The sequence below is a fragment of the Chrysochloris asiatica genome, unplaced genomic scaffold, assembly GCF_000296735.1.
Source record: "Chrysochloris asiatica unplaced genomic scaffold, ChrAsi1.0 scaffold00138, whole genome shotgun sequence".
In the NCBI taxonomy this organism is placed as follows: Eukaryota; Metazoa; Chordata; class Mammalia; order Afrosoricida; family Chrysochloridae; genus Chrysochloris; species Chrysochloris asiatica.
In genome coordinates, this window is record NW_006408656.1 from 4,773,580 (window position 1) to 4,829,538 (window position 55,959).

At 46.7% G+C, this 55,959-nt stretch overlaps 2 protein-coding genes across 2 annotated transcripts; both read right to left on the reverse strand.

Annotated features, from left to right (window-relative positions):
• Positions 1 to 13,623: 13,623 nt before the first annotated feature.
• On the reverse strand, positions 13,624 to 24,872 carry ACVRL1 (activin A receptor type II-like 1). Its single transcript, XM_006870024.1, has 9 exons — positions 24,809 to 24,872; positions 24,113 to 24,346; positions 23,757 to 23,962; positions 23,434 to 23,533; positions 22,973 to 23,119; positions 22,410 to 22,685; positions 21,572 to 21,769; positions 14,945 to 15,075; positions 13,624 to 13,758 (listed from the first exon to the last, which is right to left on the reverse strand). The coding sequence occupies exons 1-9, from the start codon at positions 24,870 to 24,872 to the stop codon at positions 13,624 to 13,626; spliced, it is 1,491 nt and encodes a 496-aa protein (XP_006870086.1).
• A 10,333-nt stretch (positions 24,873 to 35,205) lies between these two features.
• Positions 35,206 to 51,283, reverse strand: ANKRD33 (ankyrin repeat domain 33). The gene is given in 6 exon segments (XM_006878303.1): positions 35,206 to 35,489; positions 48,787 to 48,858; positions 49,200 to 49,361; positions 49,364 to 49,588; positions 50,906 to 51,037; positions 51,163 to 51,283. Coding segments are annotated over 6 exon segments (996 nt in total).
• Positions 51,284 to 55,959: the final 4,676 nt, after the last annotated feature.

Here is a 55,959-nt window from a genome sequence, read left to right on the forward strand (position 1 = left end):
CATGGCAATGAAATGATATACGATAGAATGAATGTAAAACTAATGTTCTCCCATGTAAACTATCACATAATTCACAATAAAACATTTAAGAAAAAAAAATGGTTGCATCAATATATTAACAAAGAACTGCTAGAAATTCAAGTCAGATTCAGAAATGGACATAGAATGAGAATTATCATTGCTGATGTCAGGTAGACCTTACCTAAAAGCAGAGAAGAATATCAGAAAGATATTTACCTGTGTTTTATTGAATATGCAAAGGCATTCAACTGTGTGGATCGTAACAAATTATGGATAACACTAGGAAGAATAGGAATCCCAGAACACTTAGTTGTGCCCATGCAAAATTTGCACATAGACCAAGAGGCAATCATTCAAACAGAGTAAGGAAATATTTCATGATTATAAAACAGGAAGCCTTTTTAGTGTGGTATCCTTTCACCATACTTAGTCAATCTGTATGTGTAGCAAATAATCTGAGAGGCTAGACTAGACTAAATGAAGGAGAATGTAGCATCAGGATTGGAGGAAGACTCATTCATAACCTGTGATATGCAGATAACCGTTTGCTGAAAGCGAAGAGGAAGTTGAAGCATTTACTGATGAAGATTAAAAACTACAGCCTTCAGATTACATCTCAACATAAAGAAAAGACAAATCTTCTCAACTGGACCAATAAGCAACATCATGATAAACAGAGAAAATATTAAAGTTATCAATATTTTGTGGATTCATATATTATGAATTCATTTTACTTAGATCCACAATCAATGCCTATGAAAGCAGCAATCAAGAAATCAAGTAATGTATTAAATTGGGTAAATCCGCTGCAAAAGAGTTCTTTAAAGTGTTAAAAAGCAAAAATGTCACTTTGAGGACTAAGGTGGGGCTGCCCCAAGCTATAATATTTCCAATCACCTCATAGGCGTTTGAAAGCTGGACAATGAATAAGAAAGACCCAAGGAGAACTGATGCATTTGCATTATGATGTTGAAGAATGGTAAATATACCATGGACTGCTAGAATAAACAAATGTCTTGGAAGAAGCACAGACACAATGCTCCATAGAAGTGAGGATGGTGAGACTTTGTCTCATGTACTTTGGACATATTATCAGAAGGGATTAGTCCCTGGAGAGGAACATCATGCTTGGTAAAGTAGAAGATCAGTGAAAAAGAAGAAGACCTTCAATGAGATGCATTGAAACAGTGTCTGCAACAATGGGTTCAAATATGGCAACAATTGTGAAGATGGGCAGTCCCGGGTAGTGTTTCATTCTGTTGTATGTATTATATATGTATATATGGCTATCACCTTACCCTTCACATCTCTCCTTTTTATTAGCCTCTGCAAGATTGAAGTTGTCAAAGACTTCATTTTGCTCAGCTCAACCATCAATACTCATGGAAACAGTAGTCATGAAATCAAACGACGTATTGAATTAGGCAAATCTGCTGCACAAGACCTCTTTAAAGGTTCAAGAGCAAAGATGTCAGTTTGAGGACTAAGGTGCACCTGACTCAAGCCATGGTATTTTCAATAATGTATGTGAAAGTCAGACAATGAATAAGGAAGACCATAGATGCTTTTGAGTTACAGTGTTGAAGGAGACTATTAAAAGTACCATGGACTGCCAAAAGATCATCGTTATCGTTGTGAAGTGCCTTCGAGTCGGTTCCAACCCATAGCGACCCTGTATAGGGTTTCCAAGGAACGGCTGGTGAGCTTGAACCACCGACCTTGCAGTTCAAATGGCTTTGCAGCCTGGCTCATTAACCCACAGTGCCACGCCAAAAGATCAGGAGGGTCCAATCCCTGGAGAAGGACGTCATGCTTGGTAAAGTGGAGGGTCAGCAAAAAAGAGGAAGATCACCAATGAGATGGATTGGCACAGTGGCAACAGCAATAGGTTCAAGTGTAGCAATGATATGAGATTGTCACAGTACCGGGCAGTGTTTCGTTCTGTTGTGCATAATAAGGTCGCTGTGAGTCAGTACCAACTCAACAGCACCTAACAACAACAACCAGAAGATGAGAAGTCTTTTTCTAATTGAAATGAAAATAAATAAATATATAGGAGGGGAGTTCAAAAAGATTGTGGAAAATGAAATGAAAAGATAGTGAATTTTTTTTCCAGGAATTTTTTGATGCCCATATATGTGTATCCAATTGTCCTTGAGTTGGTTCTGACTTCTTACTTATGGCAACCCCATATGTTTCAGAGTAGAACCATGCTCCATACTTTTTTTCAGATATACTTTACCAGACCTTTCTTCTGAGGTGCCTCTGGGTAGGCTTGAACCATCAACCTTTTGGCTAGTATTCAAGCACTTAATGATTAGTCTTGCATTTTGCTCTGTAATTCTCACCTTTTTAGCTGCTGCCCAGATGAGGAGGCCAGAGAGATGAGAGCCAGGGCCTGGGGAGAGGTTCCTCCTTTTTCTCCTCTCCCACTTGAGAGAGAAACAAAGCAAGAGGTCTTAACACCAAGCTGGCCTGTAGCTCTGCAGGGCACAAGCCCTCCCATTGGCAAGGGTAGCACAGTATCATTGGTATTCTTATTATTTATTGCACATCAATCTGTTCAGGCCCTCACTATTCCTCACAACATCATTATAAAGTAGCATTATTCCCATTTGAAGGTGAGGAGACATGGAGTTCTGATTCAGGCCCAAGATTATAAATTCGTCATGATTGGCTAAGCCAGGACTCAAACTCTACCGTCATTGGTTCCTTCCTTCCTTTCAAACAAACCTTAGGTGTATTATTGTTGTTAAGTGCTATTGAGTTGATTCTGACTCATAGCGAAACTGTATAGAGTTTCCAAGAAGCAGCTGGTGGGTTGGAACTGCCTACTTTGTGGTTAGCAGTCTAGTGCTAATCCTACAGCGCCACACCACACCAGGATAATTAGGTGGCAGAATATTATCATTAACCTGTGCAAGTTATAGAACTGAAGACTAAACCGATGATCATATTCATGTAACTTTTTTTGGACCTTTTGTACTTTAAGCATCTTGCTTAAGTTTTTCTCCCACCCTTAGTTCACAAGAATGCTGTCTTATATTTTCTTTTACTAGCCTTGTAGTTTTGCCTTTCACATTTAGGTTCTCAATTCCATTTGGAGCGCATCTTTGAATTTGTAGTCAGGTAAGGATACAACTGCATTTTTCCTTCTAACAGTCTTCCCAAGATTACCAAACAATCTAGGCTTTCTTCACCAACTATCTTAGCAGCTTTATTAAGGTACAATTCACAGCATATACAAAAATTAACTCAAGATGGGTCAATGATGGAAGAATAATAGCTAAAATCATAGCATAAACTTTTAGAAGAAAATATAGGGGTAAATCTTAAGGGCCTTGCATTTGACAATAGATACAACACCAAAAACACAATCAACAAAAGAACAAAAATAGAGATATAATTCATATGCCATATTCATCTACCCATTTAATGTGTATACTTCAATGGCTTTTAGTAGATTCACATTGTACAACGATCACCACAATCGATTTTCAAACATTTTCATCATCTCTCTGCTCCCAAAACTTTCATACCCTTTAACTATGACTTCACTATTTTCTCCTGCCATCTTGATCACAAATCAGTTCCCAGGTGCACATGTATCTGTTTCTGAACTCTCTATTCCACTCCACTTGTCTATATTTTGTCTGGTATCATTCTGCTTCTATTACAGTGACTTGTCTTCTGTCTGATTATCTGCTAGGGTTAGTCTCCCCTCCTCACACTTCTTCAAAATTGATTTGCCTAAATTCATATATCTTTTCACCCAGGAATGTCACATCTTAGAATGCATCTTACAGATGTACTTGAATAAGGGAAAATTACATGTATACAAGTTTATTCATTATAGTACTGGTTGTAATCACCAAAAATTGGAAACAACCCAAACTTCCCAAACTAGGAAACTGGTTAAATTAATTATGATACATCTATGCAATGATATGAAGTCCTGGTGTAGCATTGCAGGATAAGTACTGGACTGCTAACCACAAGGTCGGTGGTTCAAACCCAGCAGCTACTCCTTGGAAACCCTATACAGGGTCACTATGAGTCAGAACGGACTCTATGACACTTAACAACAACAACAAAACAGTGATAGACCAGGATGTGGTGAATAAGAATGTGAACGTTCTTGTTGTACTGGTATGGAAAGATCTCCAAGATGGAATGAAGTGTATACAATTTGTTGTTGTGGCTAAGTGCTGCCGTGTTGGTTCCAACTCATAGCAACCCTGTGTAGGGTTTCTGAGGAGCAGCTGGCATGTTTGAGCCACTGACCTTGCAATTCAAACTGACCTTGCGGTCCAATGCATTATCCAGCAGTGCCACGCCAGGACTCCATAGTTCATATACTAATTTTGTATAAAACAGAGGACAAGGATCTATATCCAAATTTACTTATATACATATAAAGAAACTCTGGAGAGGCAGAAGGATCAGAATCTAAGACCAGTGGTTTGAAGAGCAAGGGATTTAGGTATAAAGGGGGAAAGAAAGGAGAGAGAGTCAAGAGCATTAGCATCTGTCGACTAAGGCTGATGTGAAGGTCAGGCATGCCTTCAATCTTTTTACCAACCACCAACTGTCTTTCCCACAGCACTTTCTACCTCTCTGTTGGCTTGGATCATATTTCAGTGGCCACACTGAACTCACAGACAATACTCACAGTGATGGGGTTTACTAGGGAATGAACAGGTCACAATTAAGGATCAGAAACTCGGGATACACTACTTGAAGAGGACAACTCTTCTCAATCATGCCTACAGGCACACCTCCCTGCAACCCTTGGCCTAGCCCCTACCCTGCTCAGGTAAGGGTAATAAAATTCTTTTAGTTCTGATTAATTGCCCAGGGGCACCCAACTCTATCAGCAAGCCTCCTACCTGAAGGTGATCAGCTTTCTTGCTCCACAGGCCAGGAAGCCCACCACTCTGTCTCCTGCTGCTTCTTACTATGTCGCTCCATCTCCTAAGTCACAGCTCTGTGTCCTGGATCAAGGAGGTTCAGCACAGGAATCTCAGTTCCAAAGGACATACTCCATTCCTGGCGCTTCTTTCTTCGCGGTAGTGAGATCCCCTTTCCACCTCTGGTGTGCTCATTTTAAGCCTAATGGGATGGCAAATTTGACCAATCTCCATGCTAGGGTTCCATGCACCTTATTTGCATGGTCCTATCTCCACAAGGAGTCCTGGTGTGGTTCTGTGGGTTCATGCACTGCACTGCAAATCTGTTTGAACTGCAAAGTTGGCTGTTCAGGCTCACCAGCTGCTCCTTGGAAAACCTATACAGGATCACTGTGGGTTGGAAATGACGCAGCGGCACTTAACAGCAACAACAACCTCCACAAGGGTGCCACACCCCTCCTTTATATTATTAGCAAGATATCCAATCCCCTTTGGTGGTCCATAAGCCCCTCATACTTGCACAGTTCTGCCCAGTTATTTGGTTGTTGTGAGGTGTCGTCCAGTTGGTACCAACCCATAGTGACCCTGTATAAGGTTTCTGAGGAGCAGTTGGTGAGCTTGAACCGCTGACCTTGCAGTTCAAACCAACTTTGTAGTCCAGCGCATTAACCCACAGTGCCACACCAGGTAGGAGTACAAAGACTATTGGTCGAAGAGCCGCATCAAGTAATTCACTATGCCGCAGAGTCACATCACTGTCTGCCTTTTGACACTTTTGTTTTTTGAACCACATGAATGTATAGCTGATTCAAAGGTACATAAAATAAGGAAAAATTGGCTTAGTTGTTCATGAATTTAGATTCTTTCATATCAAATTTAAAATAAATTTGTTAAATTATTTAAAAAATATATCTAGCTAGAATTTTGCTTGGGATAAAGCTTTTTGCTCCTTACCACTCTGTTTTTTCTATGGAATATCAAAAAGGGAGAGCCTGAGCTAGACTAAAACTCCGGGGAGGTGGTAACCCAGACTGGAAATGGTTAAGAATTCAGGAGAAAGTCTGAATTGTATATGGCTGTTGGTTTTCTTCTACAGACTGGTCATTTAGAACCATCTGTTTTACTCCTTTATGTTTGCCTATTTTATTGGAGTCCTGGTGTGGTGCTCCAGGATAATGTGCTCGATTGCAAGGTAAGTTTGCGTCTCAAGGTTGGTGGTTCAAACCCACCAGATGATCCTCAGAAACAGAGTCGCTGTGAGTCAGAACCGACTCAACAGCACTTAACAACTATTTTATTAAGGAATTACATCTTTCAGGTAGAGAGAAAGAAAATGATTGAATATAAAACATCTTTGAAAAATCTCTCCATGAGATTTAAGATTTGAGGCATAAGTGATCTAGGCATTATCCACCTGGTGGCATATCCATAGCCACAAGGTTGAGCCCTTGAAAAATGGCCTTCATCCAGCAGACTTTACAGATGGTCACCCAAGAAGGGCAGTAGGGCACCCTTGAAAACTTGTTTTCTTTCTCCAAGAAGGGCAGTAGGGCACCCTTGAAAACTTGTTTTCTTTCTTTTTGTAAACATCAGTCCAGCTTCTTGTCCTGAGGGTCATAGAATCCAAATTAGTAGAGTCAAAATGATTGTGGTTTCCTAGTAATGACCAAAATGAAGGAAAAATCACTAATTATAGACTATCCATTTGCCTAACCATGGCTTGACTCCAGGCCTTCTGGGGAGAGGGAGGTGGGGAGAAGAGGAAAGGTCGAAGACGGAACCTATGCCTGGCCGTCTTTCCTTCCTGCTGCCCCTGCCCTTTCCCTTGGCCTTTGGGATTTCATAGCACCCAGTGTTTCCTGCCTCTGAGCTTCTAGCCTCCACCTAGGCCCAGCCAGGTTTCCCTTCTGAGAGCTACCGTAAGTATTAAGGCTAAATTCCTGGAAACTATAAAATAGAACCCACAGTGGAGATGTTTGCTCTCCAGTTCTGGGAGGCATTGAGGGGGCTGGTGCTGGAAGAAGGAAGAGAGGTAGAAAAGGCAGACAAAATGCCCATTATACCCAAGCCTGTCAATTTCCTTTTTTCATCTCTTTATCAGTGTTTGTGACTGAGAGTCTTATCAACAGGAAACGCCTGCCTAGGGGGATGAGGCAGGTCCAGGAGGACTGGACGCCAGTGAGTGGGATTCTGGGTAATATGTTGCAGCTGACCAGCCTGCCTGAGTGTCCTCCTGATTCTCAGGACCCAGCAAGGCTCCCAGGCTCTTTGCCATGGCATCTGTGTAAATTCTTGGGTCCACACAAGAAGATAGCACACCAGATAGGTCCCACATCCAAAGGGTCTCTAGAGGAGAGCCCTGGGTGGGACTCCCAACACCTGTCCCCTGTGACCAAAGACAGGTCACCAAACATTTTGAGCTGTAAAATGAGAATTGTCCTTTCCCTAAATGCTTCCAAGCCACGCTCCTTTCTAGGTGAACAAATTGAGACTAAGTGGGGTCAAGTACAATGTTAAAGTTATAGATGATGGAGTGCCAGAGTTATCCCAACCGGCCCTTCTAGTATATTTGCCTTGGAGCCCTCAGAGGATGGTGTCAGCACTGGGCATCCAGGCCCAATACTGCTTTGAGGACAGTTAGGTACAGGACACAGGCTTAGAGATAAAGGGAAGGAGGGTAAAACCACCAATCCAAGTGGGACTCCCAGGAGAGGGATGGACTGAGGGCCATGTATCACAGGAAGCTAAGATGGAGTTTTAGTGCTGAAAATAAATGCCCACAAGGGATATCCTAGGGCAAGCAAGCCTTTATGAGTGACTGAAAGGAACAGATTTATCTAACCATCTTTCTTCAAACTTGAAGGCTGAACAGAGAGTACAGGAACTGGCAGTTCTCCTGGTATAAGAGGTGGGAAATGTTTGTGGTGAACAGAAGATGGGCTACCTGGCATCCTACACCTAACTCTCTGCCCATCAGCTGACCTTGAACAACCAGATTCTGCTTTTGGTGACAGTGGTGGGGGTGGTAATAGAGGAAATTCCCATGTACCTCTTGCTCTGCCCCAGTATCTCCCTGGACATCCCCACTCTCCCAACCTCACCATTTGCTTCTACAGTTGGGGATCTAGGTCAGTAAGAGTGGGTGGGTGAGAAAGAACAGAAGAGGCTCATCCAGACATGACACCCCGTAGGGCAGCAGTGACAACACTTTAACCTGAAAACTGCCTGAAAATAGACTGTGTGTCTATGACATTATGCAAATTATATGCAAAGTCAAGAAGCCCTATGTCTCTATTTCTAGCAAATTGTATGTGGTCTTGATAGAAGCAGCTAGTTCCAAGAGTCGCCCACCAGTGACGATTGCATAGTTAGTATCAGTCCCAGCTCTGGAGACTGGACTCAGGATGTGCACCCCCCACTTCACCCCCAGATCCAGGTCTTTTAGGAATGAGGGATTTAAATCCTGAGCCAAATGAAGATATGCAGGAAGCAGAGACCTGTTCTTGAAGGTTGACTGGGGTCTAAGAAAGAATGCTACCTGGGAGGGTTCACAGAATTGTCCTTAAGGACCTGGGTACAGAGAGGCTTTGACGGGTGGGAAGGGTGGTCCCAGCACTAGGGCTCATGCTTAAGGGATCACTTTGACCCCACTAGGAAACTGAAGCCTGGGTTCCCCATGTAATCAGGGCAAAACTGCAAAGAAGTAAAGAGGGCAGTAAGTTTTTTCCTTTTGAAAGCTCAGATGAAGAGTTATGTGGATTGAGGGGTTGGTGGCCTCCCAAGAATTCTTCTAACCCTAGATGACAACGAACCAATTCTCCTTCCCCAGATGCCAGGCAAACAGCCAAGATGCAGCTCTTTTTCCTAAGTTTTCCTACTGTGTTTCTCATTACCGCCAACCACAGTAGGGACATGAATTAAACCAAAAACCTAACCGACTCATAGCGAACCTAGATAGGGTTTGTAAGACTGTAAATCTTTACAGGAGCAGAAATCCTCATCTTTCTCCCTCAGAGTGGCTTGTGGGTTTGACCTGACAACCAGTGGCTAGCAGTTCAGTGCTTATCTGACAGCACCACCAGGGTGGACATTAGGGTGGGATATATAGGGCCACAGTCTGGCAGGTGCAGGGCTGAGGAAAGGCTACCTTTGGGGGATGTTAGGAGTGCTGGTTTCCCCAAAGCTGGTCTAAGAGGCTTGGGAAAGCAATGTCTGTGTGTGGACTCCTTGAACCAGGTACCCAAAGACCATAGAAGGCTCCAGGAATGAGGCTGATTTGGAGGCTCTGGGGAGTAGGTGATGTCTTCCTTGGTAAAAAGAATTGGAGTCCCAGCCCCGGGGCTCCCTAAAACCAAAAGCAAACCTATTACCATTGAGTGATTCTGACTCATGGGGATCCTATGTGTCAAAGTGTAGAACTGCTCCATAGGGTTTTCCTGGTGTGGCGCTGTAGGATAAGCACTGGACTGCTAACCTCAAGGCAGAGGGTTAAAACCCACCAGTGGCTCACTCCTCAGAAACCAGTGCTGTAGAATACGAAATCTGAAGGCTTTTTACTTGTGAACAACTCCAGCCTAGCAGAGCTTAACTCTATCTTGTGCCTAGGTTTTAAGTGTTCCAATGCTAATTTTTCTTAAATACCTCTTGCACCTCTGAAGAGCTGAACACCAGAGTTACAAACAGAATAGATTTAAACGTGGGTTTAGGGCCACATCTCCCAGCCAGCCCTCACAGGAACATTTGTTGACACATCTCTTAATGGTCACCTGGTTGTGGTGTCATATCCCAAAAACCTCAGAGACTGTTGTTTTGTTGTTGTTAAGTGACGTGGAGTCGGTTCCAGCTCACAGCAACCCGGTATAGGTTTTCCAGGGAGTAGCTAGTGAGTTTGAACTGCAAGGTTGGCAGCCTTGAAGTTCAAACTGACCTTGCGGCCGAGTGCTTATTCTATGGCACCATATCCGGACTCCAGAGACTGTAAGCTTCCTTATTTGCATTAGTCCCCTCTCTGCTTTCCATAGGTCGGGAAGGCGTATGTAACTATGGCTGCTGTTGGAAGTCCTGGCGCATTAACCCACAGCGCCACACCAGGACTTCCCTAACTATTATAGACACGCTTTATTAAGTCTTAAACAGGAGTAAACACAAGACAAAGACAAACATAGACCACCTGGTTGAGGGAAAACAGGCTCCATCATGAATTTCCAAAGTTCTGCCTCCATGTGGTAAGTTTTTATAGGGTTAATGTGCCAGACTGCAAAGTCATTTGAACTGCAAAGGTCGGCGATTCAACCTCACCAGCTGCTCCTTGGAAACCCTATACAGGGTCACTATGGGTCGGAATTGACTCGACGGCACTTAACAACAACATAATAGTTAGGACTCTGGTAGCATAGTGTTTACGAATCGGGCTGCGAACCTCAAAGTCAGCAGTTCGAAACTACCAGCTGTTCTGCAGGAAAAAGATGAGGCTTTCTGCTCCCGTAAAGATTTACAGCCTTGGAAACCTTGTACAGGGTCGCTATGAGTTGGAACCGACTCCACGGCACATAACGACAACATAATAGTTATATGGAGTCCTGGTGTGACACTGTAGAATAAGCACTGGGCCACAAGGTCAGTTTGAACGACAAGGTCAATGGTTCAAACCCACCAGCTGATCCTCGGAAACCCTATACAGGGTTGCTATGAGTCAGAACTGACTTGTCAGCACTTAACAACATAATATTTACATAGTCAAAGATGGGGTATCTTTTCTCCCGTATATCATCCTATACAGGGTCTCTATGAGTTGGAAAGCACTTGAGCACTTAACAGATCTTTAGGGAAACAGATGGATAGGTCTTTCTTCTACCGTGTCAGTGGGTGGTGGGTTCAAACCAACAATCTTTAGATAGGTAGTCCAGAACAAACAGGTTATGCCACCAAGGGACCTTCAGAATTCCCTAAAAGGATTTATAGCACAAAGGCATAGCTTTTCTACGCCGTGAAAGTCAGATGGGTAAGGGCCCTCTTTGCTTCTTTCAGTATCTGCCTCCTCTCTGGCAAGTCCTTCCCCTGTCCCTATGCTCCCTTTTTATTTCCTGGGACAAAGTATAGGAAGAAAGTGGTGGGATGTTTTCTGAATCCAGGACGCTAAAGATATGGTTCCGGGGTCAGACAACTCCTTTCTATTCCATGTTAATTAAGGACTGACTCCAGGCAACCTGGGGAACCCATTTGGGAGAGAATTGAATACCGGAAACTGAGATGAGCAGACTCGAGACGAACACAGCTGTAATTTCCAGAGGACAGTCCCTGAAACTGAAGTTCGGTTGCGTTTACGCAAGCCCAGCGCACCGAGGCAGGGTGAGGAGATCCCCCAACCCGCATTGAAATGTCCTCGGGTGATTGACGTGAGGAGGGCGGAGGCCACCGGGCAGCCCTTCGGCCAGCAGAGGGCGATGTGGCAGACTCTGTAAACGGCTGTTTCCAATCCAGGATCAGAACTGAGATTCGGACCTCAGCGGGGAGGTGGCTAAAGTCTTGCAGTGGGACAAATGTGATATGGGAACCCTCTCCTTCCCCATCCCTTCAGGACCCCTCTTGACCACTGCAAGGGGCCCCCCTGCAGAGACACTGGCCTAGGAAGAAACGGAGTTCAGGGTTCAACCATGGTTTACTATGCTCTGGGCACATGTGAAATGCTCCCACACAGTACTCCCCTCCAGCCCCTGCATCTCCAAGATGTAGGCTGTGCTTACTAAGAATTCCTTCTTTCTGGTCTCTAGCTATTCCCCCTTCTCTCAACCCTCTCCCAGTTCACACTCCACCCACCTTCTTCTACCTTAGACTTTCTCTTAGGAGATTTTTGAGAGTCTCAGAAGCAGTTTCCCCCAAGATCTAGCAGAGATAAAATCCTTCAGGGTAAGGGGCACTGATTCCGGGCTTGGGTGGATTCCATTGACCAGAGAACATGAAACTGCAGAGAAGCAAGCCCTTCCCTAGCGCTCTGTGAGCAGGCTTGGCCCATTTTACTTTCTGTTTTTAATCCAGTTTCACTTCCGGGTTCGCCTCACTTCCTGGTTCTCCTGCTGCTCTTGCACAATGCTGGGAGATAGGCAGTGAAAAGGGCCACAGGGACAGTGGAAGAAACACACCAAAAACTGCCTTGGGAGGCTGTGCTGGGTCATCTACCGTAGGGAGAGATGGAGGGGTTTGTTTTCTTCACTGGCTGAAAGAGAACTGGGTTCCTCTCTACCTGGCCTTGAGGACAGCTGCTATTATCCCTAGCCTGAGCCCCCCTCTGCCCTCCTCCTTCAGGCTGTACCTGCTGCTCACCTCGCTACCACCCATCTGTCCATCCAGGGTTCAGGGTCCCTTTCTTGATGCATGGGCACACACTTTTAACATTGTGTCAAAAATGTCAGTGTTAATAGTCACAGAGCTCTCCTGAGATACACTCTATAGAGTCTGGCCAAGGTTGTGGACCGAGGCCAGGGGCCAGTGGCCAGTGAGGAGCAAGGACCTTGCTGCTGGAGCCTGGGAAACCTGGAGAAGTAAATTTTAAGTCACAAAAAGGAGAAGGAACAGCTGGCTTGTTGGTCAGAAGACTGTCCCCCTGGTCATGGAGTAAAGCAAGAATTGGCGCTTGTGGAATTAGACTAGGAGGCATTTCAGACAGTTTGGGATTCAAATAGTTATTTCCAAATCCATATCTTGAGGCAAATTGTCAGCGCTGGGCAATAAGGGGTAGATGGGATAGATTAATTTAGCTCTGATACAGGCTGAAATTTCAAACAAACAAAAATTTAGAGCTGAGAAGACCTCCAGGGACACTGGTAGGACTCTATCAATATGTAAATGATGAAGAAGCAAAGGTCTTGAGACAGTGAAGGCCCTGCATAGAGCAAGCAGCCAGGATCAGAATCTTGGTTTCCAGACTCCCAGCCAAACTTCCCTTGGCCATGTCTGGTCTGGAAGTCCTCTCAAGTTATTTTGAAAGCTCGGAGTCTTACCTATCTGATATACCACCTCTCCACTGGCCTATGACCCTACCACAGTCTCAGCAGAATCGCTTGATCTGTTAGGATGAGGGAGGATGGTCCAGGGTTAGGCTATCCCAAGCAACTGGCATTCAGCTAGCCAGAGCCTAGCAGAGGGAGAACAAAAGGCCCAGGATATCCTGGGGCAGAGAGACAAATCCAAGAAAAGAAAGTGATGGGCCCTGGGTTCCTGGGGCTTGTGCCAGAGGCTGAGACCTGGCAGGGAAGGTGTCTGCTGAAGGCTACACAGGGGTCCTGTGACACCCCGTCACCTCTGGCGGGGCAGTGGGGTTGACCAAGGGCAGGGGGTAAAGTGCAGGCGCAGGCTCTGGGCTCAGGACTGGTATTCCCTGGCGTGGCCACCTTGGCTCTGGGCCCTCTTTTGCATCCTGTCCTGAGGTGGTTGGGGGGGTGGGGCAGTCGTGCTGGCCTGGAGGGTGGGGAGGAGCCAGGCGTCAGGGAGCCTGCTGCTTTGAGCTGGCCAGACAGCAGGGGGATCAGGTTTCAGTCCAGCTGTATTTTTGGCTGGATGGGCTGGGGGCTGAGCAGGCAGGCACAGCTGCCCCACAGAGGGGCACCCCCTCCCCAGCACAAACGTCACCCCACCCCTACCCAGCATAGGCTGCCATCAACCCTCCCGGCAGGCAGAGGGCAGTCAGACGCTGAGGCTAGGGAATCATTTTGGGCTTTTCCGGGCGGCTGCAGAGTCTCTGGAGTGTCTTCTTGATCCGCAGCGCGGTGAGGCGGGCCGAAGGGTTGGGGTACCAGCACTCACGCATCATCTGAGCCAGGCCTGAAAGGACCTGGAGTTGAGGGAGGCAGGGGACATGGAAAGAAGGAGGTCAGGAGGATGGTCCAGTGATAGGGAGATACAGCAGGAAAGAAAGGAAGAGGAGAGGGAGATGGGAGTGTTGGAAAGCATGAGAAGAGAGGGAGGATGGAGAGAACCAGGCAAGGAGGAGAAGAGAAGGATGAAAAGTGGGTGAGGAAGAGAGTGGAGTAAGAGGCGAGATGGAGAAAGGCAAGAAGGACAGAAAGAGAGATACAACTGAGATCTTCAAAAGCATCCAGGGCCCCCTGGAGAACACTGTCTTCAGAACACCTTACCCTACCCCACCTGCACCAAGATCCATGGGAAAGGGGAGATCTGCAAACCATGAAACTACCATAACCCCACTTGGCAGTTGAAGACCCCAGTGCAAAGGGCAGTCTTTGGACCCTCCACCAACCATAGCAGACCCAGGGGACTGTGGGGAAGGCACTGTCCCCAAAATGCATTTGTCTAGGAAGGTCCCTACCCCAGAAAGCTTAGTGACCCCAGACTGAGGCAGGCTTAGAACTCAAGTGGTTTCTGAAAGTGAATCTGTGAGTGTGCAAAGGAAAACAAGTGCGTGGGGTTTGGGTGGCTCTGTCTGTGCCTAAATATTCATTTGTCTACATGTCCTCATTTGTATATTCATGAGTGCATGTATTAAGTCATCCAGTAAATGTTTATGAAGCACTCATTACACGCCAGGTACTGTGATAGCTACTGGGTATGTAAGGGTGAGCAAAAGAGCCATGCTTTCTGTCTTTATGGGGCTAATGATCTGTCATGTGTACATATGTCCTGTGTGCATATTTATGTAGAAGCCTATGCATACTGGCATGTGTTATGTACACATATATACATATGGGCTTTCAGATAAGTCTGTTGAGTCTTTGGAGAAAAAAACAACAAGGCGCCACCACCACAAAATATTCCACCACAGGAAACGCAGCAAGGTGAAGCGTTTTGAAAATCTCAGCATAACCAGAGGGCTTCCTGAGGGTCTATATGCCAGGGGTACCTGTGAGAAAAGGAAGAGGCTTCCCAGAGATAAACTCTCTACCAGGACATCTGGAATCTCTCCAAGGCAAAGCAGAGGCCTCACGCTTAAGTACCTGGGCCCAGAAATGCTGGCTGTGAGCTACCACCCCACACCATCCCAACCTCAGCTGGGGCCTTACTGGGTCTGCAGCCAGTCGGTTGGGGATAGTGGGGGTCTGCTGGTCAACACACACCACCTTCTTCATGTCCTCAAAGCTGGGATCATTGGGCACCGCATCATAGAAGGGTGGTCTGTAGTCCTCCACGATGCCTAGAGATGGAGGCAGGACAGGGCACTCACTCAGGATCCCAGGAAGCCCCAATACCTCCCTTCCCTCTGTCCCAGGCACCAGGAAACAAGTTGTTTGCCTACGAGCCCTGGGAACCCAGTGCAGATGGCAGGCAGTACTGTAAGGGACTATGATATGGTGAACATTGTATTTATAAATAATGACTATTGCTATTTATGTGCCAGGCATGGTGCTAAACATATCACATGCATTATCTTGTTAGTCTTCACTACAATTCTATTATAAGGCCCATTTTACAGATTTTCAGAGAAGTTGAGCCTTTCTCCACAGACACCCACAGTTAGTAACGGCAAAGTCGAGACTTAACTCGATCTCATTTGACATCTAAACCTTATCTTGCTCCAGTCTTCCCACAGCTGCCCCTTATCCAGGGCCTGGGTACTCACCCACTGGCATTGAGTCAATTCTGTCTCATAGCAACCCTAGAGGACAAAGAACTATTCCACAGGGTGTCGAAGGCTGTACATTTTCATGAAACCAGATGGTCTCATCTTTCTCCCATGGAACAGCTGGTGGATTTGAACAACTTTCGATTAGCAGCCCAATGCTGAACCCACTGTGCCACCAGGATGCCCAAGAATAATGATACTTCATGTCTACTGTCAGCTTGAGGACTAAGGTGTGCCTAACCCAAACCATGGTATTTTGAATAACCTCATATGCATGAGAAAGTTGGACAGTGAATAAGGAAGACCGTGGAAGAATTGATGCTTTTGAGTTATGGTGTTGGAGGAGAATATTGAAAGTGCCATGGGCTGCCCATAGAACCAACAGATCTGTGTTAGAAGTAGTGCAGCTAGAGTGCTCCTTGGAGGCCAGGATGGCCAAACTTCGTCTCTCATACTTCAGACAAATTATCAGGAGGGACAAGTCGCTGGAGAAGGATATCATGTTTGGTAAGGTGGTGGGTCAGAGAAAAAGAGGAAGACCCCCAGCGAGATGGATTGGCCAAGTGGCAGCACAGATGGACTCAAGCATGGCAACAATTGTGAAGTTGGCCCAGGACCGGTCAGTGTTTCATTTTGTTGTACACAGGGTCACTAAGAGTCAGTACCGATTCGATGGCACCTAACAACAACAACGTCTACTGAGCACTTACTATGAGCAGGCACTGTTCTAAGTGCTTTGCATTAAATCTTCACAACAACCTCACAACATATGAGGTAAACAATATCCTTTGTTGTTGTTTTAGGGCCATCGAGTGAGTTCTGACTCGTAGTGACCCCTATATAGGGTTTCCAAGGAGCAGCTGGTAGATTTAAACCACCGACTTTGCAGCTCAAACCGATCTCACGGTCCAGTGCTTAACCTATAGTGCCACACCAGGATTCCAAAACAATACTATTTGTTGTTGTTGTTAAATGCCGTTGAGTCAGTTCCGACCCATAGCAACCCTGTATAGGGTTTCCAAGGAGCAGCTGGTGAGCTTGAACCACCGACCCTGCAGTTCAAATAGCTTTGCAGTCTGATGCATTAACCCACAGCACCACACCACGCCTCTGGAAATCAAGGCAAGAGAGGTTAAGAAACTTGCCAAAAATCACACAGGTAGTAAATGACAGAGCTGAACTGAAACCCAGAAAGTCTCTGGCAAAGCCATGCTCTTGACCTCCAGGTTCTACTTAGGAAGGCAGTTGATTGGTTGCTGGGTGAGTATGAGGAACAAGAAGAGAGGGGAGGAAGTATATCCCCTAAGACTGTCTGTTATCTAGGCCCCAATGACAGGATGCCACAGGCCTCCTTGGCCCACCTTAGCCACTAGACCTCTCTTCCCTGTATCCTCCCAAGTCTACAGTCTTTAGTAGTTTTCTGAAAATGACTCCAGTGGAGCTGCAGACAGTTCGGGTGGAAGAGGTCAGACCCCCCAAGAACACGCCCAGCATTCCATCCTGCCTCGCAGACTGAGGCTGGGGGGCCACAGGCCACAACCTCAGCAGAGCCTGTACCAGCTGGTCTCACCATGGCGGGCTTCCAGCCGGCCGCTGAGCTGCTCCCGCCCTAATCAGTGCTGCACAGGGGCCTGAGCGTGTCTAATGAGCCTTTAATCAGTGCCGGGGCTGACACCAGATTACAGTGTTTATAATGCACCACGAGTCTGTGTGGGGCTGACAGAGCTTCCCCTCCATCCAGAAGCCTGCAGTCAGGCCCAGGCTGGTCCAGCCTTCCTTTCCCGCCTACAGCCTGGTCCAAGGGACCTCAGCTTCCTCCAAGTGCCCCTATCCCCTGACCACCTCCTTCCCAGAACAGACTCTGGGGACTTGGGCCTGAAGGAACAGGTATCTAAGCTCCATGTGAGTCTCCCAGACAGACTGGTTATGCCTATGCCTCTGCTGTCAAAGGCCACTTTGAGGCAAATGCAGCCTGGCATCGGCTGGGCTTCATGGATGCTCAGGAAATGTAGGTACAGAGGAATTTGCTGGAGGCATCCTCAGTGAGCAGGGCTCCAGTCATATCCTGAGGATTATTTCCAATCTCTCACGATTTCTGGACAGACACCTTTGTGGAAACAAAGGCTGACAATCTTCCCAGCCCATTACCTATCCACTGGGCTGAGAGGGCACTGACCATTTGCACCCTGCACAAGGCTGACCCCTGAATGGGGACTGAAACCATAAGCCCAAACCTACTGCCACAGAGTCAGTTCTGACTCACAGTGACCCTATAGGACAAGGTAGAACTGTTCCTTTGGGTTTCTGAGACTAAATCTTTAGGAAAGCTGACAGTCTCATCTTTCTCCTTTAGAGTGGCTGGTAGGTTTGCACCATCTAGCTTGTGGTTAGCAGCCTAACACTTAGCCCACTACAAATCTGAGCCCCCTGTGGCAGCAAATAGCAGTCATGGCGGGTACTAGTGTATCCCCCAATTTTGTGGATGAGGAGACCAAAGACCAGCCAGGTTTTCGCTAACAGTGACAAAAAGTCAGACAGCCTGGTTTTGAACTCTAGTACTGTTAAAATTCTATGCCCTAGTCTTCTTATCTGTAAAACAAATATTCATTCTATTGTTAACACCAATTGTCACTAATACTTAATGGTCTAAATACTACGGGGTGCTATGGATTGAACTACCAGTAATTATCAATGCATCTAAGGAGCTCTGGTAACGTAGTGGTTACGAGTTGGGCTGCTAACCTCAAAGTCAGCAATTCGAAACTACCAGCTGTTCCATGGAAGAAAGATGAGGCTTTCTGCTCCCATAAAGATTTACAGCCTCGGAAACTCACTGTGAGTTGGAACTGAATCCACGGCACAAGGCCACCACCACCACTACCATCAATGCATCTTGATTGCATTTGATCAGTTTTACACAGCAGAAAAAAAGAGAAGGTTCTGATAGATGGAAAATATGGTCTTGGTGATGGAAATGATGCTGGAGCTTGCATGACACAATTCTGCAAGATCAATGACAAATTCACTGCAAATACCTTTCTTTCAACACCATAAATAGTGACTATACATGTGGACCTAACCAGATAAAATACACAGGAATCAAAATGACTACATCTGTAGGAAGAGACAATGGAGAAGCTCAATATCATCAGCCAAAACAAGGCCAGGGGGTAACTGCAGAACAGACCATCAATTGTTCATGTGCAAGTTCAGGTTGAAGCTGAAGAAAATTAAAACAAGTCCATAAGAGCCAAAATATGACCTTGAGCATATCCCACCTTAATTTAGAGACCATCTCAAGAACAGATTTGACACACTAAACGCTAACGACCAGAGAAGTTGTGGGATGATATCAAGAACATTATATATGAAGAAAGCAAAAGGTCATTAAAAAGAAAGAACAGTCCAAAGTGGCTATCAGAGGAGACTCTGAAACTTACTCTTGAACACAGAATAGCTAAAGTGTAAGAAAAAAATGAAGTAAAAGATCTGAACATAAAATCTCAAAGGGAGGCTTGAGAAGACAAAGTCAAGCATTATACTGAAATGTGCAAAGACCTGGAGTTTGAAAACCAAATGGGAAAAACATGCTCAGCAATTCCCACGCTGAAAGAACAGAAGAAAATTCAAACCTCAACTTGAAATATTGAATGATTCTCTGGGCAGATATTGAACAACACAGGAAGCATCCAAAGATGATGGAAGGAGTATTGATTCACTGTACCACAAGGGACTGGTCATCATTTAACCATTTCAGGAGGTAGCATATGATTAAGAACCAGTGATATTAAAAGAAATCCAAGCTGCACGGAAGGCATTGACAAAAAGCAAGGCTCTAGGAACTGACACTCTGAAATGTTTAAATACACGGCTGCAGCCTTAGAAGCACTCACTAGTCTATCCACATTTGTGTTAATTACAAAGAAAGGTGACCCAACAGAATCTGGAATTTATCAAACAACATAGTTACTATTACGTGCAAGTGAAATTTTGCTGAAGATAATTTATAAATGGTTGCAACAATACATCCGCAGAGAGCTGCCAGAAATTCAAGCTGGATTCAGAAAAGGATGTGGAACAAGAGATGTCATTGTTAATGTCAGGTGGATCTTGACTGAGAGCAGAGACTATCAGAAAGATGTTTACTTGTGTTTTACTGACTACGCAAAGGTATTTGACTATGTGGATCATCTCAAACTGCAGATAATATTGTGAAGAATAGGTATTCCAGAACACTTTATTGTGCTCATGAGGAACCTGTACATAGACCAAGAAGTAGTCATTATAACAGAACAAGGAGATACTGTGTGGGTTAAAATCAGGAAAAGTATATGCCAAGGTTGTATCCCTTCACCATAGTTTTTCAACCTGTATGCTGAGCAAATAATTCAAGAAGCTGGATTATGTGAAGAAGAATCAGACTGGAGGAAGGATCACTAACAACCTGCAATATGCAGATGATACAACCTTGCTAGCTGAATATAAGAGGACTTGAAGCAGTTGCTGATGAAGATCAAAGAATACAGTCTTCAGTACGGAGTACAACTCAATCAATGTAAAGAAACCAAAATCCTCACTACCAGACCAATAAACAACATCATGATAAATGGGGAAAAGACTGAAGTTGTCAAGGATTTCATTTCACTTAGATCCATAGTCAAAACAGCAAATGCATACTGTTTTGGGCAAATCTGCTGCAGACGACCTCTTTAAAGTGTTCAAGAGTAAAGGTGTCAGTTTGAGGACTAAAGTGTGCCTGACCCAAGCCTTGGTATTTTCATTTGCCTTATATGCATATTAAAGCTTGACAATGAATAAGGAAGACCAGAGAATTGATGCATTAGAGTTATACAGTGTTGGTGAAGAACAGAAGTATCATGGAATACCAGAACAAACACATCTGTATTTACACAGAGAAGTACAGCCAGAATGCTCCTTAGAAGTGAAGGTGGCCAAACTTGGTCCATGTACTTTGGCCATGTGATCAGGAAGGACCAGTCCCTGAAAGAGACATCATGCTTGGTAAAGCAGAGAGTCTCTGATAGCATAGCAGTTACGAATTGGTCTGCTAACCTCAAGGTCGGCAGTCCGAAACTATCAGCTGTTCCTCGGGAGAAAGTTGAGGCTTTCTGCTTCCATAAAGATTTGCAGCCTCAAAAACCCTGAGCAGGTTCACTATGAGTTAGAACCAACTCCTTGGTACTTAACAACACCACCACCAACAAAGTAGAGGGTCATTGAAAAAGAAGAACACGCCCAAGAAGATGGAATGACACAATCAATGGCTGCAGCAATGAGCTCAGATATAACAATGATTGTAAGGATGTGAAGACCCTGTTGTGCACAGAGTTGGAATCGACTTGACAGCACCTAACAACAGTCTTGGTGTGGCACTGTAGGATAAGCACTTGACCTCAAGGTTGGTTTGAACTACAAGGTTGGCAGTTCAAACTCACCAGACACTTCTCAGAAACCCTATACAGGGAGGCTATGATTCAGAACCAACTCCATGGCACTTAACAACAACAGCAAATTGTAAGAAAACCAATGTTTATTAAAGGCAGCACTTAAAAACCAAGGCACTTACATGATTTCATTTAAATCTCCCAACAACTAGAAGTTATTTTTATTCTTGTGTTGCAAATAAGAAAACGGAAGCACAGAGAGATAAAGTATTTTGCCCATGGTAGGTGGCAAAATCAGGAATTGAACCTGGGTAGTCAATTCCAAACACATGCTCTTAACCACTAAGTGATACTTCCTCCCTGCCGATTCATGAGAATTAAATAAGATAATAATATATGTAGAGTATGTGGCACAGCATCTGGCACATATTTAGATTCAGTAAATGTTAGCTGCTATTAACATTTTGGTTATTATCACTTACCCAAGATTGCACAGCCCAAATCACAGACTAACAGACGTTAAAAGGTCAGTCTGCTGAACCAGCTGGTGAATGGCAGTGAAGGGGAGTCCTCCTGGCTCCTTAGGCCATCAACACCACGTCCTGCCTGCCTCCTGACTCACCTGCCCCATCCCCCTTCATGGTCTGTAGGGTGGGCCTCACCATTGACAATGGTCCGGCGGGTGATCTCCCACAGCACCAGGCCAAAGGCCCAGATGTCAGTCCACTTGTAAGACTCGAAGCAGTCAGTGCGGATCTGCTCATCCAGCACCTCAGGTGCCATGTACCGCTTGGTGCCCACTCGTGGGTTGTTGCCGATGTCCAGGTAGTCACTACCCTGGGAGTGCATCACGGCCAGACCTATGGGTACCAGACCTGTGGTCACTGATCCCTGAAGCCCACAGACAGGATGGCTTCTTGGGAGTTGGAATTCTCCAGCAAAGTGGGGATGCAGAGGGACAGTGAGGCTTGTACTGACATGGGCTGAGAGACACGGTCCTCAGGGAGAGCAACAGTATCTGGCTGAGAACGTGGATTCCTGGCTCCCTGCCCCTTTGTCCCACCTGTCTGGAGCAAAGGGTGTGTGGTGAAAATAGTCTGGGCTTGAAAAGAGGGTGAAGGCATCTAGTTGGGCTCTTGCGGGAGTGAGATGAGACAACACACATCTCTGAATTTTAAATCACCACTGCCACCCAGTTTATTCTCATAGTGACCAGATAGGGTAGAGCATAATGGCATAACTTTCTCCCACGAGCTGTTTGGTGGGTTTGAACCACTGACCTCGCAGCTAGCAACCGAACGCTTAACCCCATGAGCCACCCGTTTTAAAGCTCCACGAAATGAGTAGCATCCTGTTTGTGTATCCAAACAAGCAAAGGCAGAACCCAGATGGAGAGCAAACCCCGCCCACTCGCGAAGGAACCACGCCTTCGCCCCGCCCACCTGCGACGGGCCCGCCCACCCGTGGAAGGGTTCCATCTCTACCAGCTATGCTGCTTACCCAGGTCTGCGATGCAGCACTGTAGGTTGCTCTTGACCAGCACATTACGACTCTTGAGGTCGCGGTGGGCTATAGCCGGTTTACCCTGCGTGCCGAAGATCTCCACGTGCAGATGAGCAAGACCACAGGCCGCGGACACGGCTAGCTGCAGGGCCAGCTGGGGTTCCAGGGTCTGTCTTTGCAGAAAATCATATAGCGAGCCGTGCTCATGGTAGTGCGTGATGAGCCACAGCTGCGTGCTGGAGTTACGGGAGGTCATATCTGAGGCAATGAAGCCTGTGGACAGAAGCGATGGATAGCTTAGCCAAGGGACGAGGGAGGTTGAACTCTGGAGGCCAGGGTGGTGGACTGGGCCAGGGGTAGGATTGGAATTTTGGGACTAGAATGGGTCAGGGTAAAACGAGTTGGGATACAGGCTGTCCTAGCTTCGGTTAGAGATTGAGGTGGATGGAGTCAGAGGTTGGGGGTCGAAGTGAACTGGGAATCCTTTAGGATTAGGACGACTCCGGGCCTTGGGGGCAGGGGGATGAGAGCTCTAGGCCTGGCCTAGAACCTTTGCTTGCCTAGAATGTTGTCGTGTCTGAGCAGCACTGTGTTGTAAATCTCTGTCTCCCGGAACCAGGACTGCTCGTCCCTGGATGAGAAGATCTTGACAGCCACACTCTCACCGTGCCACAGGCCCCGCCACACCTCGCCATAGCGGCCCTTTCCTGTTCCAATGGCCCGAGAGGAGGGAGAGGGTCACACACTGGGGACACAGCCTCAGTAAAGTCCCCCCATCTGGATGCTGTGCTGAGCCCGCCTGCACAAACTCTGATGCTTATATTTAACTTAATTCAGACCCTAACCAGCCAGCACACCACCTCCATGCCTCGGGTTCTATCCCAGCTCCCTGCAGAAGGACCTAGTCACGGCCCATCTCCAATCGTCCCTGAGCAACAGAATTCCCATTCTGGCTCTGCCTGTGACTTTCGTCAAGAACTGCCCCCATCCCTCCAGGCTCATGGGCTCACCCACTGCTCACCTACGCACTCCACCAGGGCGACCTGCCGCGCCACTGTCCTCTGCACCAGGAAAGGAAGCCCGGAGCCACTGCCGGTGGTGCAGTCACTATCCAGCAGGTCCTGGGGTGCAGAGATATCGCTGAGAGGCTGCAACCCACACTCCGGTCCCCTCCCCCATCCTCAACCTGGGTCCCTCAGCTGTGCTTCTCTGTATGCTCTTTCCTCACCCAGCTCCCGGCCCCTCTAGTCTCTGCATGTCTGGGATCATGCCTTTCCTGGCTGCCCACTCTGATTGTGTGGCTCTTCACTTCCACCCTGCACCCCATGTTCCCCAGGCCCATACCCCAAGCATGCTGTCCCCTTGCTCAGATGCCTTCAGCATGATGCTGGACTCGCCTAGCTCGTTGTGCAAACTCCGATGCTTTTCTTGCCTTCGTCGGACATGCCACAGGCCCAGGGCACCCAGGGCCACCAGGGCCAGCAAAGCCAGCACGGGGCCCAGGACCAGAGGCAGTTGGCTCACTACTTGAGGCTGCTCCGAAGGGGTAGCTGGGAGAAAAGGACACTGAGGGGTCCTACTCCTGGACAAACCTTGCCCATCCACCAGTCATTTCCCAGGGTCCTGCCTCCCCCACCCTCCTGGCCAGGGCAGGAAGGGCAGGGTCCCAGCAGCTGGGGCAGGGTTGCTGGGGCAGCTGCACATACCGTGCAGCACCAGGGACACGTTGTGGTTGCACAAGTTGCTGTAGCAACAGTAGTGGTTGAGGAACTCCGTGGGGCGCCCCCTGCAGAGCTCCTGGTGTTGGCTGCTGCAGCCCCGAAGTTCCTGGGGATGCCTGCCCTCCTCCCGCACCAGCACTACTGTGCACCAGGCCCCACGGCAGGTCGGCCCCTTGCAATGTGGGTTCTTACACGTGCAGGTCACAGGGTCGCCTGAGAGAAACACCAGCAGCTCATCAATGCTAGGCCAAACCCCGCATCTGTCTACCCAACTAGCCCTCCCTCCTTTCTGATGTCTCAAACCAACCCCTTAGTTCTCTGACTTCCATTCTCAGATTATCCTTCCCTCCAAGCCTCACCCCCTGCTGAGAACTGGGCTTCTATGCCCTTGCTGCTCCTAGGACCTACCACTCCCAGGTCCCAGACTCCAGTCCTAGCCTCCCTGCCAACCGCCCCTCTCTGCATCCCCAGATAGAGGTCCTCAGCCAGTATCAGGCGCTGAAGACAGCAGAGGAGGATTAGGGTTGCTGGGACCTGGTCTAACTAAGCCTCCCTGCCTTCCACCCTCCATCCAAGCTCCTAAACCCCCCTTCTCCCTAACACCTCAAATTCAGCCACAGCAGGAACTGAGCTGAGCCCAGATAGCCCTTTCTCCACCCAGGCCCCAGTACTCACTCTGGGTCAGGCCCAAGGCCATCAGCAACATCAGAAGGCCCCTCCTGGGGGTGCCCAAGGTCATGGTCTCTGGAGAGGAGCACAGTAGGACCCGTGAAATGTGATCCTCCCTCAGCATTTCAGCCTCTCACCCTGGATCCCTCCCACCCAGAGGAAATCACTGGGAGGTTGGGTTTTTTTTTTTTTTTTTTTTGGAGGTGTGGGGGGATGGAGGGAGGCCTCCTCCCACTCGCTGCCTCTGTCCTTGGGGCGGGGCCTACAGGGGAAGTCCAGGTTCACTTCCCCGTGGAAACCATCCTGTTAGGGGTAAAGGGTCTGAAGCCACGGTTTAAGTACTCAGAGCTTGGGGAAGCCCAGTTCTGTACCACTGCTGCTGAGACCAGACTGGAGGCAGGTTGGGCATCTGGGAGGGCACCAGGCTGGGGTGAAAGGGGCCCCTCTTCAGCAGCCAACCCCCTCTGTCCTGTGCCTCTGGCCCACCCTCTCCCAACCTCCCCTCTGCCCACCCCTTTCCCAATGCACCCCCCTCCCAGCCCTGGCTGCCTCAAACATAAACAGGCTCTTGTCTTCACTTCCTGCCATTCAGGGTCCCGCCAAGCCGGGAACAGGAATCAAGATTGTTTAGATTGGGGTCTGGATAGAACAGGCAGGAGTCACGCAAAGCAGGGAGTAAGGGCATATCGTCAGGGCAGGCTGGAGCCACGGCAGGGTCTCAGGAGCCCGCTCATGATAGAATCCTGGAGGGTATGGTGTGAGTCAGAAAGTCCAACGGAACTATTCTAGGTCACACAGCACGCAGTGACAATCCAGGTCAGGTGTCCAGTACCCTTTCCACTCTGCCTCCTCACCCAGTGGTGGCAGCTCAGGCCTCTGACCTTCTCCTGCCAGATGTACAATGAGGTCTCTGAGCCACTTCTGGCTCCCCTCACTCTCCTTGCTGGGAAAGCGTGGGGGAAGGGCCGATGGTGTGGGAGGGGAAGTGAAACACACTTAGACACTGAACGTTTGACTTTCCATGATGGGCTGGGGTTGAACTTTCCCACAAGTTTGGAGGGGAGGGGGTCCACTGTTAGGGAAGCCAACCCAGGTCCCAAATCAACGAGTGCTTCAGAAGTCACTGCCCTCTTCATTTCTCTAAGGTCAAGGCTGCAGAAGAAGGACTGAGTCAGACAGCAGTGAGAACTTTCTGAATGGTGGAGAACATGCATATCTGGTGACTGGGTCCCCAGGTGGGGGCAGCCGACATGAGCGAGGGGATGTGTCTTCTTTCATGACATAGTGGAGGCTGCTTGTTCTTGTTAAGTGCCATCTAGCTCATTCCGAGTCATAACAACCCTGAATAGGTTTCCAAGGAGCAGCTGGTGGGTTTGAACTGCCGCCCTTGTGGTTAGCAGTCCAGCACCACACCAGGACTCTGGTGAGGCTGGTGGTGGTGGTGGTGGTTATGTACTGTGGAGTCAGTTCTGACTCATAGTGACCCTGTACAGAGTTTCCGAGGCTGTAAATCTTTACAGGAGCAGAAAGCCTCATCTTTCTCCTACAGAACAGCTGGTAGTTTCAAACTATTGACCTTCTGGTTTGCAGCCCAATTCGTAACCACTACGCTACCAGAGCTCCTTGGTGAGGCTGGAAGAGCCTGGTATATGACCACATAGGCTGTGGACAGCCATGGTCTGAGATGCTGCTCAGTGAAGGCCCATGATGCGGAGGCTCCAGAGACAGGATAGCCAAGATGGGGGCTGCCTGCGCCTCCCTAGCTGGTAGAAGCTCTGGTCTTCCTGCATGGGCTTCCTCTGCCCCAGAAGCCGGGAGCTGGGGAAGGAAACAGAGCCCTGAGCTGCTGCAGCTGTGTCCCTAGTCTCTGTCTGACCCCCTGCCACCCGCTCCTCCTGGCAGGCAGTGAGGACACTGTCGGCTAAGGATGGAGCCCAGGTAGGCTGAATTGGCTCCCTGAGGTCCCGTCAGAAAGCCATCCATAACAGTCTCTGGGTGCTGAGAAGGTGAGAGAGGAGCAGGGACATGAAGGCATGGAGTGGGTAAGGAAAAGTGGGCCACAATCAAGATAAAATCTTGCATCCTTCTAGGACCCATGTTCCACTTCTCTGACTAACTCCCTGGACCGCTCTCTCACCAATTTTGATGGTACTTCAGAACCACTGTTGTTAAGTGCCATTGAGTCAGTTCCAACTCACAGCAACCCTGTACAGGGTTTCCAAGGAGCAGCTGGTAGGTTTGAACCGCTGACCTTTTGGTTCACAGTCTAGTGCTGATCCTACAGTGTCATATGAAGTGCTTATTTAGAGATGCACCCTCTGGGGTCTGGGTGGCACAAGCAGTTTGTGATTGGCTACTAATCTAAAGTTTGGAGTCAAACTCACCCACTGGCTCCATGGAAAAACATCCTGGTAAACTGCTTGTATCAAGATTACATTTTTTTAAAAAACCTATTATGCAACATGTGAGAACGTCATGAGCTGGGGGCTGTCTTGACAACCACTAATGACAGAAATACACCTTCTTTAGCCTCATCCCCACCACAAATTCTGATTCAGTTCATCTGAGACCAGCCAGGACTATGATTTTTTTTTAAAAGTTCCCAGATCAGTAATTCTGGTCAAATTATGTTGGATCCACACTTGGAGAAATGTGTCCTAAATACTCTAAGTCTGGTTCCCAGGTTTTCATTTCTCTGAACATGGCCTTGTCAGGTAGGTCAGAGAGGGGCCCAGAGGGAGGGGATTCTCACTGGTGCTCACATTGGTCTTCACAGCCTATGTGTTCACCATTAATGTCTCAGTGGACTTTTACGAATTTCCACTTCTACTGTCATCTACTGGAGGAGAAGGGACAGCCAAGGATAACATCAGGGATTTGGTGACACTATGGAGGGATGCAGGTTTTGTTTTATAGATTTCAACTTCAAGCCTCCAGGCACAGTGAAGAAAAAACCTGACAGAATTTGGAGAGCCCATCTCTTGTCTAACCCTGGTAATGTGATGGGGTAAAATTGTGACTGGCCAATTTTCAATTCCCAACTTGTCTGTCAGTTTGTGACAATGCGTTAATGATGTGGATGGAGCAAAGCTTTCAGGACCTTCATTTGCTGATGGGGCATGACTCAAAATGAAGAGAAACATCTGCAAACACTGATTAATAATTGGAACATGGAATGTACAAAGTATGAATCTAGGAAAATTGGAAGTCGTCAGAAATGAAATGTGAAAGGAGCCGGACGGACATAGATGCACAGAATGCAGAACCCAAGATTCCACTTGTGAAGAACTCAAAACCAGCAAGACGAAACCAGACGTATCTTATAGAGCAAACCCACAAAGAGCAGCCTGGGAGTGCTCACCCATGGGGCTGGCAGTGCAGTGACATCGGCAAAAAGTATAGGGAGAGCTGTAAGGACTAGTGATCTAGTTCTAGGTGGTGGTTGCCTAGTACTTTATAATAATTTGCTAACCTACACATGTGCTTTAGATATTTGCAAGCAAACACCTTACATTTCTCATGAATAAAAAGTTTGAAAAAAAAAAAAAGGTTAACAGCAACAACAACAAAAATGATTCCCTGGAGGGAGAGCCCTGTTTTGAGGGAAACCTATCTAGAGAGACAGAAAAAGTTGACTGGGATGCAAGACCTCCCGGTGGGGTTCTCCAAGAACAAGGCAGAGGTGCGGAGGAAAGCACAGAGCCGAGAACGCTTGTTTGCCAAGTATCACCAGCTTATCTTCAAATCCCTTGGAGCTCTGGAGAGCTCAACTGATGCTGAAGAGGCCTCAGGTTGAACCCAGTGGCTACAACCAAAGCAGGCCAGCTCTATTCTTGCCCATTGCCACCAGAAGGCCATGCCTAACCTTACATGCTACCCCTTGGATTCAAAGCCAGGTTGATCCAGATAAAGGGGGGACGTCAAATATCCTCATAACTTCCCTCACTATAGTCGTCCCTGTCTCTGCCAAGACACCTCCTCGCAGAGGTCTACCCTCACCACCCCATGCAAAGTAGTGCCCCCTCCCAGTCCCACACTGTCCAGACCTTCCCTGCCCTCCTTGATCACTGAGATACAAAAAAAAAAAAAAAAGAAGAAGAAAGAATGAGAGAGAATAAAAATCGATATCTTAGGAATTAGTGACTTGAAATGGACTGGTACTGCCATTTCAACTCATCATATGGTTTATTATGCCATGAATGACAAATTGAAGAGAAACGGCATTGCATACATCGTCAAAGAGATCATTTCAAGATCTATCTTGAAATGCAATACTGGCTGTGATAGGGTAGTATCAGTACACCTACAAGGAAAACCAGTTATTACAATTATTATTTTAATTTACACACTAAATACTAATGCCAATGATGAAGAAATTGAAGAATTATATCAACTTCTGCAATCTGAAATTGATCAAATATGCAACCAAGATGCAATGATGTTTACTGGAGATTGAAATGCAAAAGTTGGAAACAAAGAGGAAGAATCTGTAGTTGGAAGACAGTGACTTGGTGACAGCAAAAATATTGGGGAAATAGCATGATAAAAATTTTCAAGACCAAAAGCTTGCTCATTACAAACACTTTTTTTCAACTATATAAATGATGACTCTACATAGGAGCCAAATTGACTACATCTGTGGGAACACACAATGGAGACGCTCAATATTAGCAGCCAAAACAAGACCAGGGGCCAACTGTGAAATAGACCAGCAATTGCTCGTGAGCAAGTTCAGGCTAAAGCTGGAAAAATTAAAGCAAGTCCATGAAGTCTCGACTTGCAATACTGAAGATTTCTTTAGGAAAAATACTAAATGATACAGGGAGGAGTACACAGGTGGAAAATGGAAGAAAATCACAGAGTCACTGTACCAAAAAGAACTAGCTGACATTCAACCATTTCAAGAAGTAGAATATAATCAAGAACCAATAGTATTGAAGGAAGAAGCCCAATGTATACTGCAGGCATTGGCGAAAAACAAGGCTCCAGGAATTGAAGGAATGCCAACTGAAATCTTTCAAAAAACTGATGCAACACTGGAAGGACTCACTAGTCTAGACATTTGGAAAGCAGCTATCTAGCCAACTGATTAGAAAAGATCCATATTTGTGTCCATTCCAAAGAAAGGTAAGTTCAGCAGAATGCAGAAATTATCAAACAATATTATTGATATCACATACAAATAAAAGTTTGCTGAAGATAATTCAATACATTGCTGTTGAGCAATACATAGACAGGCAACTGCCATTCAAGTTAGATTCAGAAGAGGACATGGGATGAGAGATCTCATTGCTAATATCAGATGGGTCTTGGCGAAAGTAGAGAATACCACAGAGATGTTTATTTGTGCTTTACTGGCTATGCAAAGGCATTAGACTATGTGGATCAAAATAAACTATGGATACCATTTTGAATGGAAATTCCAGAGCACTTAATTGTGCTCATAAGAAGCCTATACATACATCAAAAAGTAGTCATTACAACAGAACAAGGGGCTACTACATAATTTAAAATCAGGAAAGGTGTGTGCCAGGGTTGTGTCCTTTCACCATACTGTATGCTGAGTAAAATAATCCAAAAAGCTGAACTATATGAAGAAAAACATGGCATCAGGATTGGAAGAAGGCTCATTAACAACCTGTGCTATACAGATGGCACAACCTTGCTTGCTGAAAGTAAAGAGGACTTGAAATATTTACAGCGTTCTGTATAGATTCTGTATAGATTGCATCTCAACTGGACCAATAAACAACAGCATGATCAATGGAGAAAAGATGGAAGTTGTCAAGGATTTCATTTTACTTGAATCCGTAATAAATGCTCATGGAAGCAGCAGTCAAGAAATCAAGCGACGTATTGCATTGTGCAGATCTGCTGCGAAAGACCTCTTAAAAATGGTAAACAGCAAAAATGTCACTTTGAGGTTTAAGATGTACCTGACCCACGCCATGCCATTTTCAATTACTGCATATGCATGAGAAAGCTGGACAACGGATAAAGAAGATAGAAGAAGAATTGATGCCTTTGAATTATGGTGTTGTCAAAGAATATTGAAAATACCATAGAGTTCCAGAAAAGTAAGCAAATCTACCTGGAAGAAGTACAGCCACAGTATCTTTAGAAGCGAGAATGTGAGACTTCATCTCATGTACTTTGGACATGCTATCCGGAGGGACTAGTCCCTAGAAAAGGACATCATGCCTGGTAAAGTTTAAGGTCATTGAAAAAGGGGAAGACCCCTCAACAAGATAGATTGGCCCAGTGGTTGCAAGAATTGGCTCACACACGGTAACCGTGAAGATGTCGTGCACAGTCGTGCATAGAGGTGCTATGAGTTGGAGCGGACTCACAGTCTTCTAACAAGAAAAACAATTTTCAACTGGGCCCACTGTAAGGTTAAGTACAGGAGGGTACTGAGTCCTGACCAGTCCAACCCCAGATCTGCAAGGTTCACCCTGGAAGCTGACTCTATCTAAGACTCCCTGGGACTGACCTTGTCCTTTCACTTTTAAGCAAAACTTTATGAAAGACCTGCTGACAAAAGAGTCACTATTGTTAGCCAGAAGTCACAAATGTTACACTAATTTCAAACAAGAACTTAGTACCATGAAATACATAATAGTTATGGCTGACCTTCTCTGAAGTTCTGGGTATCTCAATGACTCCTCACAACAATACAACGGGGAAAATTTGGCTTGGGGACATTAAGTTTCTTGCCCAGACACACCAAGTGTGTCTTGATAAAATAAAATTGCTGATATTAAATCATTTCTTGTTCACTGTGATTCTTTCCATTGTTTTTGGTATTAAGGAAGTCCCTTAAAGGAGGAAAATGAGAGCGTGGGTCTTGGTGGACGGTTACAAATCACTCACTGCTGTCATCAGTGTGTGCCCTCATACAGGCCTGCGTGCATGCACGCACACTGCTGTTGGTCAGAAATCATCCATTTGCTGTTGTTGTTGTTAAGTGCTGTTGAGTCAATTTTCCAGAAGCGGCTGGTGGGTTTGAACTGTTGACCTTGCAGGTCACAATCCAGGTGTGGCTGAATTGGTCGTTTCTCCCCAGCACACCTGAGGGATGCTAGAACCTGCTCCCATCAGTTGCAGTGACACAGTACAGTGGTGATTGTCACTACACTGCATCTCCCTAGCTCTGGAGTTCAGTACCCACTGTCCACTACTGTTGAATCAATTCCAATTCATAGCAACTCGATTGTTGTTGCTGTTGTTGCTATGTGCCATTGAGTTTGTTCCAACTCACAGCAACCCTGTATGGGGTTTCTGACGCTTTCAATCTTCACAGGAGCAGAAAGTCTTGTCTTCTGTGAAGAAGCTGGTGGGCTTGAACTGAGGACCTTGTGGTCCACAGTCCAGTACTTATCATAGGAAGCCACCTCACCCCCAGCAGCCCCATTATTGTCGTTAAGTGCTGTCGAGCCAGTTCCGATGCATTCTTGTTAAGGGCTGTTGAATCGGTTCCAACTCATCTGTATAGGGTTTCTGAGGAGTGGCTGGTGAGTTTGAACCACCGACCTTGCAGTTCAAACCAACCTTGTGGTCCAATGCTTTAGCCTACACCACCAAACTGCTCCATAGGGTTTCCAAAGCTGTAAATCTTTACAGAAGCAGACTGCTTCACCTTTCTTCTGCTGAGTGGCTGATTAGTTCACACCACTGTCCTTCATAGTCATCTGCTGCTCCCCAGGTCACCAGGGTGTCTCTGGAGTTGAGCAGGTCCACCCAAATAACACAGGACTAGACTGTATTGTTCATTAGGTTCCCTCTTACAACACACACAGCCCTTTCATCTCCATTGTTCCATTAACTCCTCATAGCAATGTGGCATAGCAGAATAAAACCGAGTTCTTTCTCCCGAGGCACCTCCGGATGGGCGGAAACCTCCAACCTTCAGGTTAGCAGTTGAGTGTGTTAACTGTCCTCACCACCAAGGGATTTAAACCACAACTACCTGTAGTGGTTCCAAATCAGGCTGTGAACCTTAAGGTCAGCAGTTCGAAACTACCAGCTATTCCCTGGAAGAGAAATAAGGCTTTCTGCTCCAGTAAAGATTTACAGCCTCGGAAACCCTATACAGGGTTGCTATGAGTTGGAACCAATTCCACGGCACATAACAACAACAACAACCAGATCCAAACATTCTGGGTCTTTGCTACTCATTGGAATTTTTGACACCTCCAAATGTCTTTTATATAACATTTAAAATGTGACCTTGTTTGAAAAAAATAAAATAAAAGAGTGGCAGCTTGAACTTTGGGGTCTCTGGCAGAATGTGGGAGGAACATGGTACAGCAGTGAGGTCAGAGTATGGGCTCTGAATCATGTAGACTTGGGTTTGAATCCTTCCTCTACCACTTAGAGTTGTGAGATTAGACAATTTACCTAAACTTAAGTCTTAGGTTTCCCATATGCAAGATGAGAATAATTACAGTACTAATATGATATCTAAGGAGCTCTGGTAGCGTAGTGGTTACGAATCGGGCTGCGAACCTTAAGGTCAGCGGTTCGAAACTACCAGCCGCTCCGCGGGAGAAAGATGAGGCTTTCTACTCCCGTAAAGATTTACACCCTCGGAAACCCTGTACAGGGTCGCTATGGGTCGGACCCGACTCAACGGCACTTAACAACAACAATATGATATCTGGAGTCCTGGTATGACGCTGTGGGTTAATGCGCTAAACTGCAAAGTCGTTTGAACTGCAAAGTTGGTGGTTCAAGCTCACCAGTCACTCCTCAGAAACCCTGTACAGGGTCGCTATGGGTCGGAACCGACTCGACGGCACTTAACAACAACAATCTGATATTTATACACAATGTAAATATCATATTGTTGTTGTTGTGAAGTGCCGTCGAGTCGGTTCCGACCCATAGCGACCCTGTACAGGGTTTCCGAGGCTATAAATCTTTACAGGAGCAGAAAGCCTCATCTTTCTCCCGTGGAGCAGCTGTAGTTTCGAACTGTTGTTGACTTTGAGGTTCTCAGTCCGATTTGTAACCACTATTCTACCAGAGCTCCGTATGGAAGATGATGCAGTATTTCCAAGAACTTTTTGAATCTCCTTCATATGTATAATTATTTAGGTGAGCAGTAGGCACTTAATAAATGTTACAGACAGCCCAGTCCTACCTCTTGCACCATTCATGGAGTTTTGGACAAGTTATTCAAGAGGACAAGTTCCTCTCCTGCACATGGGCATAATAAACCCTCTCCTGCTAGGTTGTTGCCAGTACTGCATGAGAAAAATAATTTGTCTCTAGAGTAAGTACTCCATAAATGGTATCTATTTTTAACAACTTGAGATGAGAGAACAGGTGAGATGAGAGGACAGGTACTAGGACAGATGGGGCAGTGAGGGATCAGAGAGGACAGACCCTGACTGAGTCAGAACTGCCCCTAAATCCTGGGTAAGAGTTACTACCCTATGAGAAGAAAAGGGGGTGAGCAGTCATCCCTGGTATGGGCAGAACAGCACTGTCCTCCAGGACTGACTGACAACCTGGGATCTCAACTGGGTGGGAGGCAGGGACTCCACTTGGCCTGCGTCCTAATGCAGGGTTGGGATGAAGCTTGTGGAATGGAGTTATAGTGCCAGTCTTTAGCCAAGGACTGCAGGGGCTGGTTTGGGAAAGGTGGCTTTCAAGGAAGAGGCCCAACAGCTGGAATCTCTTCAATCCAATTGCCAGAAGGGACATTGTACAAAGCAGGGAAGACTATCAGCTTCAGAACAGGACAAGCTGGGACTTTTGAGCTGGAGTGATTGGATTATACTTGTACATGTTAAAGGTTCTCAGAGAAACTCCTGAGGGGTGCTAACTGTTAACACTTTTGGGTGTCATGTTGAACAAAAGGTTGGTGGTTCAAGTCTGTCCAGAGGTATCTCAGAAGAAAGGCTGAAAAGTCAGCCATTGAAAACCATAGGGAGGTATACTCTCAAAAACAACAAAAAATAAAAATAAATTATTAAAGAAAAAGAAAGTTCTATGGAGCACGTATACACACGGGGTCCCGAGAAGTCAGAATCTAGTCAATAGCAACTGTTTGTTGTTGTTGGTCTGATTTTTATGGGTCTCAGAAGTGGGCCTGAATCCTAGAGTTGTGATCACAAAAATAACAAACGCATTCACTATGTACAGTAGCTAAAAAGAACAGCACATTTCGTTTCGCCCTTTAAACCCTTCTCCGGAGTGCAGCAAGGCAGGAATCTTCCTTCTGCCTATTTCATGGGTGAGGATGGAAAAACAGAGAAGTTAAGAGACTAGTTCTGAGTCATCCCACAGGAGTCCAGCTGTGAATCCACATTTTCTGTCCAGCACGCTCCTACCCTCAGGTAGGTAGTAGGCAGATGTGCCGGGAGGACTAGGGAGCAGCTTGCGTCCTTGGTGAGCTAGGAGGGGTCTCTGGGATCCACCCGATGGGAAGGGTCCGTGTACGGGGCGGGGGTCAGACCACCTCCCACCCGGCCCCGCCGGCGACCTGTACTCACCTCTAGGCCTGCCTTGCTGGCGGCAGGCACACACTTGCGGCAGGGGGGCCGCCTCCCTCCGCTGCGGTCGCGGTCACAAGCAGAGCGCTGGACGGCTGGCGGGCTGGGGTCCGGGCGCGGCCGGGGATCAGGCTGGGGCCGGGGAGGGGATCGCTCTGCGCAGCCGGCGCGGCGGCCTCCGGAGACTGGGAAGGGGGCCGGAGCAAAAATGTTTCTTATTCCAGCGTCTTCCTGCCTGGCCCCGCTCCACCACTCCCTCCTAATAAACCGTTTCCTATTGCCCAGCTAGCTGACGGGCGGCCGCTCTCCCCTCTGGGGGACTGCAGGGCCCGACCCCTCCCCCGCGCAGCCCGGAGACCCCGAGGGCTGCCCTCCTGGTGCCTCCCACATCCGCCTCCCCGAGGGGGCGGGCCTTGGACTCTGGCTGCTGGGGTCCCGTGGGGTCCGGCCCCGAGCCTTAGGGCCCTGAACTGAGATGGACAGAGGTTGGCGGCTGGGATAGGGGATGGAGCGCCCCTTCAGCTCAGAGTCAGGGGATGACGAAGCGGCCTGATGCCCGGGCGTCGGGAAAGGGACTCGGAGGCGAGGGCACGCGGGTGGGGGTAGGGGTGTTGCCTGTCGTTTCCCAGGCCCTCAGCCCAGGAGGCTCAGAGCAGAGCTGGGAGCTGGAGGGGTCCAGCTGAACTTTAGCTCCGCCCTCTGCCCCGCCCTCAAGGACTCCTCCCCAAAAAACCCATCCTAGTGCGGTCCAGTTGATTTCCACTCATATGACCCATAGGACAAGACTGTTGTTGTTAAGTGGCGTCGAGTCGGTTCCGACTCAGCGACCCTGTATAGAGTTTCCAGGGAGCTGCCCTATAGGGTTTCCAAGGCTGCAGTATTTAGGAAGCCTATTGACACATCTTTCTCTGTTAACAAAGGAACGTTTAACCACTGAGTCACCAGGGCTCCCTCAGAGACTACTCGGTCAAATCCTTCAACCACCTCCCTGAGGCCCTCTCATCATCCCCAGTCCCCTCTTTTCATCCGAAATTCTCTCCGCTTGGCGCAAGGGTAAAAGACCCAGATGCCCCGGTTTGAAGGGTCTGAGCTAATCCTGGACGCTGTGTTGCAGCAGGGATTTGACTCTCAAACAAGGGTGGCCAGAAAGGAGGGTGTCGCTGGGAATCATTTTGGCCGTCCCCTTCGAGATGCGCTCCCCACCCCACCAGAACACTGCTGAAACAGGAGGAAAGCGGAATGGCTTCTTCCCCAGGGAGGAAAGCGGAATGGCTTCTTCCCCAGGGAGAAACAGATTCTTCTTGAAGGCTCCTGTACAGGCTCAGAGGCCTGACCTTCAACCACTGTGAACACGCTGAAATCTATAGGTGTTGTATGTCTTCGAGTAGGTTCCGACTCAAGAGTGACTCTGTATAGAGTTTCCAAGGAGCCGCTGGTGAGTTGGAGTCACCGACCTTGTGGTTAGTCCAATGCTGATCCTACAACCCCACACCAGGATTCTGTTGTTGTTAAGGGCAATCGAATGGGTTCTGACTCATAGCTGACCTTGCAGTCCAGTGCGTATCCTACAGCACCACACCAGGACTGCCTAATGTGAGACAAAGACAGACTGTTAAAGTGGATTGAATTCTGACTCATAACCAGCACAAGTGTTACAAAGTAGAACTGAGTTCCATCGGGTTTTCTTGACTGTAATCTATAAGGAGCGTAGTGTTTACAAATCAGGCTGCTAATCTCATGGTCAGCAGTTAGAAACTACCAGCTGTTCCATGGGAGAAAGATGAGGCTTTCTGCTCCCATAAAGATTTACAGCCTCGGAAACCCTGTACAGGGTCGCTATGAGTCAGAACTGACTCCACAGCACATAACAACAACAATCTTTACAAAAGCAAATCACTAGATCTTTCTGCCACAGTGCTACTGGCTAAGTTTTAACCTGTAAACTTTAAGTTAGTAGCTAAGTGCAAACCATTTGTATTACACAGGGTGGCTGTTGTCAGTTACCAGTCCATTCCGTCTCATAGAGACTTCATGTGTACAAAGTACAATAGCTGCTCCATAGGGTTCTCAAGGCTGTCCTGTGCATGGCGCTGTGGGTTAATGCCCCAGACTGCAAAGTCAGTTTGAACCGCAAGGTTGGCTGTTCAAGCTCACCAGTTGCTCCTTGGAAACCCTATACAGGGTCACTATGAGTCGGAACCGATTTGACGACACTTAACAACCTCTTGGAAGCAGAACTCTAGCCCTCTGGGTGGGTTCAAAACACCAACCTTTTGGCTAGTAGTGAGTGTGTAACACTTTTCTATAAAAGTGTTTGTTAATTAAATGAATGAATGAAAAACTGGGGAGGGGGTGGACTTATAACTAAGTGGAAAGACATGGGTATTGGGAGCAGGAGCAGACCTCTGAGGCTCTAAGATGTCTTGCTCTCATTTGTAACATGGGTGGGAATTGACAGGAATAGAGGCTGGGGTAGATGGCCAAAGGCTCAGAGTAGGCATTAATTGTTGACTAACCTCACTTCCTCTGCTGAAACCTTCCCCATCCCCCGCCATGCAGCTGCTTCACAATTTGTTGTAAGTGTTATGAATTCCCAGAACCCTGACACACCCAAATTTCAGTGTCAGGACAGAGTTGTATCCTGTAGCCAATAGGAAGTACTATGGGATTACCATATCTGCTCTTTCAGATTATAGTGGCCACTTGGGCACTCTATTAGCTGGAGAACTGGGAGTCTGGGAGTGTGTCCATCTTTCACACCCACTCTCCCCGCCTGTCATGCCATAGCTTCTGATAAGCCTTTCCCTCCCCCAGCCTATGGATCACTGTCCTGGGAGTGGGAGCTTCCCCAAAGGAAGCATTCAATCTGGGACACACACTGAGGATGGAGACATGGAGATGGACAAGAGCAGAGAGTCTGTGGGGATGGGGAACTATTTATCTGTGTCTGGGACTCAGATACAGTAGAGTAAGTTTTGGGAGGAGGAAGAGAGGGTCCAGTGGGGAAAGGCTACTACTCATCAGTGCTGAACTCTCCCCCACCTCCCCAGAGTGCTGAGCCCTCTAGACCCTGACTGATGGGGTTTATCTGAACTCTGTGCCTTCCAAAGTACACAGAGAACCCGGGGGAGGCATCAGAGGAGGGACGCAGAATTGGAGAAAGTACTGAGGACTCAACCCAATGAGGAAAGGAAAAAGGAATTACAGACTGTGTCCAAGTCTACAAGAATTAATTACTCAGGCACCAGCTGTTCCCTATATTCAGTAAGTACAGAACAAGAGGAAACAGGCCCAAAGGACCAAGATTTAGATTTAGATATGCAGAAGGATCTCCCAGCAGTGCCTGAAACAGAGGCCTGGAGATCCTGGGAAGGGTATGTGGGATAAAACCTAAAGGAGATTCTCATCTATGGGCGCAAGTAACCTGATAAACGAATAGTTTATTTTAGAAGGATCAGCACAAAGCTGGTTCCTGTGAGGCCGTGTATGATCAAAGAGGTCCCAAATGTCCATCGTTTCCAAACTGTTGTACCACTCCATCATCTTTAACAACAAGTGTGCCTCCCATTCTCAGTACTCTCCTTGCTGAATTTGGATTCCGTAATTTGCTGCACGTTCTCACCAAACTCACAATCCATCAAGGAAATGGCTCCTGTAGTTTTGGAGACTGACAAGTTTCAAATCTGTGGGCCAGGCATCAGGCTGGAGGTTTCTCCTGACTCATGGAGTTGCAGGGACTGATGATGCGTACAAGGTTTCAAAAGTTGGTGAATCAGGTTAAACTATAGGTTGCTGGCTCAACTTTCAAGAATCAGGGGCCAGATGATGACAAGTTGGATGCAGGGTGCTAAGTAAAAGAAAGAAGTTTGCCAGAGCATTCTTATGTATTGGATGCAGATCATACCCTCAAGGAAACTCCCCTTATTTGAGCTGGGTTCTAAGAGTGATGACTGGGGTAGGGGGATGATTTGAGTCACACCCTCTAGTGAGGAGGTGACTCAAGATACCCTGACCTGACTTCATTAAAGTAATGGACAACTCACTCCCAAATGGGACGATAGCCACAGACTTAGAGGTGAGGATTTACAACACAACACAAAATAAAGGACAGTCACATCATCACATAACTACCAAACCACTGAAAATCTTGACCCAGCCAAGTTGACACACAACCTTAACCATCACAGCTTCCATACACTTTATTTGCATCAGCAGCAAACTGTCCTGTCCCATTGGTGGGTCTCAAGCACCTTATTTGCATAGTCCCACCCAATCATTGTGTGGGAGTCACAAAGACTGTGCTAGAAGAGCCATATTAAGTAATTCACTGTACCACACCTGAGGTCCAGCACGAAGACAGGTAAACGGAGACCTCAACCTTCCAGGTCCAGCTAGAAGAATTGAGTTCAAGCATTGCTCGTAACACCAGGACAGGGCCAGCTTTATGGGTATATGAACTGTGCAGTTTAACGCTCTGCTGCTGCCCTCGAAATTCTTAACAATCTTTGAATCTTTGAAGAAAGGACACAGCTTTTTCATTTTGCACTGGGCCCCACAAATGACGCAGCTGGTTCTGCATCAGAGAGATTGGGAGGAAAACTAACTGGGCTTTGTTCCACTTAAATCACAGCCTGGGAGATTGAGATTAGACAGCCTAGGACTTTTCAAATGTGAAAGAGGAAAATTCAAAGGGAAAAAGCTGTGGGTCTCCTTTAAGGGAGAAGTGGGACAGGTATGCAGGATTCTCAGCTTTGTGAGCTGGATGGAGCTGGGGCTTTGCCTGGAGGAAGAAAGATAGGAAATAACTTCTGTAGGTCTCCTCCAACTCAGGGCACAATGCCATGGGGGATGGTTGGGGAGGGTTGGAGGAGGGAATTACAGGATCTAGGTTCTTCTCAGTCTTAAATTGATCTTCTTTGGCGCTAAGATTCAGGAGACCACCTGATTCCTAGCCCAGCCAGTACAATTCAGACAACAAAGTCTGTTTGGTTGGTACCACAATTTGGGGAAGGGGAGGGCATGAGGGTAGTCAGGGTTCTGCCCAGCACACAGGAAGAGACTGGCAGACAGAAGCTAGACTCCCAGACTTTGAGCCGCCAAGTCATCTTCCTCTTCCTCTCCACCTCTTCCAGGATCTTCATTAGGTGGGTTTGTCCACTCTTTGGCCACTGCCAAGCCCTAGAATGACTCATTTCAGGATGGAACCTCTTGAGGAAGGAATAACATGTCAGGGCAGTGATTAGATGGTGCCCACATAATGCCACAGCAAGTGGGTTGGACAGAAGACGGCTCTGCCAAGAAACGATTCGACATTCTGTCTCTTCCTTGCCAGTCCTGCAACCTCTGGGTTGCCCCTCTCTTTTCATTGGAGATGAGGAAAGTTAGTGGAAAGAGTCCAAGATTAGAGTTAGGATAACACAGTGTTAGACTCTGTTTCCATACCCGTAAGAAGCCAGTTGTCATTAAGTTGCAGCTGCATGTGTGTCAGAGTAGAACAGTGTCCCACAGCATTTTCAGTGGTTCATTTTTTCAGAAGGAGATTGCCAGGACTTTCTTCCTTTGGGTGCTTTTGAGTGAACTTAAATCGCCAACCTTTTGATTAGCAACCAAGCATGATAATAACTCAATGTCTTCCACGTTATCAGACTAGAAGCAAAATATATGTGAAAATCCTTTATGAGTTGTCAAACCCACAGAGATGTTTGTTTTGTTTTAAGGGGGTATGGGCATAGAGAGCACTGAAGTAGGAGCTAAGACACCTGGAGTTTGTCTGTGTGACTGTGACACTTAATTTCTTTACCTGTTCAAAGATGAGTAATAAATATGGCATTCTACCAAGAGCTATCTGAAGGGTTACTATAAAGGTGACTGGAGAAGTCTCTGACATATGTATGAGACAGCCATTTTGAGAAAAGAAAGAAAGAAATCCTTAATAAACATGATGTTGTTGTTGTTGTTATGTGCCACGGAGTCGGTTCTGACCCATAGCGACCCTGTACTGGGTTTCCGAGGCTGTAAATCTTTATGGGAGCAGAAAGCCTCATCTTTCTCCCGCGGAATAGCTGGTAGTTTCGAACTGCTGACCTTGCGGTTCACAGCCCGATTCGTAACCACAACGCTACCAGAGTAAAATAAATAAATTCTGCAGATGAGTTTAGAGTGAAAAAACAACTTTCACTACCCCCCAGACCTTCTCAAAGTCCCTGCTATTAGTTCTTCTGGTATTTAATTTAATAATTAAATAGTATGTTTAGATTTGAAAGCTTCAGGCATCATTTAATGACTTAGGTCATTTACATTCATTCCCTACTTCCTTCCTCCTAATTATTGATCATATTATTGTTGTAACTCTAAATAATATACCCAAATCTTTAGTTCCTGCTCTGTTGGTGTTGGACAGCATTTCTTGATGCTTCATTAATTAGGGGTGACCCTCCCATTTTCCCTTTGGGTACAGGAAATAATCTTGCTATTTGTGTTCCATTGAAATTCATGACAGCTGAGGTGCCCTGAGGGCCTTGTTGAACATTTTTAGTTGGACAGGAATTCCTAGAGTCATCAAGACTTTCACGGTCCTCGAAAAAGAAATAGGGCCTGAGTTTGTTCGGGAGATGGAGGCCAGAGTTGGCTGGGAAGAGGGAAGGGGCCTGGCGGGCTCTTGGGTGGGACTGCAGGGAGCCTTGCTTACCCCGGGAGAGAGTCTGGGGATTTAAGGGGACCATCTCCAGTGGAAAGAGCTGGAGGTTTGAACAAGGAGGGTTTGCTGAGAACGTGAGAGTAGGTCTTGCTCTAGCTGGGAAAGAAATTGTTTGAATGGCCGGGTGAGGCCAGAGGCCAACGGAATTTCCTTCAGTTCCAGCCACTGGAGTGGGTGGGACCGGATTGCTCAAACTGGACACAGGAATCTGCCTTTGTTTCCAGCTGGAGGGGAAATGCCATAAATCCTGCCCCTTGCCCACCCCTCCAGCATCTGTGCCCAGGCTGTGGCCTTCCCAGGGCCACAGGGCCTGGTACTGATGGCCCTCTGACCAGCTCTTGAGTCTGGGGCTCCCCTCATCTGCACCCTCTGCCCCTTATCCTCCCAATGCAGATCACCAGCACAGATGTAGGGAATAGAAGCCAAGGGCTGACTGCGAGTAAATAGCCACAGAGCAGAATTTGCGTGACTGGAGAGAAGGGTGCAAAGTGTTGGGGGGCAGAGGGGATGGGAGCAGGCCAGGAACCACAGTGGAGAAGAGAGGGATTTTGTCTTTATCTTTTTCTTTGTCAGTGAGTCTGTACATTTGTGTACTGTGTAGCAGATGTGTTTGCATCTCTGTGTGCAGCTGGGAGCTTGTGGGCCAAAGAGCCTGTGTGTCCTCTCTGTGCCCTACAGGCTGAAGGTCCCTGTTGGACCCTGGGTGATTCTGTGACACCTTGTGTGGTCAAGGTTTTGGAGTTCATCTAACCACCCGGAGCAGCATCCACAGAGCTCAGACGTTGGGAGGAGGGGCTTGAGGGAGGGATAGGCCCTGTCTTCAGTTCCCTCTTCAGACCTGGTATCTTCCTTAACTGTGAAAAAGTCTTAGCTCCTCTGAGAGAAAGCAGAGAAGTGAGCAGGTGTGAACTTCTGCGTGAACCTGGTCAGATGGGATTCTCAGTGTAATCAGGTGAGTTCAGACGGGAGAAAGTCCTGAGAGGTGAGTGGGAAGCAGGGAAACAGGGTGCTACTGGCCTGGTGATTGGTGCAGTGGACCAATCAGTTGGAAAGTTTGTCTTCTGGAGGGCAGGGAATCCTGTCCAGGAATCCCACAGACTAAGGAGTCCTTCTGACCTCTCTACATTTATGTGACACAGAAGAGGTTTCCTGGGGCAAAAAATAAACCAAACCTGTTGCCATTGAATGAATTCTGTCTCACAGTGACCATACAACTCTGAGGAATGCTCTGGTTTAGCTAGGGGTGCTGTCTCTCCTAGTACAGCCCGAGAGAAGATGATAAAGGCCCCTCTGAGCATCCCAGACCTTGGTGGGGCCTGAACACAGTTCTTTCCTATACACATTTACGGAACCTTGTATGGGCCAGGTGCTAAGTCAGGGGCAAGGGTTATAGATACAGTCCCTATCTACAGGAAGTGAGGGGCAGGTTACCTGGGAGACCTTTCTGGAAGCTTTAACAGACTAGGTGACATTCCATTATATATCAGCACAGCAACCATGGGTGTCAATCTGTAGGAGCTCCCAGACTACTAGGGTGCGAGTACACACTCACACAGGCACCTAGTTGGCAGAGAGATGGGGTAGGCTTTATGTCTGAGGCAGGTGATACACAGCTGTCCCTGGAGCTGACCCGAGACAAGCATGTGTTTTACCTTAGGGTCATCAGAGGTGGCCATGGACTCCCAAGGACACATCAGCTACACCATGGTCATTTTGTTGCCTGAAGACCCCCGATGAGATGGATTGGCCAAGTGGCAGCATCGATGGACTCAAGCATGGCAACAATAGTGAGGTTGGCCCAGGATCTGGCAGTGTTTCATTCTGCTGTACATAAGGTCACTATGGGTCAGTACCGACTCGAGGGCACCTAACAACAACAACAACAAGTGCTCAGGCACAACAGACCACTGTTTACCAGATACTGAGCGTGGGCAAGGCAGTACTCAATGTCTCACATACAGCTGCTTCCCTGTTTCCATCTTGCATCCACCCTGGGAAGTAGCTGGTATATATTATTATAAAGACTCATGTTACAAAAGAGGAGGCTGAGGCTGGCAGCTTGATCAAAAAGATAAGGGGCAGGGTGAGGTTTCCAACCCAGGTTTGTCAGACTCTAAAACAGGGTAGGCAGGGAGGCTTTGCAGGGCCCTTTGTTGTGGCCTATAATCTGCACAGCCAGAGGACTTGATATGGGTTTCTTGGCCTCTGCTGACAGGAACCTGTTTGGAAACTTCAGGAACTTTGGGGCAGGTGCAAGGAAGCTGGAATATCAGTGGAGAGGTTGGCCATGGGAGGTACAGGCAGAACAGCTGGGCCCCAGGGAGAGCTCTCTTCCCTCAGGAGGAAGAGAGAAGGCCTCAGTCAGGAACTTTTAGAGGATCAGATAGAAATGGTTTGGCCTGGGAGGAGAAATTGCTGAAGATGACTTTTGCATCCACTGGAGTTGACCAGGAATAGAGGTGGGTCTTCTCCAAGGTGAGGAGGCTCCCTCTGCTGGAAATATTCTCTGACCAGAGGCACAGGTCTTACTGCCTAGCCCAGAGTTTATTGTCTGGTCCTGAAGGTTATTCCTGGACGCTTGTAGGCTTGTAGAAAGAATGCCAACAGGTTGGCGGTGGAAGAGAGAGATTCTGAGAACCAGGGAGACCCCAGCGATGGGCAGAGGCCCAAGCTGCAGTGGGAAGAACACAGACTTTGGGATCTTATAGTCCGGGGCTCCAAAGTCCACTTTGCCACTTATCTGCTGTTGACATTGGGAAAATTGTTTAACCTCACAGCCTTCATTTCGCCCACTGTAAAACTGGAGAATTATGGGGATTAAAGACAATAATAATGAGGTCAGACATATACTAATGGCTGCATGATCTCCTTTTATTTTCATAACAGTTGTATGGAAAGCATGCTTACTATTACCTCTGATCTGCACACAGTAACTTTTTCTTTTATTTTTTTCTTAACTTTTTATTGTGAATTAGGTAAAAAAGGTTTACAGAGCAAATCAGTTTTACATTCAGCAATTCCCACACATTTTGTTTCATGTTATTGATTGCAATTTCCACAATGTAACATCACTTATTCTGTTTCCTCTAGGTTTTTCCATTTCCATTCCTCCTCCTTTCCCAGTCCTGAACTCTGTCCATGGGCAAATACTGCCCTTTTGATCTCAAATGGTTGATTTTTCTAAGGAGTGTGTTCCATGTTATTGTACCCCTTAAGGATCTGTCTGGACTCGTAGTGTGGTGCTGTAGGATCAGCAATGGACTCTGAACCACTAGGTCATCAGTTCAAACCTACCAGTTGCTCCTCAGAAACCCTAAACAGGGTCCTATGAGTTGGAACTGACTCAATGGCACTTAACAACAGCAACAAATATCTGTCTATTATTAGCCTATAAACTGAGCCAATGGTGTGTGTGTTCCCCTATTCGAAGAATAGATTTCATCTTTAAAAATTAGATGCATATAATTTAAAAAGTCAAAACCTGTGCAGAATATCTCCAAATAATTTATGTAGCTCCTCCACCCTTATATAGATACTCCCCACTCCCTAAATGTAAGCTCTGTGTAGTGACTTTCAAAGAATAAAAGAAAGCTTTAAAAAGTTTATGGGTAGAAAAATGGAATTGAAAGATAATGGATTTTTTTTTCCTTGAACTTTTTGAAGACCCCTTGTATCATATTAAAAGTGGGAGGGGGGTGAAGAGTGACTTTATAGTGCAGAAATCGGACAGACATTACCTCAGTAAGGTGGTCAAAGCCAACCTCAACTATCAGACAGCATTCTGGATAGCACACAATCTTGATATCTTGATATGATGGGATGGAAATGGTACCTTACTTCTTCTTTCCAAAACCTATAACCATAGTGTTATCATGAGAAAAACATCAGCTAAATCCCAACTGAGGGACATTCTATAAATATCTGACCCATTCTCCTCAAAACTACCAAGGTCTCCCCAAAACAGGAAAGTCTGAGAAAACCATCACAGCCAAAAGGAGCCTAATGGGACTTGAGAAGTAAATGTAATGTGATGTCCTGGATGCGATCTGGAACACAGGGAGCACAGTGGCTAAAAACTAAGGAAACCTGAATAAAGTGTGGGAGTTTTTTGGTTGGTTTATTTAGTTGATAATAATGTATTGATTCACTGGTGGTGGTGGTTGTGTGCTATGGAGTCAGTTCTGACTCATAGTGACCCTGTATAGGGTTTCCAAGGCTGTGTATTTTTACAGGAGCAGAAAACCTCATTTTTCTCCCACAGAGCAACTGGTAAATTCAAACTACTGACTTTGCAATTAGCAGCCCAGCTCATAATCCACTATGCTGCCAGGACTCTTAAATGTATGACTTGTTAAGTGCCATCAAGTCAGTTCTGACTCATAGCGACCCTATATAGGGCTTCCAAGGAGCAATTAGTGGGTTTGAACTGCCAACCTTGTGGTTAGCTGTCCAGTGAATATCCTACAGTCCCACACCAAAACTCTTATTGGTTCATTAGTTGTAACAAATGCATTATACTACTTTTGTTGTTGTTGTTGTTAAGGGCCGTCGAGTAAGTTCTGACCCATAGAGACCCTATATAGGGTTTCCAAGGAGGAGCTGGTGAGCTTGAACTGCCAACCTGTGGTTCAAACCAACTTTGCAGTCTACCACATTAATCCACAGTGCCACACCAGGACTAATCGAAGATGTTTTTAATGGGGACTCTGGGTATGAAGTAAATGGGAACTCTCAGGACTATATTGTTGTTAAGTGCTGTCAAGTCGATTCTGACTCAAAGCCATCCTATATACAGTTTCTAGGAAGCAGCTGGTGTTGAACTGCCGACCTTGTGGTTCGCAGTCCACAGTTTTTCTATAAATGCCGAACGGTTCTAAAAAAAAATTTAGAATTTTTTTTTTTAAGTCAAAAGATTATTCAGTAAAAAGTCTCCATCCTAACAGTCCTCTTCCTCAGAGAAATCTGTTGCATTTCTTTGTAGGGATATTCCATTGAAGCAATATGCTTAGTGTTAAGTCTGGACTCCACAACTGTTCGGCTGTGTGGGGGTCTTGTTCTCTGCCACTTGCTAGCTGTGTGCCTTTGGTCAATTCCTTAACCTCTCTATGCCTTGTGTCTTCAAAGAAAAAAGCCTCATAGAATTATTGGGAGGGTTAAAAGTTAATATATACAGTAAGCATCTTCTTAGTGGTATGACACTGTAGGATAAACACCAAACTGCAAGGTAGCCGGTCAAACCCAACAGCCACTCCTCAAAAACCCTACACAGGGTCGTTATGCATTGGAACCAACTTGATGCACTTAATAATAACATTATTATTGAGTATACAATCAACTATATTTATGTAGGGAGCACGATGGCTCCATGTGGTATTGCAGGATAATGCACTGAACTGCAATGTGGGTTTGAACCACAAGATCTACAGTTCAGACTCACCAGCCAATCCTCGGAAAACCTATATAGGGTCGCTATGAGTCAGAACTGACTCAACAGCACTTAACAACAACAACAACAACATAAACCACAGGGTTGGTGTTCGAATTGATCTGTTGCTCCATGGGAGAAAGATGAGGCTTTCTGCTCCCACAAAGATTTTTAATGTTTTATTGTGAATTATGTGATAGTTTACATGGGAGAACATTGGCCTTACATTCATCCTATTGTATATCATTTCGTTGCCATGGTTACAGTCCCCTCCATGCATCATTAACCAACCAAAAGGTATACCCCCCGCAAGCCTGACCCCTGGTCATCAGCACACAGCCCCTCTCCCTCTCTGGGTTTAGAGTCCCCAGCTGCTCCATCTCGCTGCCTCCGTCTCTGGCGTCACTGCTTCTCTGGGTAGGGTCCCTGCTCTCAGCTCTTTTCCCTTGAAGGTCCCAGGAACCTCCACTTCTAGACTGCAAAGTTAATCACTTCCCTCCTTCTGCTACAAAATGTCTACCTTTGCATTTCCAGCCCTCACAGTCAGTCCTGATAACAATTATTGACTGTTGTATCACAAGAGACCTATCTGCATTTCATTTCATCAGATCTGCCCAGACAGCCCCTACTTAGTGGAGATTCTACCTTCCTCCATGCCCTCTGGATCTAGGTTCCCTCTTGAAAGCTTGTTGCCTTTGTAGCCCCTCCATTTTGGGGAGCCAATGTCCAAGTTGCCCATCCCTGTCTACTCTGTCCCACAAAGATTTAAAAGCCTTGGAAACCCTATACAGGGTCTCTATGAGTCGGAACCAACTTGATGGCACTTAACAACAATATATTTATGTTACAAATGTGTTAAGAAAATAAAATCCAAAACTTGGTGGCTCTGTAGGATAAACACTGGACTACGAACCACGTGGTTGGAGGTTTGAGCCCACCAGTCAGTCGCCTCTTGAAAGAAAGATGAAGCTTTCTGCTCCTGGAAAGGTTTACAGCCTCAGAATCCCTATACAGCGTTGCTGTGAGTTGGAACTCAATGGCACTTAAGAACAGCATGATTTTATTGCTAGGTAGGAATTCACTTTTTTGTGTCAAACTCTGTAATCTTATTCTAGTATTCTTTTTTTTTCACTAACTGTAAACAAGTACTCTATATTTGTATGAAATATAAATATTTTATCTTTTTGAAAACTGTACTTTGACAAATGACAGCACTTCACACATGTGGTTCTACCCCTTGGTTATGTTCATTTAATGCATCTTGAAGATAGTGTCATGTCAGAACATAAAAAGCTTCCTTAATCAGTCTAGTCTGGCCCCTCTTGATGGACATTCAGGTCATTTTTTTTTTTACCCTTACTGTTGCAAACAATGGTGCCACGAACAACCAGATTCCTTCGAGCAGGGGTAGATGGGAAGGCAGAAGGACACTCTAGAAAGGACAAGACCCTAAGGGAAGAGGCCTCAGTGACTGCTCCCAGCTAAGCCTGGCTCTGTGCACACCTGGCCTCCTCTGGCCTCTTCTCTCCATCTTGAACTCCTGGTAGTACCAGACAGGAAGGACCAGCCTGTGATGTCCCACAGGCTTGGGTTCTTGCTTGCTCTGGCTAAGGGAGAAAAGGATCTTGGGAGCTTGGGGTCTGGGGCTGGTGCTGTCCCTAAGCCGTAGCCACTGAGGACACAGGCTCAACATGCCCTGAGAGGGGGACAAGGACCCATGGACTAGGGGCAACTGGAGAGGACTGGGTGGCCAGGGGAGGAAGTGGACTGTACCTAGCAGCGCTGGCACTGACACACTTGAGGTGCCCAGGACAGGTGGGTGGTCAGGGCACAGGGTGTGGCAGGCAGTGGTCAGGAAGGGACTGGCCAGGCTGGTTGTGATGGTCACAAGGTGATCCATGACACCCCCTCCACAGAAGAATGGGGGGAGGGGGGACTCAAGGTGGCCAGCAATCTTTCTAGCAGGGATGGGGCAGTCTGGGCCTGGGCCATGGGCTTGGTCAAGGCTGGCCACTCAGGCTGGTAATCCTGGCTGAGCTGCTCCACTTGGGGCCGCCGCTGCAGCTGCTAGATCTGCTGGACAGTGTTGAAGCTGTTGGTCAGCACCACCCGCTCCAGGGCTATCTTGCCCCAAGCAGGGTCCACTGCTGTCAGGTCTGCACCTAGGAAGGGGCACAGAGTGGGACAAGGACTGGTGTTGTATAGAAGGACAGACTCTTTAGGAGCAGGACTGAGTTGGGTTAAATTCATAACCATAGATTTTGTTGAAGCCAGAATCCAAGAGGCCAGAACTGTAACCCCCTCACTAGGAGGCAAAGAAATTGAAGTCAGAGAAGGAAGAAACTTCAGAAAGACCCTTCAGAGGGTCTCCAAGCCTGGGGCACATAAGGGCCTTCCTGAATCCAAGGAAATCACCTGAGGGGTGGTGTAGAGTGGCCTAGGACTGAGGTCCAGTTGAACCCCCAGATAGTTGACTTAAGAGGGTTTCCAGGGATTTTTTTTCCTGGTTCTCCTCATCACCATACCCCTCTAATTCTAGCAGGGGTTAACTCTGAGTCAAAGGACAGATTTCGGGGCTCTTCTCTTCTCTTCCCTTTCCTAGTAGGACAAGGAAGGGGAAAGCTAGAGATGAGGAACCCTCACTTCAGGAAGTAATGAGGGCCCACAACTCCGTGAACAGTTCAGACCTTGTCCCTGAACTCCATGAGATCACACGCCTCGACTACACATCACTTTGTCCCTGGAGCCCTGATTTGTCAGAGCTGGAAGTCACTCCCGAGAAGGCTGCCACCCTCACAACACCAGGACCGGTCAGTTCCTTGGATTCAGGAGGGCCCTCTTGTGCTCCAGGTTTGGAGACTCTCCGAGGGATTCTCTGAAGTCTCTTCTGTCTCTGGCTTCAATTTCTTCACCTCTTAGAAAGGAAGTTTTGGCCTCCTGGATTCTAACTTCAACATGGTAGGCCCCTATGGTTCTGAATCCAACCCAACTCATTGTTAATGGCAGGACCAGATTGTTGTTGTTAGGTGCCATTGAGTTGGTACCAACTCATAGCGACCTTATGCACAGCAGAACAAAACACTGCCCGATCCTGGGCCAACCACACAATTGTTGCCATGCTTGAGTCCATCGATGCTGCCACCTGGCCAATCCATCTCGTTGAGGGTCTTCCTCTTTTTCTCTGACCCTCCACCTTACCAAACATGATATCCTTCTCCAGCGACTTGTCCTTCCTGACAACATGTTCGAAGTATGCAACCCTTTTTTCTAATTTTAAGCTTCAAGACTATCCTCCCATTGGTATTGTAAATAGAGCTCTCAAAGATTGGACTTTGTTGTGAGAAGCCCAAAGCACGCTGTCCTCCAGGAAGTTGTCCTGGATTGTCCTTCTCCAACTTCCAGCTCTCTGCAGCTATAACAAATGACCTAACATTGAAGGGAGGAAGTGGAGGTCACACACCCGATCCAGGTCCACACACCTGCCATGACGGGGGCAGTCACACACTCCACTTGGTGTGACTTCATTAGAGGGGTAAGCCCCCTCTGGTCTCAGCACTCCAGATCCAGGCCCCCATAGTAGTTAAGCAGAAGACTCATCAGGGGCATGTGGCCTGCAGGTCACCAAGGATGGCATGACTCTTTGGGAATGGCACAGTCTGAAGTGGGAATGTCATACAAAGGGCGTGAGGCTATTACTTAGGCTGGATGGGGGTGATGTGGACCAGCAGCCTCATACCTGCTTGGACAGCCAACATGAGGACTGTGTCCCCTTCTTTGTCCTGCTGGTTCACATCAAGGAAAGGACAGTGGCTGAGTAGGGTCACAACATTTGCAAAACCGTTGTAGCAGGCAACCATGAGGCTGTCTGGGGGAGGGGGAATCTAAGCCCCTGCACTTGTGCCTAGAATCTCCCTGGAGTCCCTTGGGCCTGCCAAGCCCACACCTGTTCCAGCTCCTGTGAAAACCCACCCTCACCCACTCCCTTCCTCCTGAGAGCCCAGACACGGAGGTCAACTCCCAAACTGTGCTAGGGAATGAGACCAGGTGGGACACAACTGCCCACCCCTCCTAGAAAATACTGGGGACATCAGCACCCTTCCATCACTGTCTACCTAGGTGGCCTCCTCTAGAGAGATGCCACCATCCAGCAAGGCTTGGAGCTGAGCAGGGTCATTTCGGGCACAGGCCCAGTACAGGGTCTTTAAGTCTGCTGCCTGGGTCAGGGTTCACACTGACCAGGCAAGGTAGTGTCTCAGACACTGCTAGCCCTCCTCCCTCCCCTCTGCCCAGGCCACTTTTCCTCTTCCAGCCTGTGGGCAAGAAGGCTCTGGCCCGCCCTCAGGCAGCCAGCCTCTGTAACACAGAGCAGAGGGGAGATTGTCTTCCTGGGTCCCAGGAGAGGGCCTGGCAGCTGCCAATAGCCCAGCCCTTTGCCCCAGGAACCCTAGTGGTTCAGTGGTTCAGAGCTCCACCTCTAAGGAAAAGCGTTGGAATCCACTAGTTACTCCAGAAGAGAAAGATGTGGCAGTCTGTTTCTGTAAAGATTTGCAGCTTTGGAAACCTATGGGGGAAGTTCTGCTCTGCCCTATCCTGTCGCTATGAGCTAGAATGAGTCCATGACAGTGGGTCTGGTTCTACTTTGGGTTGAGGAAGCCCTGTTGGAGCAGTGGTTAAAGCACTCGACTGCTAACAGAAACAACTGGAGATGGCAATAGGCTTGGATTTTTCCAAGATTTTCTTAGTGGGATATCTCTCCCCATCGACCATGGGAGGACAAGCTGTGGGTGGGTGGCAGGGGGAAGGGTCTTTAAGAAGGTAGGGGACATCCACTATGTAAGTCAGGTACCCAAGGAGATTCAAGAAGTGTTCCTAGACTTCTCTTCCCTAATGAACCTCACCGGGAGCCTGGAGGGTTCTTGTGCATCATTCCTTGCTGGGCCACAACCTGGTCCCCTAGCAACCCCAGACCCTTTGGAGCACACTCACCAGATCTCTAGAGGGGTCTGAAGAAGAATGCAAATAGCAGATGGTGGACATAGGAAAGAGCTGCGGCAAACATCTCCAACTGAGCTGGATCATGCCAGGACAGAAAGTGATGGAGGTTGGGGAGCAGGGCAGGGGCGGGGTCTTTCTCTGGAAGCAGACCTAGACCCGCCCAGATCCTGCCCAGAGAGGGCAGGTCGCTCTCAGAGATGATGACTTTTCTCTTACTACAGTCAGCCTGCTTGGGACACTAGTTGCACCCCAAAACATACCCTTAGAAGACAGAAGGGTCAGAGTCTCTGCTCCCCCCACTCCACAAAAGCCTGCTTTTGGCTTGGTGAAGTTGAAAAGATTCAAGAAAACAGTATATAAACACTTAATAAAATTGAGACTCTCCTAAATTGGAACCGACTGGACAACAGTTAACAACAAAGGAGGCAAGGGCCCTCCATATATGCACACACATACATTCTGGGGAAATTAAAACAAAGAATTGCCAAATTAGGAATATAGAAATTAGATATGTTCAAGTTAAAGAAATTAGTTTGGGCCCTCAGATGTAGTGAATTGAGTCAATGATATCTCTTATCTCCCGCCCACTCACTCTACATGACTCCCAGCATCAGATTATATGACTTCTCTCTTGCTTTATTTTCTTTATTTAGTTTTTTTCTTTCATCCCTGATTCCCAAACCCCATTCTTCTACTTTCCTTTACCAATTGGCACCTGTACATACTTGAAAATGTACATTTGATTGAGAAATGTACTGCTGATTTGTGTTTGTGTTGTATTTTTAACTTATTAGCTGCTTTCAAGTTTCCTCTGACTCATGGAAACCCCATGCTCAACCTGTCTTAGTCTGGGAGCTCCTGTGCTAGAAACCTGTTAAGCATACCAACAAGCCTTCAGAGACAAATGGTAATGGTTGGGCATGAGATACATGGGTGGGAAATCACACTCTGGTCTCCTACCTGTTGCTGTTGTTGTTAAATTAAATGCCGTCAAGTTGCTTCCAACTCATAGCAAGCCTGTACAGGGTTTCTGAGGAGAAGCTGGTGGATTTGAACTGCTGGTCTTGCTGTTCAAATTGACCTTGCAGTCCAGTGCTTATCCTACAGTGCCACACCAAGACTCCTCTCTCCTGCAATGAAGATGGAAAGTCTACTGCCTAACCACCACTGCTTGTTGTTGTTGTTGTTAAGTGCCGTCGAGTCGGTTCCAACCCATAGTGACCCTGTACAGGGTTTCCGAGGCTGTAAATCTTCACGGGAGCAGAAAGCCTCATCTTTCTCCTGCAGAGCAGGTGGTAGTTTCGAAGTGCTGATCTTGAGGTTCGCAGCCTGATTCGTAACCACTACGCTACCAGAGCTCTATGAATTGCTGCTATTTGCTTTTTCACCCAATGCTGCGTTGCTTTATGTACATTGTATTCATTAGGATTGCATATACAAAAGCTGGTCTTCATAGTGTGGTGGCTACCCCAGACTGGCGGCTCAATCTCAATCCAAAACTCCTTGTAATGCTTCTTCTTAATTGCAGAAGCTGCAAATCTAAAACTGCAATTCTCAGAGTCCCTTGAGCTGGGGATCTGTAATTTAGGTTCTGCCAAACACATTCTTGTAAAGCATAAATCTGGAACAAAGTTAACTTTAGAACATCCGTTTTGCTGTCACAGATCATGACAAAAGCAGTGGAGCTCTGTGATGAGCAGCTTTCTGATTCATCAACTTCCTGTAGTAGTGACTGTTGTTTTCCCAATCACAAGAAAATCATATGATTCTCAAAGCTGGGAGTTGTTCCTGGACCTACAGCCTGCTTCTCTTTTCCTTTCTGTTTGAACTAGCCAGATTTGTTTCTGTTGTCTAACATTGAACTCTAATTGATTCAAGGGGCTTATTTTTTTACCCAAGTTGATAGTTCAGAGACAGAACATTTTTGGTGTTAGTTCAACAAATTGATGATGTAAGGGTCCCCTCTGTGAGGCTCTTGATTTTTCCACATGGTCACAAGATGGCTGCTGTACCTCCAGCCATCACATCCATTTTCCAGGGAAAATAAAAAAAAGAGATAAAAAAGTACACTCCACATTTTTTCGTCAAAAGATTAAAGATTTTCCTAGGAGCACAACTCATCAGACTTCTCTTTTCATTTCATGGCCAGATATGTGTCACACTATCATAGCTAGCTGAAAGGTGACTAGAGAGAAGGGTTGTGAATAGAGGTTATGTCAACTAGTCAGCAAAGTCTGGCACATGATCTAGTACATTTTTCTGACTACTACATAGAATTTCATAGTGCACCCACCACATTTATTTGTTTTCTTAGGGATGGTCACCTAGGTTTCTTCCAATTTCCTGTCATTATATCCTTGTACAGAACTGCTTTTGGACCTGTGAGAGAGAGTCTCAATTACTGGGTCACAAATGTTTATTAATTAGGAACTTTCAGATTGTAGTCTATTTTGCAGAGTTTCTTTGCATCTTTGCCAACACTTGTGATTATTTAGACTTCTAGCTTTTGCTAATCTGATGGTGCTATCAAATATATCACTATTTTACAGTTATATATAATCTGTAAGGTGATTATTTTCCCAGTATCTGATATTGTTGCTGTTGTTGTTAGGTGCCATCGAGTCAGGACCAACTCATAGCAACCCTATGCACAACACAATGAAACACTGCCCAGTCCTGGGCCAACCTGACAATCATTGCTACACTGAGCCCATTTCTGCTGGCACTGTGCCTTTTCATCTTGTTGGGGGTCTTCCTCTTTTTCTCCAACCCTCCACTTTACCAAACATGATATCTTTCTCCAGGAACTGGTCCCTCCTGATAATATGTCTAAAGTATGAGAGACCAAGTCTGGCCATCCTGGCTTCCAAGGAGCACTCTGGCTGTACTTATTCCAACACAGGCCTGTTTGTTTATTTGGCAGTGCATGGAACTTTCAATATTCTCCTCCAACAACATTAACTCAAATGCATCAGTTCTTCTACAGTCTTCCTTATACACTGTCCAACTTTCACGTATATATGAGGTTATTGAAAATAACATGGCTCGGGTCTAGTGCACCTTAGGCCTCAAACTGACAACTTTGCTCTTCAACACTTTAAAGAAGTCTTATGCAGTAGATCTACCTAATGCAATACATCCTTTGATTTCTTGACTGCTGCTTCTATGTGTATTGATGGTTGATACAAGCAAAATGAATCTTTGACAACTTCAATCTTTTCTCCATTTATATGAATGTTGTTTATTGGGCCAGTAGTGAGGGATTTTTTTTCATTTACATTGAGATGCAACAACAACATTGAGATGCAACCCATATGGAAGGTTGTGGACTTTGATCTTCATTAGTGAGTATTTTAAGTCCTCTTCACTTTCAGCAAGCAAGGTTGTATCATCAGCATATAGTAGGTTGTTAATGAGTCATGATGCCATATTTTTCTTTATATAATCCAGCTTCTCAGAATATTTGCTTAGCATACAGACTGAATAAACATAATGAAAGAATACAACCCTGGTGCATACCTTTCCTAATTTTAAACCA

Bases quoted from the DNA above. Each gene is read 5' to 3' on its own strand.
- ACVRL1 (XM_006870024.1), bottom strand. From the start codon at position 24,872: ATGACCTTGGGCACCCCCAGGAGGGGCCTTCTGATGTTGCTGATGGCC. The intron at 21,770-22,409 runs GTAAGCAGCATA...TGGTACCCATAG, and splicing joins GTGCTGCATCGCAGACCTGG to GTCTGGCCGTGATGCACTCC. The intron at 15,076-21,571 runs GTGAGGCCCACC...CTCCATCTCTAG, and splicing joins CCGCCGGACCATTGTCAATG to GCATCGTGGAGGACTACAGA.